The following is a 72,089-nucleotide window of genomic DNA, read 5'->3' as shown; positions in this document are numbered from 1 at the left end:
CACGATCTCACATTCCTGCACACCTCAGCTTCAGCTGCCACTCAGTAGAACACTAGCCCCGGCTCACGATCTCACATTCCTGCACAGCTCAGCTTCAGCTGCCACTCAGTAGAACACTCGCCCAGGTTCACGATCTCACATTCCTGCACACCTCAGCTTCAGCTGCCTCTCAGTAGAACACTCACCCATGCTCACGATCTCACATTCAAGCACACCTCAGCTTCAGCTGCCACTCAGAAGAACACTAGCCCCGGCTCCCGATCTCACATTCCTGCACACCTCAGCTTCAGCTGCCACACAGTAGAACACTCCCCCTGGCTCACGATCTCACATTCCTGCACACTTCAGCTTCAGCTGCCACTCAGTAGAACACTCGCCCAGGCTCCCGATCTCACATTCCTGCACACCTCAGCTTCAGCAGCCACTCAGTAGAACACTCGCCCAGGCTCACGATCTCACATTCCTGCACACCTCAGCTTCAGCTGCCACTCAGTAGAACACTCGCCCAGGCTCACGATCTCACATTCGTGCACACCTTAGCTTCAGCTGCCACTCAGTAGAACACTCGCCCATGCTCACTATCTCATATTCCTGCACACCTCACCTTCAGCTGCTACTCAGTAGAACACTCCCCCAGGCTCACAATCTCACATTCCTACACACCTCAGCTTCAGCTGCCACTCAGTAGAAAACTCGCCCAGGCTCACAATCTCACATTCCTGCACACCTCAGCTTCAGCTGCCACTCAGTTGAACACTCGCCCAGGCTAACGATCGCATATTCCTGCACACCTCAGCTTCAGCTGCACTCAGTAGAACACTCGCCCTGGCTCACGATCTCACATTCCTGCACACCTCAGCTTCAGCTGCCATTCAGTAGAACACTCGCCCCGGCTAACGATCTCACATTCCTGCACAAGTCAGCTTCAGCTGCCACTCAGTAGAACACTCTCCCCAGCTGCCACTCAGTAGAACACTCGCCCATGCTCACGATCTCACATTCCTGCACACCTCAACTTCAGCTGCCACTCAGTAGAACACTCCCCCAGGCTCACGATCTCACATTCCTACACACCTCAGCTTCAGCTGCCACTCAGTAGAACACTCGCTCAGGCTCACGATCTCACATTCCTGCACACCTCAGCTTCAGCTGCCACTCAGTAGAACACCCGCCCAGGCTCACGATCTCACCTTCCTGCACACCTCAGCTTCAGCTGCCACTCAGTAGAACACTCCCCCAGGCTCACGATCTCACATTCCTACACACCTCAGCTTCAGTTGGCACTCAGTAGAACACTCGCCCTGGCTCACGATCGCACATTCCTGCACACCTCAGCTTCAGCTGCCACTCAGTAGAACACTAGCCCCGGCTCACGATCTCACATTCCTGCACAGCTCAGCTTCAGCTGCCACTCAGTAGAACACTCGCCCAGGTTCACGATCTCACATTCCTGCACACCTCAGCTTCAGCTGCCTCTCAGTAGAACACTCACCCATGCTCACGATCTCACATTCAAGCACACCTCAGCTTCAGCTTCCACTCAGAAGAACACTAGCCCCGGCTCCCGATCTCACATTCCTGCACACCTCAGCTTCAGCTGCCACACAGTAGAACACTCCCCCTGGCTCACGATCTCACATTCCTGCACACTTCAGCTTCAGCTGCCACTCAGTAGAACACTCGCCCAGGCTCCCGATCTCACATTCCTGCACACCTCAGCTTCAGCAGCCACTCAGTAGAACACTCACCCAGGCTCACGATCTCACATTCCTGCACACCTCAGCTTCAGCTGCCACTCAGTAGAACACTCGCCCAGGCTCACAATCTCACATTCGTGCACACCTTAGCTTCAGCTGCCACTCAGTAGAACACTCGCCCATGCTCACTATCTCATATTCCTGCACACCTCACCTTCAGCTGCTACTCAGTAGAACACTCCCCCAGGCTCACGATCTCACATTCCTACACACCTCAGCTTCAGCTGCCACTCAGTAGAAAACTCGCCCAGGCTCACAATCTCACATTCCTGCACACCTCAGCTTCAGCTGCCACTCAGTTGAACACTCGCCCAGGCTAACGATCGCATATTCCTGCACACCTCAGCTTCAGCTGCACTCAGTAGAACACTCGCCCTGGCTCACGATCTCACATTCCTGCACACCTCAGCTTCAGCTGCCATTCAGTAGAACACTCGCCCCGGCTAACGATCTCACATTCCTGCACAAGTCAGCTTCAGCTGCCACTCAGTAGAACACTCTCCCCAGCTGCCACTCAGTAGAACTCTCGCCCATGCTCACGATCTCACATTCCTGCACACCTCAACTTCAGCTGCCACTCAGTAGAACACTCCCCCAGGCTCACGATCTCACATTCCTACACACCTCAGCTTCAGCTGCCACTCAGTAGAACACTCGCCCATGCTCACGATCTCACATTCCTGCACACCTCAGCTTCAGCTGCACTCAGTAGAACACTCGCCCTGGCTCACGATCTCACATTCCTGCACACCTCAGCTTCAGCTGCCATTCAGTAGAACACTCGCCCCGGCTCACGATCTCACATTCCTGCACACCTCAGCTTCAGCTGCACTCAGTAGAACTCTCGCCCCGGCTCACGATCTCACATTCCTGCACACCTCAGCTTCAGCTGCCATTCAGTAGAACACTCGCCCTGCTCATGATCTCACATTCCTGCACACCTCAGCTTCAGCTGCCACTCAGTAGAACACGCGCCCCGGCTCACGATCTCACGATCTCACATTCCTGCACACCTCAGCTTCAGCTGCCACTCAGTAGAACACTCGCCCATGCTCACGATCTCACATTCCTGCACACCTCAGCTTCAGCTGCCACTCAGTAGAACACTCGCCCAGGCTAACGATCGCACATTCCTGCACACCTCAGCTTCAGCTGCACTCAGTAGAACACTCACCCTGTCTCACGATCTCACATTCCTGCACACCTCAGCTTCAGCTGCCATTCAGTAGAACACTCGCCCCGGCTCACGATCTCACATTCCTGCACACCTCAGCTTCAGCTGCCACTCAGTAGAACACTTGCCCCGGCTCACGATCTCACATTTCTGCACACCTCAGCTTCAGCTGCCACTCAGTAGAACACTCGCCCATGCTCACGATCTCACATTCCTGCACACCTCAGCTTCAGCTGCCACTCAGTAGAACACTCGCCCCGGCTCACGATCTCACATTTCTGCACACCTCAGCTTCAGCTGCCACTCAGTAGAACACTCGCCCATGCTCACGATCTCACATTCCTGCACACCTCAGCTTCAGCTGCCATTCAGTAGAACACTCGCCCCGGCTCACGATCTCACATTCCTGCACACCTCAGCTTCAGCTGCCACTCAGTAGAACACTCGCCCAGGCTCCCGATCTCACATTCCTGCACACCTCAGCTTCAGCTGCCACTCAGTAGAACACTCGCCCAGGCTCACGATCTCACATTCCTGCACACCTTAGCTTCAGCTGCCACTCAGTAGAACACTCGCCCATGCTCACTATCTCATATTCCTGCACACCTCACCTTCAGCTGCTACTCAGTAGAACACTCCCCCAGGCTCACGATCTCACATTCCTACACACCTCAGCTTCAGCTGCCACTCAGTAGAAAACTCGCCCAGGCTCACAATCTCACATTCCTGCACACCTCAGCTTCAGCTGTCACTCAGTTGAACACTCGCCCAGGCTAACGATCGCATATTCCTGCACACCTCAGCTTCAGCTGCACTCAGTAGAACACTCGCCCTGGCTCACGATCTCACATTCCTGCACACCTCAGCTTCAGCTGCCATTCAGTAGAACACTCGCCCCGGCTAACGATCTCACATTCCTGCACAAGTCAGCTTCAGCTGCCACTCAGTAGAACACTCTCCCCAGCTGCCACTCAGTAGAACACTCGCCCATGCTCACGATCTCACATTCCTGCACACCTCAACTTCAGCTGCCACTCAGTAGAACACTCCCCCAGGCTCACGATCTCACATTCCTACACACCTCAGCTTCAGCTGCCACTCAGTAGAACACTTGCTCAGGCTCACGATCTCACATTCCTGCACACCTCAGTTTCAGCTGCCACTCAGTAGAACACCCGCCCAGGCTCACGATCTCACCTTCCTGCACACCTCAGCTTCAGCTGCCACTCAGTAGAATACTCCCCCAGGCTCACGATCTCACATTCCTACACACCTCAGCTTCAGTTGGCACTCAGTAGAACACTCGCCCTGGCTCACGATCGCATATTCCTGCACACCTCAGCTTCAGCTGCACTCAGTAGAACACTCGCCCTGGCTCACGATCTCACATTCCTGCACACCTCAGCTGCCATTCAGTAGAACACGCGCCCCGACTCACGATCTCACATTCCTGCACAACTCAGCTTCAGCTGCCACTCAGTAGAACACGCGCCCCGACTCACGATCTCATATTCCTGCACAACTCAGCTTCAGCTGCCACTCAGTAGAACACTCGCCCCGGCTCACAATCTCACATTCCTGCACACCTCAGCTTCAGCTGCCACTCAGTAGAACACTCGCCCCGGCTCACGATCTCACATTTCTGCACACCTCAGCTTCAGCTGCCACTCAGTAGAACACTCGTCCAGGCTCACAATCTCACAGTCCTGCACACCTCAGCTTCAGCTGCCACTCAGTAGAACACTCACCCAGGATCACGATCTCACATTCCTGCACACCTCAGCTTCAGCTGCCACTCAGTAGAACACTCGCAAAGGCTCACGATCTCACATTCCTGCACACCTCAGCTTCAGCTGCCACTCAGTAGAACACTCGCTCAGGCTCACGATCTCACATTCCTGCACACCTCAGCTTCAGCTGCCACTCAGTAGAACACTCGCCAATGCTCACGATCTCACATTCCTGCACACCTCAGGTTCAGCTGCCACTCAGTAGAACACTCGCCCATGCTCACGATCTCACATTCCTGCACACCTCAGCTTCAGCTGCACTCAGTAGAACACTCGCCCTGGCTCACGATCTCACATTCCTGCACACCTCAGCTTCAGCTGCCATTCAGTAGAACACTCGCCCCGGCTCACGATCTCACATTCCTGCACACCTCTGCTTCAGCTGCACTCAGTAGAACTCTCGCCCCGGCTCACGATCTCACATTCCTGCACACCTCAGCTTCAGCTGCCATTCAGTAGAACACTCGCCCTGGCTCACGATCTCACATTCCTGCACACCTCAGCTTCAGCTGCCACTCAGTAGAACACGCGCCCCGGCTCACGATCTCACGATCTCACATTCCTGCACACCTCAGCTTCAGCTGCCACTCAGTAGAACACTCGCCCATGCTCACGATCTCACATTCCTGCACACCTCAGCTTCAGCTGCCACACAGTAGAACACTCGCCCAGGCTAACGATCGCACATTCCTGCACACCTCAGCTTCAGCTGCACTCAGTAGAACACTCACCCTGTCTCACGATCTCACATTCCTGCACACCTCAGCTTCAGCTGCCATTCAGTAGAACACTCGCCCCGGCTCACGATCTCACATTCCTGCACACCTCAGCTTCAGCTGCCACTCAGTAGAACACTTGCCCCGGCTCACGATCTCACATTTCTGCACACCTCAGCTTCAGCTGCCACTCAGTAGAACACTCGCCCATGCTCACGATCTCACATTCCTGCACACCTCAGCTTCAGCTGCCACTCAGTAGAACACTCGCCCCGGCTCACGATCTCACATTTCTGCACACCTCAGCTTCAGCTGCCACTCAGTAGAACACTCGCCCATGCTCACAATCTCACATTCCTGCACACCTCAGCTTCAGCTGCCATTCAGTAGAACACTCGCCCCGGCTCACGATCTCACATTCCTGCACACCTCAGCTTCAGCTGCCACTCAGTAGAACACGCGCCCCGGCTCACGATCTCACGATCTCACATTCCTGCACACCTCAGCTTCAGCTGCCACTCACTAGAACACTCGCCCATGCTCACGATCTCACATTCCTGCACACCTCAGCTTCAGCTGCCACTCAGTAGAACACTCGCCCAGGCTAACGATCGCACATTCCTGCACCCCTCAGCTTCAGCTGCACTCAGTAGAACACTCGCCCTGGCTCACGATCTCACATTCCTGCACACCTCGGCTTCAGCTGCCATTCAGTAGAACACTCGCCCCGGCTAACAATCTCACATTCCTGCACACCTCAGCTTCAGCTGCCACTCAGTAGAACACTCGCCCCAGCTGCCACTCAATAGAACACTCGCCCATGCTCACAATCTCACCTTCCTGCTCACCTCAGCTTCAGCTGCCATTCAGTAGAACACTCGCCCCGGCTCACGATCTCACATTCCTGCACACCTCAGCTTCAGCTGCCACTCAGTAGAACACGCGCCCCGGCTCACGATCTCACATTCCTGCACAACTCAGCTTCAGCTGCCACTCAGTAGAACACTCGCCCCGGCTCACGATCTCACATTCCTGCACACCTCAGCTTCAGCTGCCACTCAGTAGAACACTCGCCCCGGCTCACGATCTCACATTTCTGCACACCTCAGCTTCAGCTGCCACTCAATAGAACACTCGCCCATGCTCACGATCTCACATTCCTGCACAGCTCAGCTTCAGCTGCCACTCAGTAGAACACTCGCCCAGGCTCACGATCTCACATTCCTGCACACCTCAGCTTCAGCTGCCACTCAGCAGAACACTCGCCCAGGATCACGATCTCACATTCCTGCACACCTCAGCTTCAGCTGCCACTCAGTAGAACACTCTCCCAGGCTCACGATCTCACATTCCTGCAAACCTCAGCTTCAGCTGCCACTCAGTAGAACACTCGCTCAGGCTCATGATCTCACATTCCTGCACACCTCAGCTTCAGCTGCCACTCAGTAGAACACTCGCCCATGCTCACGATCTCACATTCCTGCACACCTCAGCTTCAGCTGCCACTCAGTAGAACACTCGCCCATGCTCACGATCTCACATTCCTGCACACCTCAGCTTCAGCTGCCACTCAGTAGAACACTCGCCCATGCTCACAATCTCACATTCCTGCACACCTCAGCTTCAGCTGCACTCAGTAGAACACTCGCCCTGGCTCACGATCTCACATTCCTGCACACCTCAGCTTCAGCTGCCATTCAGTAAAACACTCGCCCCGGCTCACGATCTCACATTCCTGCACACCTCAGCTTCAGCTGCCACTCAGTAGAACACTCGCCCCGGCTCACGATCTCACATTCCTGCACACCTCAGCTTCATCTGCCACTCAGTAGAACACTCGCCCCGGCTCACAATCTCACATTCCTGCACACCTCAGCTTCAGCTGCCACTCAGTAGAACACTAGCCCCGGCTCACGATCTCACATTCCTGCACAGCTCAGCTTCAGCTGCCACTCAGTAGAACACTCGCCCAGGTTCACGATCTCACATTCCTGCACACCTCAGCTTCAGCTGCCTCTCAGTAGAACACTCACCCATGCTCACGATCTCACATTCAAGCACACCTCAGCTTCAGCTGCCACTCAGTAGAACACTAGCCCCGGCTCCCGATCTCACATTCCTGCACACCTCAGCTTCAGCTGCCACACAGTAGAACACTCCCCCTGGCTCACAATCTCACATTCCTGCACACCTCAGCTTCAGCTGCCACTCAGTAGAACACTCGCCCAGGCTCCTGATCTCACATTCCTGCACACCTCAGCTTCAGCAGCCACTCAGTAGAACACTCGCCCATGCTCACTATCTCATATTCCTGCACACCTCACCTTCAGCTGCTACTCAGTAGAACACTCCCCCAGGCTCACGATCTCACATTCCTACACACCTCAGCTTCAGCTGCCATTCAGTAGAAAACTCGCCCAGGCTCACGATCTCACATTCCTGCACACCTCAGCTTCAGCTGCACTCAGTAGAACACTCGCCCTGGCTCACGATCTCACATTCCTGCACACCTCAGCTTCAGCTGCCATTCAGTAGAACACTTGACCCGGCTCACGATCTCACATTTCTGCACACCTCAGCTTCAGCTGCCACTCAGTAGAACACTCACCCATGCTCACGATCTCACATTCCTGCACACCTCAGCTTCAGCTGCCACTTAGTAGAACTCTTGCCCCGGCTCACGATCTCACATTCCTGCACACCTCAGCTTCAGCTGCCACTCAGTAGAACACTAGCCCCGGCTCACGATCTCACATTCCTGCACAGCTCAGCTTCAGCTGCCACTCAGTAGAACACTCGCCCCGGCTCACAATCTCACATTCCTGCACACCTCAGCTTCAGCTGCCACTCAGTAGAACACTAGCCCCGGCTCACGATCTCACATTCCTGCACAGCTCAGCTTCAGCTGCCACTCAGTAGAACACTCGCCCAGGTTCACGATCTCACATTCCTGCACACCTCAGCTTCAGCTGCCTCTCAGTAGAACACTCACCCATGCTCACGATCTCACATTCAAGCACACCTCAGCTTCAGCTGCCACTCAGTAGAACACTAGCCCCGGCTCCCGATCTCTCATTCCTGCACACCTCAGCTTCAGCTGCCACACAGTAGAACACTCCCCCTGGCTCACAATCTCACATTCCTGCACACCTCAGCTTCAGCTGCCACTCAGTAGAACACTCGCCCAGGCTCCTGATCTCACATTCCTGCACACCTCAGCTTCAGCAGCCACTCAGTAGAACACTCGCCCATGCTCACTATCTCATATTCCTGCACACCTCACCTTCAGCTGCTACTCAGTAGAACACTCCCCCAGGCTCACGATCTCACATTCCTACACACCTCAGCTTCAGCTGCCATTCAGTAGAAAACTCGCCCAGGCTCACGATCTCACATTCCTGCACACCTCAGCTTCAGCTGCACTCAGTAGAACACTCGCCCTGGCTCACGATCTCACATTCCTGCACACCTCAGCTTCAGCTGTCATTCAGTAGAACACTTGACCCGGCTCACGATCTCACATTTCTGCACACCTCAGCTTCAGCTGCCACTCAGTAGAACACTCACCCATGCTCACGATCTCACATTCCTGCACACCTCAGCTTCAGCTGCCACTTAGTAGAACTCTTGCCCCGGCTCACGATCTCACATTCCTGCACACCTCAGCTTCAGCTGCCACTCAGTAGAACACTAGCCCCGGCTCACGATCTCACATTCCTGCACAGCTCAGCTTCAGCTGCCACTCAGTAGAACACTCGCCCAGGTTCACGATCTCACATTCCTGCACACCTCAGCTTCAGCTGCCTCTCAGTAGAACACTCACCCATGCTCACGATCTCACATTCAAGCACACCTCAGCTTCAGCTGCCACTCAGAAGAACACTAGCCCCGGCTCCCGATCTCACATTCCTGCACACCTCAGCTTCAGCTGCCACACAGTAGAACACTCCCCCTGGCTCACGATCTCACATTCCTGCACACTTCAGCTTCAGCTGCCACTCAGTAGAACACTCGCCCAGGCTCCCGATCTCACATTCCTGCACACCTCAGCTTCAGCAGCCACTCAGTAGAACACTCGCCCAGGCTCACGATCTCACATTCCTGCACACCTCAGCTTCAGCTGCCACTCAGTAGAACACTCGCCCAGGCTCACGATCTCACATTCGTGCACACCTTAGCTTCAGCTGCCACTCAGTAGAACACTCGCCCATGCTCACTATCTCATATTCCTGCACACCTCACCTTCAGCTGCTACTCAGTAGAACACTCCCCCAGGCTCACGATCTCACATTCCTACACACCTCAGCTTCAGCTGCCACTCAGTAGAAAACTCGCCCAGGCTCACAATCTCACATTCCTGCACACCTCAGCTTCAGCTGCCACTCAGTTGAACACTCGCCCCGGCTAACGATCTCACATTCCTGCACAAGTCAGCTTCAGCTGCCACTCAGTAGAACACTCTCCCCAGCTGCCACTCAGTAGAACACTCGCCCATGCTCACGATCTCACATTCCTGCACACCTCAACTTCAGCTGCCACTCAGTAGAACACTCCCCCAGGCTCACGATCTCACATTCCTACACACCTCAGCTTCAGCTGCCACTCAGTAGAACACTCCCCCAGGCTCACGATCTCACATTCCTACACACCTCAGCTTCAGTTGGCACTCAGTAGAACACTCGCCCTGGCTCACGATCGCACATTCCTGCACACCTCAGCTTCAGCTGCCACTCAGTAGAACACTAGCCCCGGCTCACGATCTTACATTCCTGCACAGCTCAGCTTCAGCTGCCACTCAGTAGAACACTCGCCCAGGTTCACGATCTCACATTCCTGCACACCTCAGCTTCAGCTGCCTCTCAGTAGAACACTCACCCATGCTCACGATCTCACATTCAAGCACACCTCAGCTTCAGCTGCCACTCAGAAGAACACTAGCCCCGGCTCCCGATCTCACATTCCTGCACACCTCAGCTTCAGCTGCCACACAGTAGAACACTCCGACTGGCTCACGATCTCACATTCCTGCACACTTCAGCTTCAGCTGCCACTCAGTAGAACACTCGCCCAGGCTCCCGATCTCACATTCCTGCACACCTCAGCTTCAGCAGCCACTCAGTAGAACACTCGCCCAGGCTCACGATCTCACATTCCTGCACACCTCAGCTTCAGCTGCCACTCAGTAGAACACTCGCCCAGGCTCACGATCTCACATTCGTGCACACCTTAGCTTCAGCTGCCACTCAGTAGAACACTCGCCCATGCTCACTATCTCATATTCCTGCACACCTCACCTTCAGCTGCTACTCAGTAGAACACTCCCCCAGGCTCACGATCTCACATTCCTACACACCTCAGCTTCAGCTGCCACTCAGTAGAAAACTCGCCCAGGCTCACAATCTCACATTCCTGCACACCTCAGCTTCAGCTGCCACTCAGTTGAACACTCGCCCAGGCTAACGATCGCATATTCCTGCACACCTCAGCTTCAGCTGCACTCAGTAGAACACTCGCCCTGGCTCACGATCTCACATTCCTGCACACCTCAGCTTCAGCTGCCATTCAGTAGAACACTCGCCCCGGCTAACGATCTCACATTCCTGCACAAGTCAGCTTCAGCTGCCACTCAGTAGAACACTCTCCCCAGCTGCCACTCAGTAGAACACTCGCCCATGCTCACGATCTCACATTCCTGCACACCTCAACTTCAGCTGCCACTCAGTAGAACACTCCCCCAGGCTCACGATCTCACATTCCTACACACCTCAGCTTCAGCTGCCACTCAGTAGAACACTCGCTCAGGCTCACGATCTCACATTCCTGCACACCTCAGCTTCAGCTGCCACTCAGTAGAACACCCGCCCAGGCTCACGATCTCACCTTCCTGCACACCTCAGCTTCAGCTGCCACTCAGTAGAACACTCCCCCAGGCTCACGATCTCACATTCCTACACACCTCAGCTTCAGTTGGCACTCAGTAGAACACTCGCCCTGGCTCACGATCGCACATTCCTGCACACCTCAGCTTCAGCTCCACTCAGTAGAACACTCGCCCTGGCTCACGATCTCACATTCCTGCACACCTCAGCTGCCATTCAGTAGAACACTCGCCCCGGCTCACGATCTCACATTCCTGCACACCTCAGCTTCAGCTGCCACTCAGTAGAACACGCGCCCCGACTCACGATCTCACATTCCTGCACAACTCAGCTTCAGCTGCCACTCAGTAGAACACTCGCCCCGGCTCACGATCTCACATTCCTGCACACCTCAGCTTCAGCTGCCACTCAGTAGAACACTCGCCCCGGCTCACGATCTCACATTTCTGCACACCTCAGCTTCAGCTGCCACTCAGTAGAACACTCGTCCAGGCTCACGATCTCACATTCCTGCACACCTCAGCTTCAGCTGCCACTCAGTAGAACACTCGCCCAGGATCACGATCTCACATTCCTGCACACCTCAGCTTCAGCTGCCACTCAGTAGAACACTCGCCCAGGCTCACGATCTCACATTCCTGCACACCTCAGCTTCAGCTGCCACTCAGTAGAACACTCGCTCAGGCTCACGATCTCACATTCCTGCACACCTCAGCTTCAGCTGCTACTCAGTAGAACACTCGCCAATGCTCACGATCTCACATTCCTGCACACCTCAGCTTCAGCTGCCACTCAGTAGAACACTCGCCCATGCTCACGATCTCACATTCCTGCACACCTCAGCTTCAGCTGCACTCAGTAGAACACTCGCCCTGGCTCACGATCTCACATTCCTGCACACCTCAGCTTCAGCTGCCATTCAGTAGAACACTCGCCCCGGCTCACGATCTCACATTCCTGCACACCTCAGCTTCAGCTGCACTCAGTAGAACTCTCGCCCCGGCTCACGTTCTCACATTCCTGCACACCTCAGCTTCAGCTGCCATTCAGTAGAACACTCGCCCTGCTCACGATCTCACATTCCTGCACACCTCAGCTTCAGCTGCCACTCAGTAGAACACGCGCCCCGGCTCACGATCTCACGATCTCACATTCCTGCACACCTCAGCTTCAGCTGCCACTCAGTAGAACACTCGCCCATGCTCACGATCTCACATTCCTGCACACCTCAGCTTCAGCTGTCACTCAGTAGAACACTCGCCCAGGCTAACGATCGCACATTCCTGCACACCTCAGCTACAGCTGCACTCAGTAGAACACTCACCCTGTCTCACGATCTCACATTCCTGCACACCTCAGCTTCAGCTGCCATTCAGTAGAAACCTCGCCCCGGCTCACGATCTCACATTCCTGCACACCTCAGCTTCAGCTGCCACTCAGTAGAACACTTGCCCCGGCTCACGATCTCACATTCCTGCACACCTCAGCTTCAGCTGCCACTCACTAGAACACTCGTCCATGCTCACGATCTCACATTCCTGCACACCTCAGCTTCAGCTGCCACTCAGTAGAACACTAGCCCAGGCTAACGATCGCACATTTCTGCACCCCTCAGCTTCAGCAGCACTCAGTAGAACACTCGCCCTGGCTCACGATCTCACATTCCTGCACACCTCAGCTTCAGCTGCCATTCAGTAGAACACTCGCCCCGGCTAACAATCTCACATTCCTGCACACCTCAGCTTCAGCTGCCACTCAGTAGAACACTCGCCCCAGCTGCCACTCAATAGAACACTCGCCCATGCTCACAATCTCACCTTCCTGCTCACCTCAGCTTCAGCTGCCATTCAGTAGAACACTCGCCCCGGCTCACGATCTCACATTCCTGCACACCTCAGCTTCAGCTGCCACTCAGTAGAACACGCGCCCTGGCTCACGATCTCACATTCCTGCACAACTCAGCTTCAGCTGCCACTCAGTAGAACACTCGCCCCGGCTCACGATCTCACATTCCTGCACACCTCAGCTTCAGCTGCCACTCAGTAGAACACTCGCCCCGGCTCACGATCTCACATTTCTGCACACCTCAGCTTCAGCTGCCACTCAATAGAACACTCGCCCATGCTCACGATCTCACATTCCTGCACACCTCAGCTTCAGCTGCCACTCAGTAGAACACTCGCCCAGGCTCACGATCTCACATTCCTGCACACCTCAGCTTCAGCTGCCACTCAGTAGAACACTCGCCCAGGATCACGATCTCACATTCCTGCACACCTCAGCTTCAGCTGCCACTCAGTAGAACACTCGCCCAGGCTCACGATCTCACATTCCTGCAAACCTCAGCTTCAGCTGCCACTCAGTAGAACATTCGCTCAGGCTCACGATCTCACATTCCTGCACACCTCAGCTTCAGCTGCCACTCAGTAGAACACTCGCCCATGCTCACGATCTCACATTCCTGCACACCTCAGCTTCAGCTGCCACTCAGTAGAACACTCGCCCATGCTCACGATCTCACATTCCTGCACACCTCAGCTTCAGCTGCCACTCAGTAGAACACTCGCCCATGCTCACAATCTCACATTCCTGCACACCTCAGCTTCAGCTGCACTCAGTAGAACACTCGCCCTGGCTCACGATCTCACATTCCTGCACACCTCAGCTGCCATTCAGTAGAACACTCGCCCCGGCTCACGATCTCACATTCCTGCACACCTCAGCTTCAGCTGCCACTCAGTAGAACACTCGCCCCGGCTCACGATCTCACATTCCTGCACACCTCAGCTTCAGTTGCCACTCAGTAGAACACTTGCCCCGGCTCACGATCTCACATTCCTGCACACCTCAGCTTCAGCTGCCACTCACTAGAACACTCGCCCATGCTCACGATCTCACATTCCTGCACACCTCAGCTTCAGCTGCCACTCAGTAGAACACTCGCCCCGGCTCACGATCTCACATTTCTGCACACCTCAGCTTCAGCTGCCACTCAATAGAACACTCGCCCATGCTCACGATCTCACATTCCTGCACACCTCAGCTTCAGCTGCCACTCAGTAGAACACTAGCCCAGGCTCACAATCTCACATTCCTGCACACCTCAGCTTCAGCTGCCACTCAGTAGAACACTCGCCCAGGATCACGATCTCACATTCCTGCACACCTCAGCTTCAGCTGCCACTCAGTAGAACACTCGCCCAGGCTCACGATCTCACATTCCTGCAAACCTCAGCTTCAGCTGCCACTCAGTAGAACACTCGCTCAGGCTCACGATCTCACATTCCTGCACACCTCAGCTTCAGCTGCCACTCAGTAGAACACTCGCCCATGCTCACGATCTCATATTCCTGCACACCTCAGCTTCAGCTGCCACTCAGTAGAACACTCGCCCATGCTCACGATCTCACATTCCTGCACACCTCAGCTTCAGCTGCCACTCAGTAGAACACTCGCCCATGCTCACAATCTCACATTCCTGCACACCTCAGCTTCAGCTGCACTCAGTAGAACACTCGCCCTGGCTCACGATCTCACATTCCTGCACACCTCAGCTTCAGCTGCCATTCAGTAGAACACTCGCCCCGGCTCACGATCTCACATTCCTGCACACCTCAGCTTCAGCTGCCACTCAGTAGAACACTCGCCCCGGCTCACGATCTCACATTCCTGCACACCTCAGCTTCATCTGCCACTCAGTAGAACACTCGCCCCGGCTCACAATCTCACATTCCTGCACACCTCAGCTTCAGCTGCCACTCAGTAGAACACTAGCCCCGGCTCACGATCTCACATTCCTGCACAGCTCAGCTTCAGCTGCCACTCAGTAGAACACTCGCCCAGGTTCACGATCTCACATTCCTGCACACCTCAGCTTCAGCTGCCTCTCAGTAGAACACTCACCCATGCTCACGATCTCACATTCAAGCACACCTCAGCTTCAGCTGCCACTCAGTAGAACACTAGCCCCGGCTCCCGATCTCACATTCCTGCACACCTCAGCTTCAGCTGCCACACAGTAGAACACTCCCCCTGGCTCACAATCTCACATTCCTGCACACCTCAGCTTCAGCTGCCACTCAGTAGAACACTCGCCCAGGCTCCCGATCTCACATTCCTGCACACCTCAGCTTCAGCAGCCACTCAGTAGAACACTCGCCCAGGCTCACGATCTCACATTCCTGCACACCTCAGCTTCAGCTGCCACTCAGTAGAACACTCGCCCAGGCTCACGATCTCACATTCCTACACACCTCAGCTTCAGCTGCCATTCAGTAGAAAACTCGCCCAGGCTCACGATCTCACATTCCTGCACACCTCAGCTTCAACTGCCATTCAGTAGAACACTCGCCCCGGCTAACGATCTCACATTGCTGCACAAGTCAGCTTCAGCTGCCACTCAGTAGAACACTCTCCCCAGCTGCCACTCAGTAGAACACTCGCCCATGCTCACGATCTCACATTCCTGCACACCTCAACTTCAGCTGCCACTCAGTAGAACACTCCCCCAGGCTCACGATCTCACATTCCTACACACCTCAGCTTCAGCTGCCACTCAGTAGAACACCCGCCCAGGGTCACGATCTCACCTTCCTGCACACCTCAGCTTCAGCTGCCATTCAGTAGAAAACTCGCACAGGCTCACGATCTCACATTCCTGCACACCTCAGCTTCAGCTGCCACTCAGTTGAACACTCGCCCAGGCTAACGATCGCACATTCCTGCACACCTCAGCTTCAGCTGCACTCAGTAGAACACTCGCCCTGGCTCACGATCTCACATTCCTGCACACCTCAGCTTCAGCTGCCATTCAGTAGAACACTCGCCCCGGCTAACGATCTCACATTCCTGCACAAGTCAGCTTCAGCTGCCACTCAGTAGAACACTCTCCCCAGCTGCCACTCAGTAGAACACTCGCCCATGCTCACGATCTCACATTCCTGCACACCTCAACTTCAGCTGCCACTCAGTAGAACACTCCCCCAGGCTCACGATCTCACATTCCTGCACACCTCAGCTTCAGCTGCCACTCAGTAGAACACTCGCCCAGGCTCACGATCTCACATTCCTGCACACCTTAGCTTCTGCTGCCAGTCAGTAGAACACTCGCCCAGGCTCACAATCTCACATTCCTGCACACCTCAGCTTCAGCTGCCAGTCAGTAGAACACTCGCCCAGGCTCACGATCTCACATTCCTGCACACCTCAGCTTCAGCTGCCAGTCAGTAGAATACTCACCCCGGCTCACGATCTCACATTCCTGCATACCTCAGCTTCAGCTGCCAGTCAGTAGAACACTCGCCCATGCTCACGATCTCACATTCCTGCTCACCTCAGCTTCAGCTGCCATTCAGTAGAACACTCGCCCCGGCTCACGATCTCACATTCCTGCACACCTCAGCTTCAGCTGCCACTCAGTAGAACACGCGCCCCGGCTCACGATCTCACATTCCTGCACAACTCAGCTTCAGCTGCCACTCAGTAGAACACTCGTCCCGGCTCACGGTCTCACATTTCTGCACACCTCAGCTTCAGCTGCCACTCAGTAGAACATTCGCCCATGCTCACGATCTCACATTCCTGCACACCTCAGCTTCAGCTGCCACTCAGTAGTACACTTGCCCCGGCTCACGATCTCACATTTCTGCACACCTCAGCTTCAGCTGCCACTCAGTAGAACACTCACCCATGCTCACGATCTCACATTCCTGCACACCTCAGCTTCAGCTGCCACTCAGTAGAACACTCGCCCCGGCTCACGATCTCACATTCCTGCACACCTCAGCTTCAGCTGCCACTCAGTAGAACACTAGCCCCGGCTCACGATCTCACATTCCTGCACAGCTCAGCTTCAGCTGCCACTCAGTAGAACACTCGCCCAGGTTCACGATCTCACATTCCTGCACACCTCAGCTTCAGCTGCCTCTCAGTAGAACACTCACCCATGCTCACGATCTCACATTCAAGCACACCTCAGCTTCAGCTGCCACTCAGTAGAACACTAGCCCCGGCTCCCGATCTCACATTCCTGCACACCTCAGCTTCAGCTGCCACACAGTAGAACACTCCCCCTGGCTCACGATCTCACATTCCTGCACACTTCAGCTTCAGCTGCCACTCAGTAGAACACTCGCCCAGGCTCCCGATCTCACATTCCTGCACACCTCAGCTTCAGCAGCCACTCAGTAGAACACTCACCCAGGCTCACGATCTCACATTCCTGCACACCTCAGCTTCAGCTGCCACTCAGTAGAACACTCGCCCAGGCTCACGATCTCACATTCCTGCACACCTTAGCTTCAGCTGCCACTCAGTAGAACACTCGCCCATGCTCACTATCTCATATTCCTGCACACCTCACCTTCAGCTGCTACTCAGTAGAACACTCCCCCAGGCTCACGATCTCACATTCCTACACACCTCAGCTTCAGCTGCCACTCAGTAGAAAACTCGCCCAGGCTCACAATCTCACATTCCTGCACACCTCAGCTTCAGCTGCCACTCAGTTGAACACTCGCCCAGGCTAACGATCACATATTCCTGCACACCTCAACTTCAGCTGCCACTCAGTAGAACACTCCCCCAGGCTCACGATCTCACATTCCTACACACCTCAGCTTCAGCTGCCACTCAGTAGAACACTTGCTCAGGCTCACAATCTCACATTCCTGCACACCTCAGCTTCAGCTGCCACTCAGTAGAACACCCGCCCAGGCTCACGATCTCACCTTCCTGCACACCTCAGCTTCAGCTGCCACTCAGTAGAACACTCCCCCAGGCTCACGATCTCACATTCCTACACACCTCAGCTTCAGCTGCCACTCAGTAGAACACTCCCCCAGGCTCACGATCTCACATTCCTACACACCTCAGCTTCAGTTGGCACTCAGTAGAACACTCGCCCTGGCTCACGATCGCACATTCCTGCACACCTCAGCTTCAGCTGCCACTCAGTAGAACACTAGCCCCGGCTCACGATCTTACATTCCTGCACAGCTCAGCTTCAGCTGCCACTCAGTAGAACACTCGCCCAGGTTCACGATCTCACATTCCTGCACACCTCAGCTTCAGCTGCCTCTCAGTAGAACACTCACCCATGCTCACGATCTCACATTCAAGCACACCTCAGCTTCAGCTGCCACTCAGAAGAACACTAGCCCCGGCTCCCGATCTCACATTCCTGCACACCTCAGCTTCAGCTGCCACACAGTAGAACACTCCCCCTGGCTCACGATCTCACATTCCTGCACACTTCAGCTTCAGCTGCCACTCAGTAGAACACTCGCCCAGGCTCCCGATCTCACATTCCTGCACACCTCAGCTTCAGCAGCCACTCAGTAGAACACTCGCCCAGGCTCACGATCTCACATTCCTGCACACCTCAGCTTCAGCTGCCACTCAGTAGAACACTCGCCCAGGCTCACGATCTCACATTCGTGCACACCTTAGCTTCAGCTGCCACTCAGTAGAACACTCGCCCATGCTCACTATCTCATATTCCTGCACACCTCACCTTCAGCTGCTACTCAGTAGAACACTCCCCCAGGCTCACGATCTCACATTCCTACACACCTCAGCTTCAGCTGCCACTCAGTAGAAAACTCGCCCAGGCTCACAATCTCACATTCCTGCACACCTCAGCTTCAGCTGCCACTCAGTTGAACACTCGCCCAGGCTAACGATCGCATATTCCTGCACACCTCAGCTTCAGCTGCACTCAGTAGAACACTCGCCCTGGCTCACGATCTCACATTCCTGCACACCTCAGCTTCAGCTGCCATTCAGTAGAACACTCGCCCCGGCTAACGATCTCACATTCCTGCACAAGTCAGCTTCAGCTGCCACTCAGTAGAACACTCTCCCCAGCTGCCACTCAGTAGAACACTCGCCCATGCTCACGATCTCACATTCCTGCACACCTCAACTTCAGCTGCCACTCAGTAGAACACTCCCCCAGGCTCACGATCTCACATTCCTACACACCTCAGCTTCAGCTGCCACTCAGTAGAACACTCGCTCAGGCTCACGATCTCACATTCCTGCACACCTCAGCTTCAGCTGCCACTCAGTAGAACACCCGCCCAGGCTCACGATCTCACCTTCCTGCACACCTCAGCTTCAGCTGCCACTCAGTAGAACACTCCCCCAGGCTCACGATCTCACATTCCTACACACCTCAGCTTCAGTTGGCACTCAGTAGAACACTCGCCCTGGCTCACGATCGCACATTCCTGCACACCTCAGCTTCAGCTGCACTCAGTAGAACACTCGCCCTGGCTCACGATCTCACATTCCTGCACACCTCAGCTGCCATTCAGTAGAACACTCGCCCCGGCTCACGATCTCACATTCCTGCACACCTCAGCTTCAGCTGCCACTCAGTAGAACACGCGCCCCGACTCACGATCTCACATTCCTGCACAACTCAGCTTCAGCTGCCACTCAGTAGAACACTCGCCCCGGCTCACGATCTCACATTCCTGCACACCTCAGCTTCAGCTGCCACTCAGTAGAACACTCGCCCCGGCTCACGATCTCACATTTCTGCACACCTCAGCTTCAGCTGCCACTCAGTAGAACACTCGTCCAGGCTCACAATCTCACATTCCTGCACACCTCAGCTTCAGCTGCCACTCAGTAGAACACTCGCCCAGGATCACGATCTCACATTCCTGCACACCTCAGCTTCAGCTGCCACTCAGTAGAACACTCGCCCAGGCTCACGATCTCACATTCCTGCACACCTCAGCTTCAGCTGCCACTCAGTAGAACACTCGCTCAGGCTCACGATCTCACATTCCTGCACACCTCAGCTTCAGCTGCTACTCAGTAGAACACTCGCCAATGCTCACGATCTCACATTCCTGCACACCTCAGCTTCAGCTGCCACTCAGTAGAACACTCGCCCATGCTCACGATCTCACATTCCTGCACACCTCAGCTTCAGCTGCACTCAGTAGAACACTCGCCCTGGCTCACGATCTCACATTCCTGCACACCTCAGCTTCAGCTGCCATTCAGTAGAACACTCGCCCCGGCTCACGATCTCACATTCCTGCACACCTCAGCTTCAGCTGCACTCAGTAGAACTCTCGCCCCGGCTCACGTTCTCACATTCCTGCACACCTCAGCTTCAGCTGCCATTCAGTAGAACACTCGCCCTGCTCACGATCTCACATTCCTGCACACCTCAGCTTCAGCTGCCACTCAGTAGAACACGCGCCCCGGCTCACGATCTCACGATCTCACATTCCTGCACACCTCAGCTTCAGCTGCCACTCAGTAGAACACTCGCCCATGCTCACGATCTCACATTCCTGCACACCTCAGCTTCAGCTGCCACTCAGTAGAACACTCGCCCAGGCTAACGATCGCACATTCCTGCACACCTCAGCTACAGCTGCACTCAGTAGAACACTCACCCTGTCTCACGATCTCACATTCCTGCACACCTCAGCTTCAGCTGCCATTCAGTAGAAACCTCGCCCCGGCTCACGATCTCACATTCCTGCACACCTCAGCTTCAGCTGCCACTCAGTAGAACACTTGCCCCGGCTCACGATCTCACATTCCTGCACACCTCAGCTTCAGCTGCCACTCACTAGAACACTCGCCCATGCTCACGATCTCACATTCCTGCACACCTCAGCTTCAGCTGCCACTCAGTAGAACACTAGCCCAGGCTAACGATCGCACATTTCTGCACCCCTCAGCTTCAGCAGCACTCAGTAGAACACTCGCCCTGGCTCACGATCTCACATTCCTGCACACCTCAGCTTCAGCTGCCATTCAGTAGAACACTCGCCCCGGCTAACAATCTCACATTCCTGCACACCTCAGCTTCAGCTGCCACTCAGTAGAACACTCGCCCCAGCTGCCACTCAATAGAACACTCGCCCATGCTCACAATCTCACCTTCCTGCTCACCTCAGCTTCAGCTGCCATTCAGTAGAACACTCGCCCCGGCTCACGATCTCACATTCCTGCACACCTCAGCTTCAGCTGCCACTCAGTAGAACACGCGCCCTGGCTCACGATCTCACATTCCTGCACAACTCAGCTTCAGCTGCCACTCAGTAGAACACTCGCCCCGGCTCACGATCTCACATTCCTGCACACCTCAGCTTCAGCTGCCACTCAGTAGAACACTCGCCCCGGCTCACGATCTCACATTTCTGCACACCTCAGCTTCAGCTGCCACTCAATAGAACACTCGCCCATGCTCACGATCTCACATTCCTGCACACCTCAGCTTCAGCAGCCACTCAGTAGAACACTCGCCCAGGCTCACGATCTCACATTCCTGCACACCTCAGCTTCAGCTGCCACTCAGTAGAACACTCGCCCAGGATCACGATCTCACATTCCTGCACACCTCAGCTTCAGCTGCCACTCAGTAGAACACTCGCTCAGGCTCACGATCTCACATTCCTGCACACCTCAGCTTCAGCTGCCACTCAGTAGAACACTCGCCCATGCTCACGATCTCACATTCCTGCACACCTCAGCTTCAGCTGCCACTCAGTAGAACACTCGCCCATGCTCACGATCTCACATTCCTGCACACCTCAGCTTCAGCTGCCACTCAGTAGAACACTCGCCCATGCTCACAATCTCACATTCCTGCACACCTCAGCTTCAGCTGCACTCAGTAGAACACTCGCCCTGGCTCACGATCTCACATTCCTGCACACCTCAGCTGCCATTCAGTAGAACACTCGCCCCGGCTCACGATCTCACATTCCTGCACACCTCAGCTTCAGCTGCCACTCAGTAGAACACTCGCCACGGCTCACGATCTCACATTCCTGCACACCTCAGCTTCAGCTGCCACTCAGTAGAACACTTGCCCCGGCTCACGATCTCACATTCCTGCACACCTCAGCTTCAGCTGCCACTCACTAGAACACTCGCCCATGCTCACGATCTCACATTCCTGCACACCTCAGCTTCAGCTGCCACTCAGTAGAACACTCGCCCAGGCTAACGATCGCACATTTCTGCACCCCTCAGCATCAGCTGCACTCAGTAGAACACTCGCCCTGGCTCACGATCTCACATTCCTGCACACCTCAGCTTCAGCTGCCATTCAGTAGAACACTCGCCCCGGCTAACAATCTCACATTCCTGCACACCTCAGCTTCAGCTGCCACTCAGTAGAACACTCGCCCCAGCTGCCACTCAATAGAACACTCGCCCATGCTCACAATCTCACCTTCCTGCTCACCTCAGCTTCAGCTGCCATTCAGTAGAACACTCGCCCCGAGTCACGATCTCACATTCCTGCACACCTCAGCTTCAGCTGCCACTCAGTAGAACACGCGCCCTGGCTCACGATCTCACATTCCTGCACAACTCAGCTTCAGCTGCCACTCAGTAGAACACTCGCCCCGGCTCACGATCTCACATTCCTGCACACCTCAGCTTCAGCTGCCACTCAGTAGAACACTCGCCCCGGCTCACGATCTCACATTTCTGCACACCTCAGCTTCAGCTGCCACTCAATAGAACACTCGCCCATGCTCACGATCTCACATTCCTGCACACCTCAGCTTCAGCTGCCACTCAGTAGAACACTAGCCCAGGCTCACGATCTCACATTCCTGCACACCTCAGCTTCAGCTGCCACTCAGTAGAACACTCGCCCAGGATCACGATCTCACATTCCTGCACACCTCAGCTTCAGCTGCCACTCAGTAGAACACTCGCCCAGGCTCACGATCTCACATTCCTGCAAACCTCAGCTTCAGCTGCCACTCAGTAGAACACTCGCTCAGGCTCACGATCTCACATTCCTGCACACCTCAGCTTCAGCTGCCACTCAGTAGAACACTCGCCCATGCTCACGATCTCATATTCCTGCACACCTCAGCTTCAGCTGCCACTCAGTAGAACACTCGCCCATGCTCACGATCTCACATTCCTGCACACCTCAGCTTCAGCTGCCACTCAGTAGAACACTCGCCCATGCTCACAATCTCACATTCCTGCACACCTCAGCTTCAGCTGCACTCAGTAGAACACTCGCCCTGGATCACGATCTCACATTCCTGCACACCTCAGCTTCAGCTGCCATTCAGTAGAACACTCGCCCCGGCTCACGATCTCACATTCCTGCACACCTCAGGTTCAGCTGCCACTCAGTAGAACACTCGCCCCGGCTCACGATCTCACATTCCTGCACACCTCAGCTTCATCTGCCACTCAGTAGAACACTCGCCCCGGCTCACAATCTCACATTCCTGCACACCTCAGCTTCAGCTGCCACTCAGTAGAACACTAGCCCCGGCTCACGATCTCACATTCCTGCACAGCTCAGCTTCAGCTGCCACTCAGTAGAACACTCGCCCAGGTTCACGATCTCACATTCCTGCACACCTCAGCTTCAGCTGCCTCTCAGTAGAACACTAGCCCCGGCTCCCGATCTCACATTCCTGCACACCTCAGCTTCAGCTGCCACACAGTAGAACACTCCCCCTGGCTCACAATCTCACATTCCTGCACACCTCAGCTTCAGCTGCCACTCAGTAGAACACTCGCCCAGGCTCCCGATCTCACATTCCTGCACACCTCAGCTTCAGCAGCCACTCAGTAGAACACTCGCCCAGGCTCACGATCTCACATTCCTGCACACCTCAGCTTCAGCTGCCACTCAGTAGAACACTCGCCCAGGCTCACGATCTCACATTCCTGCACACCTTAGCTTCAGCTGCCACTCAGTAGAACACTCGCCCATGCTCACTATCTCATATTCCTGCACACCTCACCTTCAGCTGCTACTCAGTAGAACTCTCCCCCAGGCTCACGATCTCACATTCCTACACACCTCAGCTTCAGCTGCCATTCAGTAGAAAACTCGCCCAGGCTCACGATCTCACATTCCTGCACACCTCAGCTTCAACTGCCATTCAGTAGAACACTCGCCCCGGCTAACGATCTCACATTGCTGCACAAGTCAGCTTCAGCTGCCACTCAGTAGAACACTCTCCCCAGCTGCCACTCAGTAGAACACTCGCCCATGCTCACGATCTCACATTCCTGCACACCTCAACTTCAGCTGCCACTCAGTAGAACACTCCCCCAGGCTCACGATCTCACATTCCTACACACCTCAGCTTCAGCTGCCACTCAGTAGAACACCCGCCCAGGGTCACGATCTCACCTTCCTGCACACCTCAGCTTCAGCTGCCATTCAGTAGAAAACTCGCACAGGCTCACGATCTCACATTCCTGCACACCTCAGCTTCAGCTGCCACTCAGTTGAACACTCGCCCAGGCTAACGATCGCACATTCCTGCGAACCTCAGCTTCAGCTGCACTCAGTAGAACACTCGCCCTGGCTCACGATCTCACATTCCTGCACACCTCAGCTTCAGCTGCCATTCAGTAGAACACTCGCCCCGGCTAACGATCTCACATTCCTGCACAAGTCAGCTTCAGCTGCCACTCAGTAGAACACTCTCCCCAGCTGCCACTCAGTAGAACACTCGCCCATGCTCACGATCTCACATTCCTGCACACCTCAACTTCAGCTGCCACTCAGTAGAACACTCCCCCAGGCTCACGATCTCACATTCCTGCACACCTCAGCTTCAGCTGCCACTCAGTAGAACACTCGCCCAGGCTCACGATCTCACATTCCTGCACACCTTAGCTTCTGCTGCCAGTCAGTAGAACACTCGCCCAGGCTCACGATCTCACATTCCTGCACACCTCAGCTTCAGCTGCCAGTCAGTAGAACACTCGCCCAGGCTCACGATCTCACATTCCTGCACACCTCAGCTTCAGCTGCCAGTCAGTAGAATACTCACCCCGGCTCACGATCTCACATTCCTGCATACCTCAGCTTCAGCTGCCAGTCAGTAGAACACTCGCCCATGCTCACGATCTCACATTCCTGCTCACCTCAGCTTCAGCTGCCATTCAGTAGAACACTCGCCCCGGCTCACGATCTCACATTCCTGCACACCTCAGCTTCAGCTGCCACTCAGTAGAACACTCACCCATGCTCACGATCTCACATTCCTGCACACCTCAGCTTCAGCTGCCACTCAGTAGTACACTTGCCCCGGCTCACGATCTCACATTTCTGCACACCTCAGCTTCAGCTGCCACTCAGTAGAACACTCACCCATGCTCACGATCTCACATTCCTGCACACCTCAGCTTCAGCTGCCACTCAGTAGTACACTTGCCCCGGCTCACGATCTCACATTTCTGCACACCTCAGCTTCAGCTGCCACTCAGTAGAACACTCACCCATGCTCACGATCTCACATTCCTGCACACCTCAGCTTCAGCTGCCACTCAGTAGAACACTCGCCCCGGCTCACGATCTCACATTCCTGCACACCTCAGCTTCAGCTGCCACTCAGTAGAACACTAGCCCCGGCTCACGATCTCACATTCCTGCACAGCTCAGCTTCAGCTGCCACTCAGTAGAACACTCGCCCAGGTTCACGATCTCACATTCCTGCACACCTCAGCTTCAGCTGCCTCTCAGTAGAACACTCACCCATGCTCACGATCTTACATTCAAACACACCTCAGCTTCAGCTGCCACTCAGTAGAACACTAGCCCCGGCTCCCGATCTCACATTCCTGCACACCTCAGCTTCAGCTGCCACACAGTAGAACACTCCCCCTGGCTCACGATCTCACATTCCTGCACACTTCAGCTTCAGCTGCCACTCAGTAGAACACTCGCCCAGGCTCCCGATCTCACATTCCTGCACACCTCAGCTTCAGCAGCCACTCAGTAGAACACTCACCCAGGCTCACGATCTCACATTCCTGCACACCTCAGCTTCAGCTGCCACTCAGTAGAACACTCGCCCAGGCTCACGATCTCACATTCCTGCACACCTTAGCTTCAGCTGCCACTCAGTAGAACACTCGCCCATGCTCACTATCTCATATTCCTGCACACCTCACCTTCAGCTGCTACTCAGTAGAACACTCCCCCAGGCTCACGATCTCACATTCCTACACACCTCAGCTTCAGCTGCCACTCAGTAGAAAACTCGCCCAGGCTCACAATCTCACATTCCTGCACACCTCAGCTTCAGCTGCCACTCAGTTGAACACTCGCCCAGGCTAACGATCACATATTCCTGCACACCTCAACTTCAGCTGCCACTCAGTAGAACACTCCCCCAGGCTCACGATCTCACATTCCTACACACCTCAGCTTCAGCTGCCACTCAGTAGAACACTCCCCCAGGCTCACGATCTCACATTCCTACACACCTCAGCTTCAGTTGGCACTCAGTAGAACACTCGCCCTGGCTCACGATCGCACATTCCTGCACACCTCAGCTTCAGCTGCACTCAGTAGAACACTCGCCCTGGCTCACGATCTCACATTCCTGCACACCTCAGCTGCCATTCAGTAGAACACTCGCCCCGGCTCACGATCTCACATTCCTGCACACCTCAGCTTCAGCTGCCACTCAGTAGAACACGCGCCCCGACTCACGATCTCACATTCCTGCACAACTCAGCTTCAGCTGCCACTCAGTAGAACACTCGCCCCGGCTCACGATCTCACATTCCTGCACACCTCAGCTTCAGCTGCCACTCAGTAGAACACTCGCCCCGGCTCACGATCTCACATTTCTGCACACCTCAGCTTCAGCTGCCACTCAGTAGAACACTCGTCCAGGCTCACGATCTCACATTCCTGCACACCTCAGCTTCAGCTGCCACTCAGTAGAACACTCGCCCAGGATCACGATCTCACATTCCTGCACACCTCAGCTTCAGCTGCCACTCAGTAGAACACTCGCCCAGGCTCACGATCTCACATTCCTGCACACCTCAGCTTCAGCTGCCACTCAGTAGAACACTCGCTCAGGCTCACGATCTCACATTCCTGCACACCTCAGCTTCAGCTGCCACTCAGTAGAACACTCGTCAATGCTCACGATCTCACATTCCTGCACACCTCAGCTTCAGCTGCCACTCAGTAGAACACTCGCCCATGCTCACGATCTCACATTCCTGCACACCTCAGCTTCAGCTGCACTCAGTAGAACACTCGCCCTGGCTCACGATCTCACATTCCTGCACACCTCAGCTTCAGCTGCCATTCAGTAGAACACTCGCCCCGGCTCACGATCTCACATTCCTGCACACCTCAGCTTCAGCTGCACTCAGTAGAACTCTCGCCCCGGCTCACGATCTCACATTCCTGCACACCTCAGCTTCAGCTGCCATTCAGTAGAACACTCGCCCTGCTCACGATCTCACATTCCTGCACACCTCAGCTTCAGCTGCCACTCAGTAGAACACGCGCCCCGGCTCACGATCTCACGATCTCACATTCCTGCACACCTCAGCTTCAGCTGCCACTCAGTAGAACACTCGCCCATGCTCACGATCTCACATTCCTGCACACCTCAGCTTCAGCTGCCACTCAGTAGAACACTCGCCCAGGCTAACGATCGCACATTCCTGCACACCTCAGCTACAGCTGCACTCAGTAGAACACTCACCCTGTCTCACGATCTCACATTCCTGCACACCTCAGCTTCAGCTGCCATTCAGTAGAACACTCGCCCCGGCTCACGATCTCACATTCCTGCACACCTCAGCTTCAGCTGCCACTCAGTAGAACACTTGCCCCGGCTCACGATCTCACATTCCTGCACACCTCAGCTTCAGCTGCCACTCACTAGAACACTCGCCCATGCTCACGATCTCACATTCCTGCACACCTCAGCTTCAGCTGCCACTCAGTAGAACACTCGCCCAGGCTAACGATCGCACATTTCTGCACCCCTCAGCTTCAGCTGCACTCAGTAGAACACTCGCCCTGGCTCACGATCTCACATTCCTGCACACCTCAGCTTCACCTGCCATTCAGTAGAACACTCGCCCCGGCTAACAATCTCACATTCCTGCACACCTCAGCTTCAGCTGCCACTCAGTAGAACACTCGCCCCAGCTGCCACTCAATAGAACACTCGCCCATGCTCACAATCTCACCTTCCTGCTCACCTCAGCTTCAGCTGCCATTCAGTAGAACACTCGCCCCGGCTCACGATCTCACATTCCTGCACACCTCAGCTTCAGCTGCCACTCAGTAGAACACGCGCCCCGGCTCACGATCTCACATTCCTGCACAACTCAGCTTCAGCTGCCACTCAGTAGAACACTCGCCCCGGCTCACGATCTCACATTCCTGCACACCTCAGCTTCAGCTGCCACTCAGTAGAACACTCGCCCCGGCTCACGATCTCACATTTCTGCACACCTCAGCTTCAGCTGCCACTCAATAGAACACTCGCCCATGCTCACGATCTCACATTCCTGCACACCTCAGCTTCAGCTGCCACTCAGTAGAACACTCGCCCAGGCTCACGATCTCACATTCCTGCACACCTCAGCTTCAGCTGCCACTCAGTAGAACACTCGCCCAGGATCACGATCTCACATTCCTGCACACCTCAGCTTCAGCTGCCACTCAGTAGAACACTCGCCCAGGCTCACGATCTCACATTCCTGCAAACCTCAGCTTCAGCTGCCACTCAGTAGAACACTCGCTCAGGCTCACGATCTCACATTCCTGCACACCTCAGCTTCAGCTGCCACTCAGTAGAACACTCGCCCATGCTCACGATCTCACATTCCTGCACACCTCAGCTTCAGCTGCCACTCAGTAGAACACTCGCCCATGCTCACGATCTCACATTCCTGCACACCTCAGCTTCAGCTGCCACTCAGTAGAACACTCGCCCATGCTCACGATCTCACATTCCTGCACACCTCAGCTTCAGCTGCCACTCAGTAGAACACTTGCCCATGCTCACGATCTCACATTCCTGCACACCTCAGCTTCAGCTGCACTCAGTAGAACACTCGCCCTGGCTCACGATCTCACATTCCTGCACACCTCAGCTTCAGCTGCCATTCAGTAGAACACTCGCCCCGGCTCACGATCTCACATTCCTGCACACCTCAGCTTCAGCTGCCACTCAGTAGAACACTCGCCCCGGCTCACGATCTCACATTCCTGCACACCTCAGCTTCATCTGCCACTCAGTAGAACACTCGCCCCGGCTCACAATCTCACATTCCTGCACACCTCAGCTTCAGCTGCCACTCAGTAGAACACTAGCCCCGGCTCACGATCTCACATTCCTGCACAGCTCAGCTTCAGCTGCCACTCAGTAGAACACTCGCCCAGGTTCACGATCTCACATTCCTGCACACATCAGCTTCAGCTGCCTCTCAGTAGAACACTCACCCATGCTCACGATCTCACATTCAAGCACACCTCAGCTTCAGCTGCCACTCAGTAGAACACTAGCCCCGGCTCCCGATCTCACATTCCTGCACACCTCAGCTTCAGCTGCCACACAGTAGAACACTCCCCCTGGCTCACAATCTCACATTCCTGCACACCTCAGCTTCAGCTGCCACTCAGTAGAACACTCGCCCAGGCTCCCGATCTCACATTCCTGCACACCTCAGCTTCAGCAGCCACTCAGTAGAACACTCGCCCAGGCTCACGATCTCACATTCCTGCACACCTCAGCTTCAGCTGCCACTCAGTAGAACACTCGCCCAGGCTCACGATCTCACATTCCTGCACACCTTAGCTTCAGCTGCCACTCAGTAGAACACTCGCCCATGCTCACTATCTCATATTCCTGCACACCTCACCTTCAGCTGCTACTCAGTAGAACACTCCCCCAGGCTCACGATCTCACATTCCTACACACCTCAGCTTCAGCTGCCATTCAGTAGAAAACTCGTCCAGGCTCACGATCTCACATTCCTGCACACCTCAGCTTCAGCTGCCATTCAGTAGAACACTCGCCCCGGCTAACGATCTCACATTGCTGCACAAGTCAGCTTCAGCTGCCACTCAGTAGAACACTCTCCCCAGCTGCCACTCAGTAGAACACTCGCCCATGCTCACGATCTCACATTCCTGCACACCTCAGCTTCAGCTGCCACTCAGTAGAACACTCGCCCATGCTCACGATCTCACATTCCTGCACACCTCAGCTTCAGCTGCCACTCAGTAGAACACTCGCCCATGCTCACGATCTCACATTCCTGCACACCTCAGCTTCAGCTGCCACTCAGTAGAACACTCGCCCATGCTCACAATCTCACATTCCTGCACACCTCAGCTTCAGCTGCACTCAGTAGAACACTCGCCCTGGCTCACGATCTCACATTCCTGCACACCTCAGCTTCAGCTGCCATTCAGTAGAACACTCGCCCCGGCTCACGATCTCACATTCCTGCACACCTCAGCTTCAGCTGCCACTCAGTAGAACACTCGCCCCGGCTCACGATCTCACATTCCTGCACACCTCAGCTTCATCTGCCACTCAGTAGAACACTCGCCCCGGCTCACAATCTCACATTCCTGCACACCTCAGCTTCAGCTGCCACTCAGTAGAACACTAGCCCCGGCTCACGATCTCACATTCCTGCACACCTCAGCTTCAGCTGCCACTCAGTAGAACACTCGCCCATGCTCACGATCTCACATTCCTGCACATCTCAGCTTCAGCTGCCACTCAGTAGAACACTCGCCCATGCTCACAATCTCACATTCCTGCACACCTCAGCTTCAGCTGCACTCAGTAGAACACTCGCCCTGGCTCACGATCTCACATTCCTGCACACCTCAGCTTCAGCTGCCATTCAGTAGAACACTCGCCCCGGCTCACGATCTCACATTCCTGCACACCTCAGCTTCAGCTGCCACTCAGTAGAACACTCGCCCCGGCTCACGATCTCACATTCCTGCACACCTCAGCTTCATCTGCCACTCAGTAGAACACTCGCCCCGGCTCACAATCTCACATTCCTGCACACCTCAGCTTCAGCTGCCACTCAGTAGAACACTAGCCCCGGCTCACGATCTCACATTCCTGCACAGCTCAGCTTCAGCTGCCACTCAGTAGAACACTCGCCCAGGTTCACGATCTCACATTCCTGCACACATCAGCTTCAGCTGCCTCTCAGTAGAACACTCACCCATGCTCACGATCTCACATTCAAGCACACCTCAGCTTCAGCTGCCACTCAGTAGAACACTAGCCCCGGCTCCCGATCTCACATTCCTGCACACCTCAGCTTCAGCTGCCACACAGTAGAACACTCCCCCTGGCTCACAATCTCACATTCCTGCACACCTCAGCTTCAGCTGCCACTCAGTAGAACACTCGCCCAGGCTCCCGATCTCACATTCCTGCACACCTCAGCTTCAGCAGCCACTCAGTAGAACACTCGCCCAGGCTCACGATCTCACATTCCTGCACACCTCAGCTTCAGCTGCCACTCAGTAGAACACTCGCCCAGGCTCACGATCTCACATTCCTGCACACCTTAGCTTCAGCTGCCACTCAGTAGAACACTCGCCCATGCTCACTATCTCATATTCCTGCACACCTCACCTTCAGCTGCTACTCAGTAGAACACTCCCTCAGGCTCACGATCTCACATTCCTACACACCACAGCTTCAGCTGCCATTCAGTAGAAAACTCGTCCAGGCTCACGATCTCACATTCCTGCACACCTCAGCTTCAGCTGCCATTCAGTAGAACACTCGCCCGGCTAACGATCTCACATTCCTGCACAAGTCAGCTTCAGCTGCCACTCAGTAGAACACTCTCCCCAGCTGCCACTCAGTAGAACACTCGCCCATGCTCACGATCTCACATTCCTGCACACCTCAGCTTCAGCTGCCACTCAGTAGAACACTCGCCCATGCTCACGATCTCACATTCCTGCACACCTCAGCTTCAGCTGCCACTCAGTAGAACACTCGCCCATGCTCACGATCTCACATTCCTGCACACCTCAGCTTCAGCTGCCACTCAGTAGAACACTCGCCCATGCTCACAATCTCACATTCCTGCACACCTCAGCTTCAGCTGCACTCATTAGAACACTCGCCCTGGCTCACGATCTCACATTCCTGCACACCTCAGCTTCAGCTGCCATTCAGTAGAACACTCGCCCCGGCTCACGATCTCACATTCCTGCACACCTCAGCTTCAGCTGCCACTCAGTAGAACACTCGCCCCGGCTCACGATCTCACATTCCTGCACACCTCAGCTTCATCTGCCACTCAGTAGAACACTCGCCCCGGCTCACAATCTCACATTCCTGCACACCTCAGCTTCAGCTGCCACTCAGTAGAACACTAGCCCCGGCTCACGATCTCACATTCCTGCACAGCTCAGCTTCAGCTGCCACTCAGTAGAACACTCGCCCAGGTTCACGATCTCACATTCCTGCACACCTCAGCTTCAGCTGCCTCTCAGTAGAACACTCACCCATGCTCACGATCTCACATTCAAGCACACCTCAGCTTCAGCTGCCACTCAGTAGAACACTAGCCCCGGCTCCCGATCTCACATTCCTGCACACCTCAGCTTCAGCTGCCACACAGTAGAACACTCCCCCTGGCTCACAATCTCACATTCCTGCACACCTCAGCTTCAGCTGCCACTCAGTAGAACACTCGCCCAGGCTCCCGATCTCACATTCCTGCACACCTCAGCTTCAGCAGCCACTCAGTAGAACACTCGACCAGGCTCACGATCTCACATTCCTGCACACCTCAGCTTCAGCTGCCACTCAGTAGAACACTCGCCCAGGCTCACGATCTCACATTCCTGCACACCTTAGCTTCAGCTGCCACTCAGTAGAACACTCGCCCATGCTCACTATCTCATATTCCTGCACACCTCACCTTCAGCTGCTACTCAGTAGAACACTCCCCCAGGCTCACGATCTCACATTCCTACACACCTCAGCTTCAGCTGCCATTCAGTAGAAAACTCGCCCAGGCTCACGATCTCACATTCCTGCACACCTCAGCTTCAGCTGCCATTCAGTAGAACACTCGCCCCGGCTAACGATCTCACATTCCTGCACAAGTCAGCTTCAGCTGCCACTCAGTAGAACACTCTCCCCAGCTGCCACTCAGTAGAACACTCGCCCATGCTCACGATCTCACATTCCTGCACACCTCAACTTCAGCTGCCACTCAGTAGAACACTCCCCCAGGCTCACGATCTCACATTCCTACACACCTCAGCTTCAGCTGCCACTCAGTAGAACACCCGCCCAGGGTCACGATCTCACATTCCTGCACACCTCAGCTTCAGCTGCCACTCAGTTGAACACTCGCCCAGGCTAACGATCGCACATTCCTGCACACCTCAGCTTCAGCTGCACTCAGTAGAACACTCGCCCTGGCTCACGATCTCACATTCCTGCACACCTCAGCTTCAGCTGCCATTCAGTAGAACACTCGCCCCGGCTAACGATCTCACATTCCTGCACAAGTCAGCTTCAGCTGCCACTCAGTAGAACACTCTCCCCAGCTGCCACTCAGTAGAACACTCGCCCATGCTCACGATCTCACATTCCTGCACACCTCAACTTCAGCTGCCACTCAGTAGAACACTCCCCCAGGCTCACGATCTCACATTCCTGCACACCTCAGCTTCAGCTGCCACTCAGTAGAACACTCGCCCAGGCTCACGATCTCACATTCCTGCACACCTTAGCTTCAGCTGCCAGTCAGTAGAACACTCGCCCAGGCTCACGATCTCACATTCCTGCACACCTCAGCTTCAGCTGCCAGTCAGTAGAACACTCGCCCAGGCTCACGATCTCACATTCCTGCACACCTCAGCTTCAGCTGCCAGTCAGTAGAATACTCACCCCGGCTCACGATCTCACATTCCTGCATACCTCAGCTTCAGCTGCCAGTCAGTAGAACACTCGCCCATGCTCACAATCTCACATTCCTGCTCACCTCAGCTTCAGCTGCCATTCAGTAGAACACTCGCCCCGGCTCACGATCTCACATTCCTGCACACCTCAGCTTCAGCTGCCACTCAGTAGAACACGCGCCCCGGCTCACGATCTCACATTCCTGCACAACTCAGCTTCAGCTGCCACTCAGTAGAACACTCGTCCCGGCTCACGATCTCACATTTCTGCACACCTCAGCTTCAGCTGCCACTCAGTAGAACACTCGCCCATGCTCACGATCTCACATTCCTGCACACCTCAGCTTCAGCTGCCACTCAGTAGTACACTTGCCCCGGCTCACGATCTCACATTTCTGCACACCTCAGCTTCAGCTGCCACTCAGTAGAACACTCACCCATGCTCACGATCTCACATTCCTGCACACCTCAGCTTCAGCTGCCACTCAGTAGAACACTCGCCCCGGCTCACGATCTCACATTCCTGCACACCTCAGCTTCAGCTGCCACTCAGTAGAACACTAGCCCCGGCTCACGATCTCACATTCCTGCACAGCTCAGCTTCAGCTGCCACTCAGTAGAACACTCGCCCAGGTTCACGATCTCACATTCCTGCACACCTCAGCTTCAGCTGCCTCTCAGTAGAACACTCACCCATGCTCACGATCTCACATTCAAGTACACCTCAGCTTCAGCTGCCACTCAGTAGAACACTAGCCCCGGCTCCCGATCTCACATTCCTGCACACCTCAGCTTCAGCTGCCACACAGTAGAACACTCCCCCTGGCTCACGATCTCACATTCCTGCACACTTCAGCTTCAGCTTCAGCTGCCACTCAGTAGAACACTCGCCCAGGCTCCCGATCTCACATTCCTGCACACCTCAGCTTCAGCAGCCACTCAGTAGAACACTCGCCCAGGCTCACGATCTCACATTCCTGCACACCTCAGCTTCAGCTGCCACTCAGTAGAATACTCGCCCAGGCTCACGATCTCACATTCCTGCACACCTTAGCTTCAGCAGCCACTCAGTAGAACACTCGCCCATGCTCACTATCTCATATTCCTGCACACCTCACCTTCAGCTGCTACTCAGTAGAACACTCCCCCAGGCTCACGATCTCACATTCCTACACACCTCAGCTTCAGCTGCCACTCAGTAGAAAACTCGCCCAGGCTCACAATCTCACATTCCTGCACACCTCAGCTTCAGCTGCCACTCAGTTGAACACTCGCCCAGGCTAACGATCGCATATTCCTGCACACCTCAGCTTCAGCTGCACTCAGTAGAACACTCGCCCTGGCTCACGATCTCACATTCCTGCACACCTCAGCTTCAGCTGCCATTCAGTAGAACACTCGCCCCGGCTAGCGATCTCACATTCCTGCACAAGTCAGCTTCAGCTGCCACTCAGTAGAACACTCTCCCCAGCTGCCACTCAGTAGAACACTCGCCTATGCTCACGATCTCACATTCCTGCACACCTCAACTTCAGCTGCCACTCAGTAGAACACTCCCCCAGGCTCACGATCTCACATTCCTACACACCTCAGCTTCAGCTGCCACTCAGTAGAACACTCGCTCAGGCTCACGATCTCACATTCCTGCACACCTCAGCTTCAGCTGCCACTCAGTAGAACACTCGCCCCGGCTCACGATCTCACATTCCTGCACACCTCAGCTTCAGCTGCCACTCAGTAGAACACGCGCCCCGGCTCACGATCTCACATTCCTGCACAACTCAGCTTCAGCTGCCACTCAGTAGAACACTCGCCCCGGCTCACGATCTCACATTCCTGCACACCTCAGCTTCAGCTGCCACTCAGTAGAACACTCGCCCCGGCTCACGATCTCACATTTCTGCACACCTCAGCTTCAGCTGCCACTCAGTAGAACACTCGTCCAGGCTCTGATCTCACATTCCTGCACACCTCAGCTTCAGCTGCCACTCAGTAGAACACTCGCCCAGGATCACGATCTCACATTCCTGCACACCTCAGCTTCAGCTGCCACTCAGTAGAACACTCGCCCAGGCTCACGATCTCACATTCCTGCACACCTCAGCTTCAGCTGCCACTCAGTAGAACACTCGCTCAGGCTCACGATCTCACATTCCTGCACACCTCAGCTTCAGCTGCCACTCAGTAGAACACTCGCCAATGCTCACGATCTCACATTCCTGCACACCTCAGCTTCAGCTGCCACTCAGTAGAACACTCGCCCATGCTCACGATCTCACATTCCTGCACACCTCAGCTTCAGCTGCACTCAGTAGAACACTCGCCCTGGCTCACGATCTCACATTCCTGCACACCTCAGCTTCAGCTGCCATTCAGTAGAACACTCGCCCCGGCTCACGATCTCACATTCCTGCACACCTCAGCTTCAACTGCACTCAGTAGAACTCTCGCCCCGGCTCACGATCTCACATTCCTGCACACCTCAGCTTCAGCTGCCATTCAGTAGAACACTCGCCCTGGCTCACGATCTCACATTCCTGCACACCTCAGCTTCAGCTGCCATTCAGTAGAACACGCGCCCCGGCTCACGATCTCACGATCTCACATTCCTGCACACCTCAGCTTCAGCTGCCACTCAGTAGAACACTCGCCCATGCTCACGATCTCACATTCCTGCACACCTCAGCTTCAGCTGCCACTCAGTAGAACACTCGCCCAGGCTAACGATCGCACATTCCTGCACACCTCAGCTTCAGCTGCACTCAGTAGAACACTCACCCTGTCTCACGATCTCACATTCCTGCACACCTCAGCTTCAGCTGCCATTCAGTAGAACACTCGCCCCGGCTCACGATCTCACATTCCTGCACACCTCAGCTTCAGCTACCACTCAGTAGAACACTTGCCCCGGCTCACGATCTCACATTTCTGCACACCTCAGCTTCAGCTGCCACTCAGTAGAACACTCGCCCATGCTCACGATCTCACATTCCTGCACACCTCAGCTTCAGCTGCCACTCAGTAGAACACTCGCCCCGGCTCACGATCTCACATTTCTGCACACCTCAGCTTCAGCTGCCACTCAGTAGAACACTCGCCCATGCTCACGATCTCACATTCCTGCACACCTCAGCTTCAGCTGCCATTCAGTAGAACACTCGCCCCGGCTCACGATCTCACATTCCTGCACACCTCAGCTTCAGCTGCCACTCAGTAGAACACGCGCCCCGGCTCACGATCTCACGATCTCACATTCCTGCACACCTCAGCTTCAGCTGCCACTCACTAGAACACTCGCCCATGCTCACGATCTCACATTCCTGCACACCTCAGCTTCAGCTGCCACTCAGTAGAACACTCGCCCAGGCTAACGATCGCACATTCCTGCACCCCTCAGCTTCAGCTGCACTCAGTAGAACACTCGCCCTGGCTCACGATCCCACATTCCTGCACACCTCAGCTTCAGCTGCCATTCAGTAGAACACTCGCCCCGGCTAACAATCTCACATTCCTGCACACCTCAGCTTCAGCTGCCACTCAGTAGAACACTCGCCCCAGCTGCCACTCAATAGAACACTCGCCCATGCTCACAATCTCACCTTCCTGCTCACCTCAGCTTCAGCTGCCATTCAGTAGAACACTCGCCCCGGCTCACGATCTCACATTCCTGCACACCTCAGCTTCAGCTGCCACTCAGTAGAACACGCGCCCCGGCTCACGATCTCACATTCCTGCACAACTCAGCTTCAGCTGCCACTCAGTAGAACACTCGCCCCGGCTCACGATCTCACATTCCTGCACACCTCAGCTTCAGCTGCCACTCAGTAGAACACTCGCCCCGGCTCACGATCTCACATTTCTGCACACCTCAGCTTCAGCTGCCACTCAATAGAACACTCGCCCATGCTCACGATCTCACATTCCTGCACACCTCAGCTTCAGCTGCCACTCAGTAGAACACTCGCCCAGGCTCACGATCTCACATTCCTGCAAACCTCAGCTTCAGCTGCCACTCAGTAGAACACTCGCTCAGGCTCACGATCTCACATTCCTGCACACCTCAGCTTCAGCTGCCACTCAGTAGAACACTCGCCCATGCTCACGATCTCACGTTCCTGCACACCTCAGCTTCAGCTGCCACTCAGTAGAACACTCGCCCATGCTCACGATCTCACATTCCTGCACACCTCAGCTTCAGCTGCCACTCAGTAGAACACTCGCCCATGCTCACGATCTCACATTCCTGCACACCTCAGCTTCAGCTGCACTCAGTAGAACACTCGCCCTGGCTCACGATCTCACATTCCTGCACACCTCAGCTTCAGCTGCCACTCAGTAGAACACTCGCCCCGGCTCACGATCTCACATTTCTGCACACCTCAGCTTCAGCTGCCACTCAGTAGAACACTCGCCCATGCTCACGATCTCACATTCCTGCACACCTCAGCTTCAGCTGCCACTCAGTAGAACACTCGCCCCGGCTCACGATCTCACATTTCTGCACACCTCAGCTTCAGCTGCCACTCAGTAGAACACTCGCCCATGCTCACGATCTCACATTCCTGCACACCTCAGCTTCAGCTGCCATTCAGTAGAACACTCGCCCCGGCTCACGATCTCACATTCCTGCACACCTCAGCTTCAGCTGCCACTCAGTAGAACACGCGCCCCGGCTCACGATCTCACGATCTCACATTCCTGCACACCTCAGCTTCAGCTGCCACTCACTAGAACACTCGCCCATGCTCACGATCTCACATTCCTGCACACCTCAGCTTCAGCTGCCACTCAGTAGAACACTCGCCCAGGCTAACGATCGCACATTCCTGCACCCCTCAGATTCAGCTGCACTCAGTAGAACACTCACCCTGGCTCACGATCCCACATTCCTGCACACCTCAGCTTCAGCTGCCATTCAGTAGAACACTCGCCCCGGCTAACAATCTCACATTCCTGCACACCTCAGCTTCAGCTGCCACTCAGTAGAACACTCGCCCCAGCTGCCACTCAATAGAACACTCGCCCATGCTCACAATCTCACCTTCCTGCTCACCTCAGCTTCAGCTGCCATTCAGTAGAACACTCGCCCCGGCTCACGATCTCACATTCCTGCACACCTCAGCTTCAGCTGCCACTCAGTAGAACACGTGCCCCGGCTCACGATCTCACATTCCTGCACAACTCAGCTTCAGCTGCCACTCAGTAGAACACTCGCCCCGGCTCACGATCTCACATTCCTGCACACCTCAGCTTCAGCTGCCACTCAGTAGAACACTCGCCCCGGCTCACGATCTCACATTTCTGCACACCTCAGCTTCAGCTGCCACTCAATAGAACACTCGCCCATGCTCACGATCTCACATTCCTGCACACCTCAGCTTCAGCTGCCACTCAGTAGAACACTCGCCCAGGCTCACGATCTCACATTCCTGCAAACCTCAGCTTCAGCTGCCACTCAGTAGAACACTCGCTCAGGCTCACGATCTCACATTCCTGCACACCTCAGCTTCAGCTGCCACTCAGTAGAACACTCGCCCATGCTCACGATCTCACATTCCTGCACACCTCAGCTTCAGCTGCCACTCAGTAGAACACTCGCCCATGCTCACGATCTCACATTCCTGCACACCTCAGCTTCAGCTGCCACTCAGTAGAACACTCGCCCATGCTCACGATCTCACATTCCTGCACACCTCAGCTTCAGCTGCACTCAGTAGAACACTCGCCCTGGCTCACGATCTCACATTCCTGCACACCTCAGCTTCAGCTGCCATTCAGTAGAACACTCGCCCCGGCTCACGATCTCACATTCCTGCACACCTCAGCTTCAGCTGCCACTCAGTAGAACACTCGCCCCGGCTCACGATCTCACATTCCTGCACACCTCAGCTTCATCTGCCACTCAGTAGAACACTCGCCCCGGCTCACAATCTCACATTCCTGCACACCTCAGCTTCAGCTGCCACTCAGTAGAACACTAGCCCCGGCTCACGATCTCACATTCCTGCACAGCTCAGCTTCAGCTGCCACTCAGTAGAACACTCGCCCAGGTTCATGATCTCAAATTCCTGCACACCTCAGCTTCAGCTGCCACTCACTAGAACACTCGCCCATGCTCACGATCTCACATTCCTGCACACCTCAGCTTCAGCTGCCACTCAGTAGAACACTCGCCCAGGCTAACGATCGCACATTCCTGCACCCCTCAGCTTCAGCTGCACTCAGTAGAACACTCGCCCTGGCTCACGATCCCACATTCCTGCACACCTCAGCTTCAGCTGCCATTCAGTAGAACACTCGCCCCGGCTAACAATCTCACATTCCTGCACACCTCAGCTTCAGCTGCCACTCAGTAGAACACTCGCCCCAGCTGCCACTCAATAGAACACTCGCCCATGCTCACAATCTCACCTTCCTGCTCACCTCAGCTTCAGCTGCCACTCAGTAGAACACTCGCTCAGGCTCACGATCTCACATTCCTGCACACCTCAGCTTCAGCTGCCACTCAGTAGAACACTCGCCCATGCTCACGATCTCACATTCCTGCACACCTCAGCTTCAGCTGCCACTCAGTAGAACACTCGCCCATGCTCACGATCTCACATTCCTGCACACCTCAGCTTCAGCTGCCACTCAGTAGAACACTCGCCCATGCTCACGATCTCACATTCCTGCACACCTCAGCTTCAGCTGCACTCAGTAGAACACTCGCCCTGGCTCACGATCTCACATTCCTGCACACCTCAGCTTCAGCTGCCACTCAGTAGAACACTTGCCCCGGCTCACGATCTCACATTTCTGCACACCTCAGCTTCAGCTGCCACTCAGTAGAACACTCGCCCATGCTCACGATGTCACATTCCTGCACACCTCAGCTTCATCTGCCACTCAGTAGAACACTCGCCCCGGCTCACAATCTCACATTCCTGCACACCTCAGCTTCAGCTGCCACTCAGTAGAACACTAGCCCCGGCTCACGATCTCACATTCCTGCACACCTCAGCTTCAGCTGCCACTCAGTAGAACACTCGCCCATGCTCACGATCTCACATTCCTGCACACCTCAGCTTCAGCTGCACTCAGTAGAACACTCGCCCTGGCTCACGATCTCACATTCCTGCACACCTCAGCTTCAGCTGCCATTCAGTAGAACACTCGCCCCGGCTCACGATCTCACATTCCTGCACACCTCAGCTTCAGCTGCCACTCAGTAGAACACTCGCCCCGGCTCACGATCTCACATTCCTGCACACCTCAGCTTCATCTGCCACTCAGTAGAACACTCGCCCCGGCTCACAATCTCACATTCCTGCACACCTCAGCTTCAGCTGCCACTCAGTAGAACACTAGCCCCGGCTCACGATCTCACATTCCTGCACAGCTCAGCTTCAGCTGCCACTCAGTAGAACACTCGCCCAGGTTCATGATCTCACATTCCTGCACACCTCAGCTTCAGCTGCCACTCACTAGAACACTCGCCCATGCTCACGATCTCACATTCCTGCACACCTCAGCTTCAGCTGCCACTCAGTAGAACACTCGCCCAGGCTAACGATCGCACATTCCTGCACCCCTCAGCTTCAGCTGCACTCAGTAGAACACTCGCCCTGGCTCACGATCCCACATTCCTGCACACCTCAGCTTCAGCTGCCATTCAGTAGAACACTCGCCCCGGCTAACAATCTCACATTCCTGCACACCTCAGCTTCAGCTGCCACTCAGTAGAACACTCACCCCAGCTGCCACTCAATAGAACACTCGCCCATGCTCACAATCTCACCTTCCTGCTCACCTCAGCTTCAGCTGCCACTCAGTAGAACACTCGCTCAGGCTCACGATCTCACATTCCTGCACACCTCAGCTTCAGCTGCCACTCAGTAGAACACTCGCCCATGCTCACGATCTCACATTCCTGCACACCTCAGCTTCAGCTGCCACTCAGTAGAACACTCGCCCATGCTCACGATCTCACATTCCTGCACACCTCAGCTTCAGCTGCCACTCAGTAGAACACTCGCCCATGCTCACGATCTCACATTCCTGCACACCTCAGCTTCAGCTGCACTCAGTAGAACACTCGCCCTGGCTCACGATCTCACATTCCTGCACACCTCAGCTTCAGCTGCCACTCAGTAGAACACTCGCCCATGCTCACGATCTCACATTCCTGCACACCTCAGCTTCAGCTGCCACTCAGTAGAACACTCGCCCCGGCTCACGATCTCACATTTCTGCACACCTCAGCTTCAGCTGCCACTCAATAGAACACTCGCCCATGCTCACGATCTCACATTCCTGCACACCTCAGCTTCAGCTGCCACTCAGTAGAACACTCGCCCAGGCTCACGATCTCACATTCCTGCAAACCTCAGCTTCAGCTGCCACTCAGTAGAACACTCGCTCAGGCTCACGATCTCACATTCCTGCACACCTCAGCTTCAGCTGCCACTCAGTAGAACACTCGCCCATGCTCACGATCTCACATTCCTGCACACCTCAGCTTCAGCTGCCACTCAGTAGAACACTCGCCCATGCTCACGATCTCACATTCCTGCACACCTCAGCTTCAGCTGCCACTCAGTAGAACACTCGCCCATGCTCACGATCTCACATTCCTGCACACCTCAGCTTCAGCTGCACTCAGTAGAACACTCGCCCTGGCTCACGATCTCACATTCCTGCACACCTCAGCTTCAGCTGCCACTCAGTAGAACACTTGCCCCGGCTCACGATCTCACATTTCTGCACACCTCAGCTTCAGCTGCCACTCAGTAGAACACTCGCCCATGCTCACGATCTCACATTCCTGCACACCTCAGCTTCAGCTGCCACTCAGTAGAACACTCGCCCCGGCTCACGATCTCACATTTCTGCACACCTCAGCTTCAGCTGCCACTCAGTAGAACACTCGCCCATGCTCACGATCTCACATTCCTGCACACCTCAGCTTCAGCTGCCATTCAGTAGAACACTCGCCCCGGCTCACGATCTCACATTCCTGCACACCTCAGCTTCAGCTGCCACTCAGTAGAACACGCGCCCCGGCTCACGATCTCACGATCTCACATTCCTGCACACCTCAGCTTCAGCTGCCACTCACTAGAACACTCGCCCATGCTCACGATCTCACATTCCTGCACACCTCAGCTTCAGCTGCCACTCAGTAGAACACTCGCCCAGGCTAACGATCGCACATTCCTGCACCCCTCAGCTTCAGCTGCACTCAGTAGAACACTCGCCCTGGCTCACGATCCCACATTCCTGCACACCTCAGCTTCAGCTGCCATTCAGTAGAACACTCGCCCCGGCTAACAATCTCACATTCCTGCACACCTCAGCTTCAGCTGCCACTCAGTAGAACACTCGCCCCAGCTGCCACTCAATAGAACACTCGCCCATGCTCACAATCTCACCTTCCTGCTCACCTCAGCTTCAGCTGCCATTCAGTAGAACACTCGCCCCGGCTCACGATCTCACATTCCTGCACACCTCAGCTTCAGCTGCCACTCAGTAGAACACGCGCCCCGGCTCACGATCTCACATTCCTGCACAACTCAGCTTCAGCTGCCACTCAGTAGAACACTCGCCCCGGCTCACGATCTCACATTCCTGCACACCTCAGCTTCAGCTGCCACTCAGTAGAACACTCGCCCCGGCTCACGATCTCACATTTCTGCACACCTCAGCTTCAGCTGCCACTCAATAGAACACTCGCCCATGCTCACGATCTCACATTCCTGCACACCTCAGCTTCAGCTGCCACTCAGTAGAACACTCGCCCAGGCTCACGATCTCACATTCCTGCAAACCTCAGCTTCAGCTGCCACTCAGTAGAACACTCGCTCAGGCTCACGATCTCACATTCCTGCACACCTCAGCTTCAGCTGCCACTCAGTAGAACACTCGCCCATGCTCACGATCTCACATTCCTGCACACCTCAGCTTCAGCTGCCACTCAGTAGAACACTCGCCCATGCTCACGATCTCACATTCCTGCACACCTCAGCTTCAGCTGCCACTCAGTAGAACACTCGCCCATGCTCACGATCTCACATTCCTGCACACCTCAGCTTCAGCTGCACTCAGTAGAACACTCGCCCTGGCTCACGATCTCACATTCCTGCACACCTCAGCTTCAGCTGCCATTCAGTAGAACACTCGCCCCGGCTCACGATCTCACATTCCTGCACACCTCAGCTTCAGCTGCCACTCAGTAGAACACTCGCCCCGGCTCACGATCTCACATTCCTGCACACCTCAGCTTCATCTGCCACTCAGTAGAACACTCGCCCCGGCTCACAATCTCACATTCCTGCACACCTCAGCTTCAGCTGCCACTCAGTAGAACACTAGCCCCGGCTCACGATCTCACATTCCTGCACAGCTCAGCTTCAGCTGCCACTCAGTAGAACACTCGCCCAGGTTCATGATCTCACATTCCTGCACACCTCAGCTTCAGCTGCCACTCACTAGAACACTCGCCCATGCTCACGATCTCACATTCCTGCACACCTCAGCTTCAGCTGCCACTCAGTAGAACACTCGCCCAGGCTAACGATCGCACATTCCTGCACCCCTCAGCTTCAGCTGCACTCAGTAGAACACTCGCCCTGGCTCACGATCCCACATTCCTGCACACCTCAGCTTCAGCTGCCATTCAGTAGAACACTCGCCCCGGCTAACAATCTCACATTCCTGCACACCTCAGCTTCAGCTGCCACTCAGTAGAACACTCGCCCCAGCTGAAACTCAATAGAACACTCGCCCATGCTCACAATCTCACCTTCCTGCTCACCTCAGCTTCAGCTACCACTCAGTAGAACACTCGCTCAGGCTCACGATCTCACATTCCTGCACACCTCAGCTTCAGCTGCCACTCAGTAGAACACTCGCCCATGCTCACGATCTCACATTCCTGCACACCTCAGCTTCAGCTGCCACTCAGTAGAACACTCGCCCATGCTCACGATCTCACATTCCTGCACACCTCAGCTTCAGCTGCACTCAGTAGAACACTCGCCCTGGCTCACGATCTCACATTCCTGCACACCTCAGCTTCAGCTGCCACTCAGTAGAACACTCGCCCATGCTCACGATCTCACATTCCTGCACACCTCAGCTTCAGCTGCCACTCAGTAGAACACTCGCCCCGGCTCACGATCTCACATTTCTGCACACCTCAGCTTCAGCTGCCACTCAGTAGAACACTCGCCCATGCTCACGATCTCACATTCCTGCACACCTCAGCTTCAGCTGCCATTCAGTAGAACACTCGCCCCGGCTCACGATCTCACATTCCTGCACACCTCAGCTTCAGCTGCCACTCAGTAGAACACGCGCCCCGGCTCACGATCTCACGATCTCACATTCCTGCACACCTCAGCTTCAGCTGCCACTCACTAGAACACTCGCCCATGCTCACGATCTCACATTCCTGCACACCTCAGCTTCAGCTGCCACTCAGTAGAACACTCGCCCAGGCTAACGATCGCACATTCCTGCACCCCTCAGCTTCAGCTGCACTCAGTAGAACACTCGCCCTGGCTCACGATCCCACATTCCTGCACACCTCAGCTTCAGCTGCCATTCAGTAGAACACTCGCCCCGGCTAACAATCTCACATTCCTGCACACCTCAGCTTCAGCTGCCACTCAGTAGAACACTCGCCCCAGCTGCCACTCAATAGAACACTCGCCCATGCTCACAATCTCACCTTCCTGCTCACCTCAGCTTCAGCTGCCATTCAGTAGAACACTCGCCCCGGCTCACGATCTCACATTCCTGCACACCTCAGCTTCAGCTGCCACTCAGTAGAACACGCGCCCCGGCTCACGATCTCACATTCCTGCACAACTCAGCTTCAGCTGCCACTCAGTAGAACACTCGCCCCGGCTCACGATCTCACATTCCTGCACACCTCAGCTTCAGCTGCCACTCAGTAGAACACTCGCCCCGGCTCACGATCTCACATTTCTGCACACCTCAGCTTCAGCTGCCACTCAATAGAACACTCGCCCATGCTCACGATCTCACATTCCTGCACACCTCAGCTTCAGCTGCCACTCAGTAGAACACTCGCCCAGGCTCACGATCTCACATTCCTGCAAACCTCAGCTTCAGCTGCCACTCAGTAGAACACTCGCTCAGGCTCACGATCTCACATTCCTGCACACCTCAGCTTCAGCTGCCACTCAGTAGAACACTCGCCCATGCTCACGATCTCACATTCCTGCACACCTCAGCTTCAGCTGCCACTCAGTAGAACACTCGCCCATGCTCACGATCTCACATTCCTGCACACCTCAGCTTCAGCTGCCACTCAGTAGAACACTCGCCCATGCTCACGATCTCACATTCCTGCACACCTCAGCTTCAGCTGCACTCAGTAGAACACTCGCCCTGGCTCACGATCTCACATTCCTGCACACCTCAGCTTCAGCTGCCATTCAGTAGAACACTCGCCCCGGCTCACGATCTCACATTCCTGCACACCTCAGCTTCAGCTGCCACTCAGTAGAACACTCGCCCCGGCTCACGATCTCACATTCCTGCACACCTCAGCTTCATCTGCCACTCAGTAGAACACTCACCCCGGCTCACAATCTCACATTCCTGCACACCTCAGCTTCAGCTGCCACTCAGTAGAACACTAGCCCCGGCTCACGATCTCACATTCCTGCACAGCTCAGCTTCAGCTGCCACTCAGTAGAACACTCGCCCAGGTTCATGATCTCACATTCCTGCACACCTCAGCTTCAGCTGCCACTCACTAGAACACTCGCCCATGCTCACGATCTCACATTCCTGCACACCTCAGCTTCAGCTGCCACTCAGTAGAACACTCGCCCAGGCTAACGATCGCACATTCCTGCACCCCTCAGCTTCAGCTGCACTCAGTAGAACACTCGCCCTGGCTCACGATCCCACATTCCTGCACACCTCAGCTTCAGCTGCCATTCAGTAGAACACTCGCCCCGGCTAACAATCTCACATTCCTGCACACCTCAGCTTCAGCTGCCACTCAGTAGAACACTCGCCCCAGCTGCCACTCAATAGAACACTCGCCCATGCTCACAATCTCACCTTCCTGCTCACCTCAGCTTCAGCTGCCATTCAGTAGAACACTCGCCCCGGCTCACGATCTCACATTCCTGCACACCTCAGCTTCAGCTGCCACTCAGTAGAACACGCGCCCCGGCTCACGATCTCACATTCCTGCACAACTCAGCTTCAGCTGCCACTCAGTAGAACACTCGCCCCGGCTCACGATCTCACATTCCTGCACACCTCAGCTTCAGCTGCCACTCAGTAGAACACTCGCCCCGGCTCACGATCTCACATTTCTGCACACCTCAGCTTCAGCTGCCACTCAATAGAACACTCGCCCATGCTCACGATCTCACATTCCTGCACACCTCAGCTTCAGCTGCCACTCAGTAGAACACTCGCCCAGGCTCACGATCTCACATTCCTGCAAACCTCAGCTTCAGCTGCCACTCAGTAGAACACTCGCTCAGGCTCACGATCTCACATTCCTGCACACCTCAGCTTCAGCTGCCACTCAGTAGAACACTCGCCCATGCTCACGATCTCACATTCCTGCACACCTCAGCTTCAGCTGCCACTCAGTAGAACACTCGCCCATGCTCACGATCTCACATTCCTGCACACCTCAGCTTCAGCTGCCACTCAGTAGAACACACGCCCATGCTCACAATCTCACATTCCTGCACACCTCAGCTTCAGCTGCACTCAGTAGAACACTCGCCCTGGCTCACGATCTCACATTCCTGCACACCTCAGCTTCAGCTGCCATTCAGTAGAACACTCGCCCCGGCTCACGATCTCACATTCCTGCACACCTCAGCTTCAGCTGCCACTCAGTAGAACACTCGCCCCGGCTCACGATCTCACATTCCTGCACACCTCAGCTTCATCTGCCACTCAGTAGAACACTCGCCCCGGCTCACAATCTCACATTCCTGCACACCTCAGCTTCAGCTGCCACTCAGTAGAACACTAGCCCCGGCTCACGATCTCACATTCCTGCACAGCTCAGCTTCAGCTGCCACTCAGTAGAACACTCGCCCAGGTTCATGATCTCACATTCCTGCACACCTCAGCTTCAGCTGCCTCTCAGTAGAACACTCACCCATGCTCACGATCTCACATTCAAGCACACCTCAGCTTCAGCTGCCACTCAGTAGAACACTAGCCCCGGCTCCCGATCTCACATTCCTGCACACCTCAGCTTCAGCTGCCACACAGTAGAACACTCCCCCTGGCTCACAATCTCACATTCCTGCACACCTCAGCTTCAGCTGCCACTCAGTAGAATACTCGCCCAGGCTCCCGATCTCACATTCCTGCACACCTCAGCTTCAGCAGCCACTCAGTAGAACACTCGCCCAGGCTCACGATCTCACATTCCTGCACACCTCAGCTTCAGCTGCCACTCAGTAGAACACTCGCCCCGGCTCACGATCTCACATTCCTGCACACCTCAGCTTCATCTGCCACTCAGTAGAACACTCGCCCCGGCTCACAATCTCACATTCCTGCACACCTCAGCTTCAGCTGCCACTCAGTAGAACACTAGCCCCGGCTCACGATCTCACATTCCTGCACAGCTCAGCTTCAGCTGCCACTCAGTAGAACACTCGCCCAGGTTCATGATCTCACATTCCTGCACACCTCAGCTTCAGCTGCCTCTCAGTAGAACACTCACCCATGCTCACGATCTCACATTCAAGCACACCTCAGCTTCAGCTGCCACTCAGTAGAACACTAGCCCCGGCTCCCGATCTCACATTCCTGCACACCTCAGCTTCAGCTGCCACACAGTAGAACACTCCCCCTGGCTCACAATCTCACATTCCTGCACACCTCAGCTTCAGCTGCCACTCAGTAGAACACTCGCCCAGGCTCCCGATCTCACATTCCTGCACACCTCAGCTTCAGCAGCCACTCAGTAGAACACTCGCCCAGGCTCACGATCTCACATTCCTGCACACCTCAGCTTCAGCTGCCACTCAGTAGAACACTCGCCCAGGCTCACGATCTCACATTCCTGCACACCTTAGCTTCAGCTGCCACTCAGTAGAACACTCGCCCATGCTCACTATCTCATATTCCTGCACACCTCACCTTCAGCTGCTACTCAGGAGAACACCCGCCCAGGCTCACGATCTCACCTTCCTGCACACCTCAGCTTCAGCTGCCATTCAGTAGAAAACTCGCCCAGGCTCACGATCTCACATTCCTGCACACCTCAGCTTCAGCTGCCACTCAGTTGAACACTCGCCCAGGCTAACGATCGCACATTCCTGCACACCTCAGCTTCAGCTGCACTTAGTAGAACACTCGCCCTGGCTCACGATCTCACATTCCTGCACACCTCAGCTTCAGCTGCCATTCAGTAGAACACTCGCCCCGGCTAACGATCTCACATTCCTGCACAAGTCAGCTTCAGCTGCCACTCAGTAGAACACTCTCCCCAGCTGCCACTCAGTAGAACACTCGCCCATGCTCACGATCTCACATTCCTGCACACCTCAACTTCAGCTGCCACTCAGTAGAACACTCCCCCTGGCTCACGATCTCACATTCCTACACACCTCAGCTTCAGCTGCCACTCAGTAGAACACTCGCTCAGGCTCACGATCTCACATTCCTGCACACCTCAGCTTCAGCTGCCATTCAGTAGAACACTCGCCCCGGCTCACGATCTCACATTCCTGCACACCTCAGCTTCAGCTGCCACTCAGTAGAACACGCGCCCCGGCTCACGATCTCACGATCTCACATTCCTGCACACCTCAGCTTCAGCTGCCACTCACTAGAACACTCGCCCATGCTCACGATCTCACATTCCTGCACACCTCAGCTTCAGCTGCCACTCAGTAGAACACTCGCCCAGGCTAACGATCGCACATTCCTGCACCCCTCAGATTCAGCTGCACTCAGTAGAACACTCGCCCTGGCTCACGATCCCACATTCCTGCACACCTCAGCTTCAGCTGCCATTCAGTAGAACACTCGCCCCGGCTAACAATCTCACATTCCTGCACACCTCAGCTTCAGCTGCCACTCAGTAGAACACTCGCCCCAGCTGCCACTCAATAGAACACTCGCCCATGCTCACAATCTCACCTTCCTGCTCACCTCAGCTTCAGCTGCCATTCAGTAGAACACTCGCCCCGGCTCACGATCTCACATTCCTGCACACCTCAGCTTCAGCTGCCACTCAGTAGAACACGTGCCCCGGCTCACGATCTCACATTCCTGCACAACTCAGCTTCAGCTGCCACTCAGTAGAACACTCGCCCCGGCTCACGATCTCACATTCCTGCACACCTCAGCTTCAGCTGCCACTCAGTAGAACACTCGCCCCGGCTCACGATCTCACATTTCTGCACACCTCAGCTTCAGCTGCCACTCAATAGAACACTCGCCCATGCTCACGATCTCACATTCCTGCACACCTCAGCTTCAGCTGCCACTCAGTAGAACACTCGCCCAGGCTCACGATCTCACATTCCTGCAAACCTCAGCTTCAGCTGCCACTCAGTAGAACACTCGCTCAGGCTCACGATCTCACATTCCTGCACACCTCAGCTTCAGCTGCCACTCAGTAGAACACTCGCCCATGCTCACGATCTCACATTCCTGCACACCTCAGCTTCAGCTGCCACTCAGTAGAACACTCGCCCATGCTCACGATCTCACATTCCTGCACACCTCAGCTTCAGCTGCCACTCAGTAGAACACTCGCCCATGCTCACGATCTCACATTCCTGCACACCTCAGCTTCAGCTGCACTCAGTAGAACACTCGCCCTGGCTCACGATCTCACATTCCTGCACACCTCAGCTTCAGCTGCCATTCAGTAGAACACTCGCCCCGGCTCACGATCTCACATTCCTGCACACCTCAGCTTCAGCTGCCACTCAGTAGAACACTCGCCCCGGCTCACGATCTCACATTCCTGCACACCTCAGCTTCATCTGCCACTCAGTAGAACACTCGCCCCGGCTCACAATCTCACATTCCTGCACACCTCAGCTTCAGCTGCCACTCAGTAGAACACTAGCCCCGGCTCACGATCTCACATTCCTGCACAGCTCAGCTTCAGCTGCCACTCAGTAGAACACTCGCCCAGGTTCATGATCTCAAATTCCTGCACACCTCAGCTTCAGCTGCCACTCACTAGAACACTCGCCCATGCTCACGATCTCACATTCCTGCACACCTCAGCTTCAGCTGCCACTCAGTAGAACACTCGCCCAGGCTAACGATCGCACATTCCTGCACCCCTCAGCTTCAGCTGCACTCAGTAGAACACTCGCCCTGGCTCACGATCCCACATTCCTGCACACCTCAGCTTCAGCTGCCATTCAGTAGAACACTCGCCCCGGCTAACAATCTCACATTCCTGCACACCTCAGCTTCAGCTGCCACTCAGTAGAACACTCGCCCCAGCTGCCACTCAATAGAACACTCGCCCATGCTCACAATCTCACCTTCCTGCTCACCTCAGCTTCAGCTGCCACTCAGTAGAACACTCGCTCAGGCTCACGATCTCACATTCCTGCACACCTCAGCTTCAGCTGCCACTCAGTAGAACACTCGCCCATGCTCACGATCTCACATTCCTGCACACCTCAGCTTCAGCTGCCACTCAGTAGAACACTCGCCCATGCTCACGATCTCACATTCCTGCACACCTCAGCTTCAGCTGCCACTCAGTAGAACACTCGCCCATGCTCACGATCTCACATTCCTGCACACCTCAGCTTCAGCTGCACTCAGTAGAACACTCGCCCTGGCTCACGATCTCACATTCCTGCACACCTCAGCTTCAGCTGCCACTCAGTAGAACACTTGCCCCGGCTCACGATCTCACATTTCTGCACACCTCAGCTTCAGCTGCCACTCAGTAGAACACTCGCCCATGCTCACGATGTCACATTCCTGCACACCTCAGCTTCATCTGCCACTCAGTAGAACACTCGCCCCGGCTCACAATCTCACATTCCTGCACACCTCAGCTTCAGCTGCCACTCAGTAGAACACTAGCCCCGGCTCACGATCTCACATTCCTGCACACCTCAGCTTCAGCTGCCACTCAGTAGAACACTCGCCCATGCTCACGATCTCACATTCCTGCACACCTCAGCTTCAGCTGCACTCAGTAGAACACTCGCCCTGGCTCACGATCTCACATTCCTGCACACCTCAGCTTCAGCTGCCATTCAGTAGAACACTCGCCCCGGCTCACGATCTCACATTCCTGCACACCTCAGCTTCAGCTGCCACTCAGTAGAACACTCGCCCCGGCTCACGATCTCACATTCCTGCACACCTCAGCTTCATCTGCCACTCAGTAGAACACTCGCCCCGGCTCACAATCTCACATTCCTGCACACCTCAGCTTCAGCTGCCACTCAGTAGAACACTAGCCCCGGCTCACGATCTCACATTCCTGCACAGCTCAGCTTCAGCTGCCACTCAGTAGAACACTCGCCCAGGTTCATGATCTCACATTCCTGCACACCTCAGCTTCAGCTGCCACTCACTAGAACACTCGCCCATGCTCACGATCTCACATTCCTGCACACCTCAGCTTCAGCTGCCACTCAGTAGAACACTCGCCCAGGCTAACGATCGCACATTCCTGCACCCCTCAGCTTCAGCTGCACTCAGTAGAACACTCGCCCTGGCTCACGATCCCACATTCCTGCACACCTCAGCTTCAGCTGCCATTCAGTAGAACACTCGCCCCGGCTAACAATCTCACATTCCTGCACACCTCAGCTTCAGCTGCCACTCAGTAGAACACTCACCCCAGCTGCCACTCAATAGAACACTCGCCCATGCTCACAATCTCACCTTCCTGCTCACCTCAGCTTCAGCTGCCACTCAGTAGAACACTCGCTCAGGCTCACGATCTCACATTCCTGCACACCTCAGCTTCAGCTGCCACTCAGTAGAACACTCGCCCATGCTCACGATCTCACATTCCTGCACACCTCAGCTTCAGCTGCCACTCAGTAGAACACTCGCCCATGCTCACGATCTCACATTCCTGCACACCTCAGCTTCAGCTGCCACTCAGTAGAACACTCGCCCATGCTCACGATCTCACATTCCTGCACACCTCAGCTTCAGCTGCACTCAGTAGAACACTCGCCCTGGCTCACGATCTCACATTCCTGCACACCTCAGCTTCAGCTGCCACTCAGTAGAACACTCGCCCATGCTCACGATCTCACATTCCTGCACACCTCAGCTTCAGCTGCCACTCAGTAGAACACTCGCCCCGGCTCACGATCTCACATTTCTGCACACCTCAGCTTCAGCTGCCACTCAATAGAACACTCGCCCATGCTCACGATCTCACATTCCTGCACACCTCAGCTTCAGCTGCCACTCAGTAGAACACTCGCCCAGGCTCACGATCTCACATTCCTGCAAACCTCAGCTTCAGCTGCCACTCAGTAGAACACTCGCTCAGGCTCACGATCTCACATTCCTGCACACCTCAGCTTCAGCTGCCACTCAGTAGAACACTCGCCCATGCTCACGATCTCACATTCCTGCACACCTCAGCTTCAGCTGCCACTCAGTAGAACACTCGCCCATGCTCACGATCTCACATTCCTGCACACCTCAGCTTCAGCTGCCACTCAGTAGAACACTCGCCCATGCTCACGATCTCACATTCCTGCACACCTCAGCTTCAGCTGCACTCAGTAGAACACTCGCCCTGGCTCACGATCTCACATTCCTGCACACCTCAGCTTCAGCTGCCACTCAGTAGAACACTTGCCCCGGCTCACGATCTCACATTTCTGCACACCTCAGCTTCAGCTGCCACTCAGTAGAACACTCGCCCATGCTCACGATCTCACATTCCTGCACACCTCAGCTTCAGCTGCCACTCAGTAGAACACTCGCCCCGGCTCACGATCTCACATTTCTGCACACCTCAGCTTCAGCTGCCACTCAGTAGAACACTCGCCCATGCTCACGATCTCACATTCCTGCACACCTCAGCTTCAGCTGCCATTCAGTAGAACACTCGCCCCGGCTCACGATCTCACATTCCTGCACACCTCAGCTTCAGCTGCCACTCAGTAGAACACGCGCCCCGGCTCACGATCTCACGATCTCACATTCCTGCACACCTCAGCTTCAGCTGCCACTCACTAGAACACTCGCCCATGCTCACGATCTCACATTCCTGCACACCTCAGCTTCAGCTGCCACTCAGTAGAACACTCGCCCAGGCTAACGATCGCACATTCCTGCACCCCTCAGCTTCAGCTGCACTCAGTAGAACACTCGCCCTGGCTCACGATCCCACATTCCTGCACACCTCAGCTTCAGCTGCCATTCAGTAGAACACTCGCCCCGGCTAACAATCTCACATTCCTGCACACCTCAGCTTCAGCTGCCACTCAGTAGAACACTCGCCCCAGCTGCCACTCAATAGAACACTCGCCCATGCTCACAATCTCACCTTCCTGCTCACCTCAGCTTCAGCTGCCATTCAGTAGAACACTCGCCCCGGCTCACGATCTCACATTCCTGCACACCTCAGCTTCAGCTGCCACTCAGTAGAACACGCGCCCCGGCTCACGATCTCACATTCCTGCACAACTCAGCTTCAGCTGCCACTCAGTAGAACACTCGCCCCGGCTCACGATCTCACATTCCTGCACACCTCAGCTTCAGCTGCCACTCAGTAGAACACTCGCCCCGGCTCACGATCTCACATTTCTGCACACCTCAGCTTCAGCTGCCACTCAATAGAACACTCGCCCATGCTCACGATCTCACATTCCTGCACACCTCAGCTTCAGCTGCCACTCAGTAGAACACTCGCCCAGGCTCACGATCTCACATTCCTGCAAACCTCAGCTTCAGCTGCCACTCAGTAGAACACTCGCTCAGGCTCACGATCTCACATTCCTGCACACCTCAGCTTCAGCTGCCACTCAGTAGAACACTCGCCCATGCTCACGATCTCACATTCCTGCACACCTCAGCTTCAGCTGCCACTCAGTAGAACACTCGCCCATGCTCACGATCTCACATTCCTGCACACCTCAGCTTCAGCTGCCACTCAGTAGAACACTCGCCCATGCTCACGATCTCACATTCCTGCACACCTCAGCTTCAGCTGCACTCAGTAGAACACTCGCCCTGGCTCACGATCTCACATTCCTGCACACCTCAGCTTCAGCTGCCATTCAGTAGAACACTCGCCCCGGCTCACGATCTCACATTCCTGCACACCTCAGCTTCAGCTGCCACTCAGTAGAACACTCGCCCCGGCTCACGATCTCACATTCCTGCACACCTCAGCTTCATCTGCCACTCAGTAGAACACTCGCCCCGGCTCACAATCTCACATTCCTGCACACCTCAGCTTCAGCTGCCACTCAGTAGAACACTAGCCCCGGCTCACGATCTCACATTCCTGCACAGCTCAGCTTCAGCTGCCACTCAGTAGAACACTCGCCCAGGTTCATGATCTCACATTCCTGCACACCTCAGCTTCAGCTGCCACTCACTAGAACACTCGCCCATGCTCACGATCTCACATTCCTGCACACCTCAGCTTCAGCTGCCACTCAGTAGAACACCCGCCCAGGCTAACGATCGCACATTCCTGCACCCCTCAGCTTCAGCTGCACTCAGTAGAACACTCGCCCTGGCTCACGATCCCACATTCCTGCACACCTCAGCTTCAGCTGCCATTCAGTAGAACACTCGCCCCGGCTAACAATCTCACATTCCTGCACACCTCAGCTTCAGCTGCCACTCAGTAGAACACTCGCCCCAGCTGAAACTCAATAGAACACTCGCCCATGCTCACAATCTCACCTTCCTGCTCACCTCAGCTTCAGCTACCACTCAGTAGAACACTCGCTCAGGCTCACGATCTCACATTCCTGCACACCTCAGCTTCAGCTGCCACTCAGTAGAACACTCGCCCATGCTCACGATCTCACATTCCTGCACACCTCAGCTTCAGCTGCCACTCAGTAGAACACTCGCCCATGCTCACGATCTCACATTCCTGCACACCTCAGCTTCAGCTGCACTCAGTAGAACACTCGCCCTGGCTCACGATCTCACATTCCTGCACACCTCAGCTTCAGCTGCCACTCAGTAGAACACTCGCCCATGCTCACGATCTCACATTCCTGCACACCTCAGCTTCAGCTGCCACTCAGTAGAACACTCGCCCCGGCTCACGATCTCACATTTCTGCACACCTCAGCTTCAGCTGCCACTCAGTAGAACACTCGCCCATGCTCACGATCTCACATTCCTGCACACCTCAGCTTCAGCTGCCATTCAGTAGAACACTCGCCCCGGCTCACGATCTCACATTCCTGCACACCTCAGCTTCAGCTGCCACTCAGTAGAACACGCGCCCCGGCTCACGATCTCACGATCTCACATTCCTGCACACCTCAGCTTCAGCTGCCACTCACTAGAACACTCGCCCATGATCACGATCTCACATTCCTGCACACCTCAGCTTCAGCTGCCACTCAGTAGAACACTCGCCCAGGCTAACGATCGCACATTCCTGCACCCCTCAGCTTCAGCTGCACTCAGTAGAACACTCGCCCTGGCTCACGATCCCACATTCCTGCACACCTCAGCTTCAGCTGCCATTCAGTAGAACACTCGCCCCGGCTAACAATCTCACATTCCTGCACACCTCAGCTTCAGCTGCCACTCAGTAGAACACTCGCCCCAGCTGCCACTCAATAGAACACTCGCCCATGCTCACAATCTCACCTTCCTGCTCACCTCAGCTTCAGCTGCCATTCAGTAGAACACTCGCCCCGGCTCACGATCTCACATTCCTGCACACCTCAGCTTCAGCTGCCACTCAGTAGAACACGCGCCCCGGCTCACGATCTCACATTCCTGCACAACTCAGCTTCAGCTGCCACTCAGTAGAACACTCGCCCCGGCTCACGATCTCACATTCCTGCACACCTCAGCTTCAGCTGCCACTCAGTAGAACACTCGCCCCGGCTCACGATCTCACATTTCTGCACACCTCAGCTTCAGCTGCCACTCAATAGAACACTCGCCCATGCTCACGATCTCACATTCCTGCACACCTCAGCTTCAGCTGCCACTCAGTAGAACACTCGCCCAGGCTCACGATCTCACATTCCTGCAAACCTCAGCTTCAGCTGCCACTCAGTAGAACACTCGCTCAGGCTCACGATCTCACATTCCTGCACACCTCAGCTTCAGCTGCCACTCAGTAGAACACTCGCCCATGCTCACGATCTCACATTCCTGCACACCTCAGCTTCAGCTGCCACTCAGTAGAACACTCGCCCATGCTCACGATCTCACATTCCTGCACACCTCAGCTTCAGCTGCCACTCAGTAGAACACTCGCCCATGCTCACGATCTCACATTCCTGCACACCTCAGCTTCAGCTGCACTCAGTAGAACACTCGCCCTGGCTCACGATCTCACATTCCTGCACACCTCAGCTTCAGCTGCCATTCAGTAGAACACTCGCCCCGGCTCACGATCTCACATTCCTGCACACCTCAGCTTCAGCTGCCACTCAGTAGAACACTCGCCCCGGCTCACGATCTCACATTCCTGCACACCTCAGCTTCATCTGCCACTCAGTAGAACACTCACCCCGGCTCACAATCTCACATTCCTGCACACCTCAGCTTCAGCTGCCACTCAGTAGAACACTAGCCCCGGCTCACGATCTCACATTCCTGCACAGCTCAGCTTCAGCTGCCACTCAGTAGAACACTCGCCCAGGTTCATGATCTCACATTCCTGCACACCTCAGCTTCAGCTGCCACTCACTAGAACACTCGCCCATGCTCACGATCTCACATTCCTGCACACCTCAGCTTCAGCTGCCACTCAGTAGAACACTCGCCCAGGCTAACGATCGCACATTCCTGCACCCCTCAGCTTCAGCTGCACTCAGTAGAACACTCGCCCTGGCTCACGATCCCACATTCCTGCACACCTCAGCTTCAGCTGCCATTCAGTAGAACACTCGCCCCGGCTAACAATCTCACATTCCTGCACACCTCAGCTTCAGCTGCCACTCAGTAGAACACTCGCCCCAGCTGCCACTCAATAGAACACTCGCCCATGCTCACAATCTCACCTTCCTGCTCACCTCAGCTTCAGCTGCCATTCAGTAGAACACTCGCCCCGGCTCACGATCTCACATTCCTGCACACCTCAGCTTCAGCTGCCACTCAGTAGAACACGCGCCCCGGCTCACGATCTCACATTCCTGCACAACTCAGCTTCAGCTGCCACTCAGTAGAACACTCGCCCCGGCTCACGATCTCACATTCCTGCACACCTCAGCTTCAGCTGCCACTCAGTAGAACACTCGCCCCGGCTCACGATCTCACATTTCTGCACACCTCAGCTTCAGCTGCCACTCAATAGAACACTCGCCCATGCTCACGATCTCACATTCCTGCACACCTCAGCTTCAGCTGCCACTCAGTAGAACACTCGCCCAGGCTCACGATCTCACATTCCTGCAAACCTCAGCTTCAGCTGCCACTCAGTAGAACACTCGCTCAGGCTCACGATCTCACATTCCTGCACACCTCAGCTTCAGCTGCCACTCAGTAGAACACTCGCCCATGCTCACGATCTCACATTCCTGCACACCTCAGCTTCAGCTGCCACTCAGTAGAACACTCGCCCATGCTCACGATCTCACATTCCTGCACACCTCAGCTTCAGCTGCCACTCAGTAGAACACACGCCCATGCTCACAATCTCACATTCCTGCACACCTCAGCTTCAGCTGCACTCAGTAGAACACTCGCCCTGGCTCACGATCTCACATTCCTGCACACCTCAGCTTCAGCTGCCATTCAGTAGAACACTCGCCCCGGCTCACGATCTCACATTCCTGCACACCTCAGCTTCAGCTGCCACTCAGTAGAACACTCGCCCCGGCTCACGATCTCACATTCCTGCACACCTCAGCTTCATCTGCCACTCAGTAGAACACTCGCCCCGGCTCACAATCTCACATTCCTGCACACCTCAGCTTCAGCTGCCACTCAGTAGAACACTAGCCCCGGCTCACGATCTCACATTCCTGCACAGCTCAGCTTCAGCTGCCACTCAGTAGAACACTCGCCCAGGTTCATGATCTCACATTCCTGCACACCTCAGCTTCAGCTGCCTCTCAGTAGAACACTCACCCATGCTCACGATCTCACATTCAAGCACACCTCAGCTTCAGCTGCCACTCAGTAGAACACTAGCCCCGGCTCCCGATCTCACATTCCTGCACACCTCAGCTTCAGCTGCCACACAGTAGAACACTCCCCCTGGCTCACAATCTCACATTCCTGCACACCTCAGCTTCAGCTGCCACTCAGTAGAACACTCGCCCAGGCTCCCGATCTCACATTCCTGCACACCTCAGCTTCAGCAGCCACTCAGTAGAACACTCGCCCAGGCTCACGATCTCACATTCCTGCACACCTCAGCTTCAGCTGCCACTCAGTAGAACACTCGCCCCGGCTCACGATCTCACATTCCTGCACACCTCAGCTTCATCTGCCACTCAGTAGAACACTCGCCCCGGCTCACAATCTCACATTCCTGCACACCTCAGCTTCAGCTGCCACTCAGTAGAACACTAGCCCCGGCTCACGATCTCACATTCCTGCACAGCTCAGCTTCAGCTGCCACTCAGTAGAACACTCGCCCAGGTTCATGATCTCACATTCCTGCACACCTCAGCTTCAGCTGCCTCTCAGTAGAACACTCACCCATGCTCACGATCTCACATTCAAGCACACCTCAGCTTCAGCTGCCACTCAGTAGAACACTAGCCCCGGCTCCCGATCTCACATTCCTGCACACCTCAGCTTCAGCTGCCACACAGTAGAACACTCCCCCTGGCTCACAATCTCACATTCCTGCACACCTCAGCTTCAGCTGCCACTCAGTAGAACACTCGCCCAGGCTCCCGATCTCACATTCCTGCACACCTCAGCTTCAGCAGCCACTCAGTAGAACACTCGCCCAGGCTCACGATCTCACATTCCTGCACACCTCAGCTTCAGCTGCCACTCAGTAGAACACTCGCCCAGGCTCACGATCTCACATTCCTGCACACCTTAGCTTCAGCTGCCACTCAGTAGAACACTCGCCCATGCTCACTATCTCATATTCCTGCACACCTCACCTTCAGCTGCTACTCAGGAGAACACCCGCCCAGGCTCACGATCTCACCTTCCTGCACACCTCAGCTTCAGCTGCCATTCAGTAGAAAACTCGCCCAGGCTCACGATCTCACATTCCTGCACACCTCAGCTTCAGCTGCCACTCAGTTGAACACTCGCCCAGGCTAACGATCGCACATTCCTGCACACCTCAGCTTCAGCTGCACTTAGTAGAACACTCGCCCTGGCTCACGATCTCACATTCCTGCACACCTCAGCTTCAGCTGCCATTCAGTAGAACACTCGCCCCGGCTAACGATCTCACATTCCTGCACAAGTCAGCTTCAGCTGCCACTCAGTAGAACACTCCCCCCAGCTGCCACTCAGTAGAACACTCGCCCATGCTCACGATCTCACATTCCTGCACACCTCAACTTCAGCTGCCACTCAGTAGAACACTCCCCCTGGCTCACGATCTCACATTCCTACACACCTCAGCTTCAGCTGCCACTCAGTAGAACACTCGCTCAGGCTCACGATCTCACATTCCTGCACACCTCAGCTTCAGCTGCCACTCAGTAGAACACCCGCCCAGGCTCACGATCTCACCTTCCTGCACACCTCAGCTTCAACTGCCACTCAGTAGAACACTCCCCCAGGCTCACGATCTCACATTCCTACACACCTCAGCTTCAGTTGGCACTCAGTAGAACACTCGCCCTGGCTCACGATCGCACATTCCTGCACACCTCAGCTTCAGCTGCACTCAGTAGAACACTCGCCCTGGCTCACGATCTCACATTCCTGCACACCTCAGCTGCCATTCAGTTGAACACTCGCCCCAGCTCACGATCTCACATTCCTGCACACCTCAGCTTCAGCTGCCACTCAGTAGAACACTCGCCCCGGCTCACGATCTCACATTCCTGCACACCTCAGCTTCAGCTGCCACTCAGTAGAACACTCGCCCCGGCTCACGATCTCACATTTCTGCACACCTCAGCTTCAGCTGCCACTCAATAGAACACTCGCCCATGCTCACGATCTCACATTCCTGCACACCTCAGCTTCAGCTGCCACTCAGTAGAACACTCGCCCAGGCTCACGATCTCACATTCCTGCACACCTCAGCTTCAGCTGCCACTCAGTAGAACACTCACCCAGGATCACGATCTCACATTCCTGCACACCTCAGCTTCAGCTGCCACTCAGTAGAACACTCGCCCAGGCTCACGATCTCACATTCCTGCAAACCTCAGCTTCAGCTGCCACTCAGTAGAACACTCGCTCAGGCTCACGATCTCACATTCCTGCACACCTCAGCTTCAGCTGCCACTCAGTAGAACACTCGCCCATGCTCACGATCTCACATTCCTGCACACCTTAGCTTCAGCTGCCACTCAGTAGAACACTCGCCCTGGCTCACGATCGCACATTCCTGCACACCTCAGCTTCAGCTGCACTCAGTAGAACACTCGCCCACGCTCACGATCTCACATTCCTGCACACCTCAGCTGCCATTCAGTAGAACACTCGCCCCAGCTCACGATCTCACATTCCTGCACACCTCAGCTTCAGCTGCCACTCAGTAGAACACTCGCCCCGGCTCACGATCTCACATTCCTGCACACCTCAGCTTCAGCTGCCACTCAGTAGAACACTCGCCCCGGCTCACGATCTCACATTTCTGCACACCTCAGCTTCAGCTGCCACTCAATAGAACACTCGCCCATGCTCACGATCTCACATTCCTGCACACCTCAGCTTCAGCTGCCACTCAGTAGAACACTCGCCCAGGCTCACGATCTCACATTCCTGCACACCTCAGCTTCAGCTGCCACTCAGTAGAACACTCGCCCAGGATCACGATCTCACATTCCTGCACACCTCAGCTTCAGCTGCCACTCAGTAGAACACTCGCCCAGGCTCACGATCTCACATTCCTGCAAACCTCAGCTTCAGCTGCCACTCAGTAGAACACTCGCTCAGGCTCACGATCTCACATTCCTGCACACCTCAGCTTCAGCTGCCACTCAGTAGAACACTCGCCCATGCTCACGATCTCACATTCCTGCACACCTCAGCTTCAGCTGCCACTCAGTAGAACACTCGCCCATGCTCACGATCTCACATTCCTGCACACCTCAGCTTCAGCTGCCACTCAGTAGAACACTCGCCCATGCTCACGATCTCACATTCCTGCACACCTCAGCTTCAGCTGCACTCAGTAGAACACTCGCCCTGGCTAACGATCTCACATTCCTGCACACCTCAGCTTCAGCTGCCATTCAGTAGAACACTCGCCCCGGCTCACGATCTCACATTCCTGCACACCTCAGCTTCAGCTGCCATTCAGTAGAACACTCGCCCCGGCTCACGATCTCACATTCCTGCACACCTCAGCTTCATCTGCCACTCAGTAGAACACTCGCCCCGGCTCACAATCTCACATTCCTGCACACCTCAGCTTCAGCTGCCACTCAGTAGAACACTCGCCCAGGTTCACGATCTCACATTCCTGCACACCTCAGCTTCATCTGCCACTCAGTAGAACACTAGCCCCGGCTCACGATCTCACATTCCTGCACAGCTCAGCTTCAGCTGCCACTCAGTAGAACACTCGCCCAGGTTCACGATCTCACATTCCTGCACACCTCAGCTTCAGCTGCATCTCAGTAGAACACTCACCCATGCTCACGATCTCACATTCAAGCACACCTCAGCTTCAGCTGCCACTCAGTAGAACACTAGCCCCGGCTCCCGATCTCACATTCCTGCACACCTCAGCTTCAGCTGCCACACAGTAGAACACTCCCCCTGGCTCACAATCTCACATTCCTGCACACCTCAGCTTCAGCTGCCACTCAGTAGAACACTCGCCCAGGCTCCCGATCTCACATTCCTGCACACCTCAGCTTCAGCAGCCACTCAGTAGAACACTCGCCCAGGCTCACGATCTCACATTCCTGCACACCTCAGCTTCAGCTGCCACTCAGTAGAACACTCGCCCAGGCTCACGATCTCACATTCCTGCACACCTTAGCTTCAGCTGCCACTCAGTTGAACACTCGCCCATGCTCACTATCTCATATTCCTGCACACCTCACCTTCAGCTGCTACTCAGTAGAACACTCCCCCAGACTCACAATCTCACATTCCTACACACCTCAGCTTCAGCTGCCATTCAGTAGAAAACTCGCCCAGGCTCACGATCTCACATTCCTGCACACCTCAGCTTCAGCTGCCACTCAGTTGAACACTCGCCCAGGCTAACGATCGCACATTCCTGCACACCTCAGCTTCAGCTGCACTCAGTAGAACACTCACCCTGGCTCACGATCTCACATTCCTGCACACCTCAGCTTCAGCTGCCATTCAGTAGAACACTCGCCCATGCTCACGATCTCACATTCCTGCACACCTCAACTTCAGCTGCCACTCAGTAGAACACTCGCTCAGGCTCACGATCTCACATTCCTGCACACCTCAGCTTCAGCTGCCACTCAGTAGAACACTAGCCCCGGCTCACGATCTCACATTCCTGCACACCTCAGCTTCAACTGCCACTCAGTAGAACACTCGCACTGGTTCACGATCTCACATTCCTGCACACCTCAGCTTCAGCTGCCACTCAGTAGAACACTCCCCCAGGCTCACGATCTCACATTCCTACACACCTCAGCTTCAGCTGCCACTCAGTAGAACACTCGCTCAGGCTCACGATCTCACATTCCTGCACACCTCAGCTTCAGCTGCCACTCAGTAGAACACTAGCCCCGGCTCACGATCTCACATTCCTGCACACCTCAGCTTCAACTGCCACTCAGTAGAACACTCGCACTGGTTCACGATCTCACATTCATGCACACCTCAGCTTCAGCTGCCACTCAGTAGAACACTCGCCCAGGCTCCCGATCTCACATTCCTAAACACCTCAGCTTCAGCTGCCACTCAGTAGAACATTCGCCCAGGCTCACGATCTCACATTCCTGCACACCTGAACTTCAGCTGCCACTCAGTAGAACACTCGCCCATGCTCACAAGCTCACATTCCTGCACACCTCAGCTTCAGCTGCCACTCAGTAGAACACTCGCCCAGGCTCCTGATCTCACATTCCTGCACACCTCAGCTTCAGCTGCCACTCAGTAGAACACTCGCCCAGGCTCACGATCTCACATTCCTGCACACCTCAGCTTCAGCTGCCACTCAGTAGAACACTAGCCCCGGTTCACGATCGCACATTCCTGCACACCTCAGCTTCAGCTGCCACTCAGTAGAACACTCGCCCAGGCTCACGATCTCACATTCCTGCACACCTCAGATTCAGCTGCCACTCAGTAGAACACTCCCCCAGGCTCACGATCTCACATTCCTGCACACCTCAGCTTCAGCTGCCACTCAGTAGAACACTCGCCCAGGCTCACGATCTCACATTCCTGGACACCTCAGCTTCAACTGCCACTCAGTAGAACACTCGCCCAGGCTCACGCATTCCTGCACTCCTCAGCTTCAGCTGCCACTCAGTAGAACACTAGCCCCGGCTCACGATGTCACATTCCTGCACACCTCAGCTTCAGCTGCCACTCAGTAGAACATTCGCCCAGGCTCACGATCTCACATTCCTGCACACCTCAGCTTCAGTTGCCACTCAGTACAAAACTCCCCCAGGCTCACGATCTCACATTCCTGCACACCTCAGTTTCAGTTGCCACTCAGTAGAACTCTCGCCCATGCTCACGATCTCACATTCCTGCACACCTCAGCTTCAGCTGCCACTCAGTAGAACACTCGCCCAGGCTCACGATCTCACATTCCTGGACACCTCAGCTTCAACTGCCACTCAGTAGAACACTCGCCCAGGCTCACGATCGCACATTCCTGCAGACCTCAGCTTCAGCTGCCACTCAGTAGAACACTTGCCCCGGCTCACGCATTCCTGCACTCCTCAGCTTCAGCTGCCACTCAGTAGAACACTAGCCCCGGCTCACGATGTCACATTCCTGCACACCTCAGCTTCAGCTGCCACTCAGTAGAACATTCGCCCAGGCTCACGATCTCACATTCCTGCACACCTCAGCTTCAGCTGCCACTCAGTAGAACACTCCCCCAGGCTCACGATCTCACATTCCTGCACACCTCAGCTTCAGTTGCCACTCAGTAGAACACTCGCCCAGGCTCACGATCTCACATTCCTGGACACCTCAGCTTCAACTGCCACTCAGTAGAACACTCGCCCAGGCTCACGATCGCACATTCCTGCACACCTCAGCTTCAGCTGCGACTCAGTAGAACACTCCCCCAGGCTCACGATCTCACATTCCTGCACACCTCAGCTTCAACTGCCACTCAGTAGAACACTCGCCCAGGCTCGCGATCGCACATTCCTGCACATCTCAGCTTCAGCTGCACTTCGTAGAACACTCGCCCTGGCTCACGATCTCACATTCCTGCATACCTCAGCTTCAGCTGCCGCTCAGTAGAACACTCGCCCCGGCTCACGATCTCACATTCCTGCACACCTCAGCTTCAGCTGCCACTCAGAAGAACACGCGCCCTGGCTCACAATCTCACATTCCTGCACAACTCAGCTTCAGCTGCCACTCAGTAGAACACTCACCCCAGCTGCCACTCAGTAGAACACTCGCCTAGGCTCACGATCGCACATTCCTGCACATCTCAGCTTCAGCTGCACTCAGTAGAACACTCGCCCTGGCTCACGATCTCACATTCCTGCATACCTCAGCTTCAGCTGCCGCTCAGTAGAACACTCGCCCCGGCTCACGATCTCACATTCCTGCACACCTCAGCTTCAGCTGCCGCTCAGTAGAACACTCGCCCCGACTCACGATCTCACATTGCTGCACACCTCAGCTTCAGCTGCCACTCAGAAGAACACGCGCCCTGGCTCACAATCTCACATTCTTGCACAACTCAGCTTCAGCTGCCACTCAGTAGAACACTCACTCCAGCTGCCACTCAGTAGAACACTCGCCCAGGCTCACGATCGCACATTCCTGCACATCTCAGCTTCAGCTGTACTCAGTAGAACACTCGCCCTGGCTCACGATCTCACATTCATGCATACCTCAGCTTCAGCTGCCGCTCAGTAGAACACTCGCCCTGGCTCACGATCTCACATTCCTGCATACCTCAGCTTCAGCTGCCACTCAGTAGAACACTCGCCCATGCTCACAAGCTCACATTCCTGCACACCTCAGCTTCAGCTGCGACTCAGTAGAACACTCGCCCAGGCTCACGATCGCACATTCCTGAACACCTCAGCTTCAGCTGCCACTCAGTAGAACACTAGCCCCGGTTCACGATCGCACATTCCTGCACACCTCAGCTTCAGCTGCGACTCAGTAGAACACTCGCCCAGGCTCCTGATCTCACATTCCTGCACACCTCAGCTTCAGCTGCCACTCAGTAGAACACTCGCCCAGGCTCACGATCTCACATTCCTGCACACCTCAGCTTCAGCTGCCACTCAGTAGAACACTAGCCCCGGTTCACGATCGCACATTCCTGCACACCTCAGCTTCAGCTGCCACTCAGTAGAACACTCGCCCAGGCTCACGATCTCACATTCCTGGACACCTCAGCTTCAACTGCCACTCAGTAGAACACTCGCCCAGGCTCACGCATTCCTGCACTCCTCAGCTTCAGCTGCCACTCAGTAGAACACTAGCCCCGACTCACGATGTCACATTCCTGCACACCTCAGCTTCAGCTGCCACTCAGTAGAACATTCGCCCAGGCTCACGATCTCACATTCCTGCACACCTCAGCTTCAGCTGCCACTCAGTAGAACACTCCCCCAGGCTCACGATCTCACATTCCTGCACACCTCAGCTTCAGTTGCCACTCAGTAGAACTCTCGCCCATGCTCACGATCTCACATTCCTGCACACCTCAGCTTCAGCTGCCACTCAGTAGAACACTCGCCCAGGCTCACGATCTCACATTCCTGGACACCTCAGCTTCAACTGCCACTCAGTAGAACACTCGCCCAGGCTCACGATCGCACATTCCTGCAGACCTCAGCTTCAGCTGCCACTCAGTAGAACACTCGCCCCGGCTCACGCATTCCTGCACTCCTCAGCTTCAGCTGCCACTCAGTAGAACACTAGCCCCGGCTCACGATGTCACATTCCTGCACACCACAGCTTCAGCTGCCACTCAGTAGAACATTCGCCCAGGCTCACGATCTCACATTCCTGCACACCTCAGCTTCAGCTGCCACTCAGTAGAACACTCCCCCAGGCTCACGATCTCACATTCCTGCACACCTCAGCTTCAGTTGCCACTGAGTAGAACACTCGCCCAGGCTCACGATCTCACATTCCTGGGCACCTCAGCTTCAACTGCCACTCAGTAGAACACTCGCCCAGGCTCACGATCGCACATTCCTGCACACCTCAGCTTCAGCTGCGACTCAGTAGAACACTCCCCCAGGCTCACGATCTCACATTCCTGCACACCTCAGCTTCAACTGCCACTAAGTAGAACACTCGCCCAGGCTCACGATCGCACATTCCTGCACATCTCAGCTTCAGCTGCACTTCGTAGAACACTCGCCCTGGCTCACGATCTCACATTCCTGCACACCTCAGCTTCAGCTGCCACTCAGAAGAACACGCGCCCTGGCTCACAATCTCACATTCCTGCACAACTCAGCTTCAGCTGCCACTCAGTAGAACACTCACCCCAGCTGCCACTCAGTAGAACACTCGCCCAGGCTCACGATCGCACATTCCTGCACATCTCAGCTTCAGCTGCACTCAGTAGAACACTCGCCCTGGCTCACGATCTCACATTCCTGCATACCGCAGCTTCAGCTGCCGCTCAGTAGAACACTCGCCCCGGCTCACGATCTCACATTCCTGCACACCTCAGCTTCAGCTGCCGCTCAGTAGAACACTCGCCCCGACTCACGATCTCCCATTCCTGCACACCTCAGCTTCAGCTGCCACTCAGAAGAACACGCGCCCTGGCTCACAATCTCACATTCCTGCACAACTCAGCTTCAGCTGCCACTCAGTAGAACACTCACCCCAGCTGCCACTCAGTAGAACACTCGCCCAGGCTCACGATCGCACATTCCTGCACATCTCAGCTTCAGCTGCCGCTCAGTAGAACACGCGCCCTGGCTCACAATCTCACATTCCTGCACACCTCAGCTTCAGAATCCACTCAGTAGAACACTAGCCCCGGCTCACGATCTCAAATTCTTTAACACCTCAGCTTCTGCTGCCACTCAGTAGAACACTCGCCCTGGCTCACGATCTCACATTCTTGCATACCTCAGCTTCAGCTGCCGCTCAGTAGAACACGCGCCCTGGCTCACAATCTCACATTCCTGCACACCTCAGCTTCAGAATCCACTCAGTAGAACACTAGCCCCGGCTCACGATCTCAAATTCTTTAACACCTCAGCTTCTGCTGCCACTCAGTAGAACACTCACCCAGGCTCACGATCTCACATTCCTGCACACCTCAGCTTCAGCTGCCACTCAGTAGAACACTGGCCCATGTTCACGATCTCACATTCCTGCACACCTCAGCTTCAGCTGCCACTCAGTAGAACACTAGCCCCGGCTCAAGATCTCACATTCCTGCACACCTCAGCTTCAGCTGTCACTCAGTAGAACACTCGCCCCGGCTCACGCATTCCTGCACTCCTCAGCTTCAGCTGCCACTCAGTAGAACACTAGCCCCGGCTCACGATGTCACATTCCTGCACACCTCAGCTTCAGCTGCCACTCAGTAGAACATTCGCCCAGGTTCACGATCTCACATTCCTGCATACCTCAGCTTCAGCTGCCGCTCAGTAGAACACTCGCCCTGGCTCACGATCTCACATTCTTGCATACCTCAGCTTCAGCTGCCGCTCAGTAGAACACGCGCCCTGGCTCACAATCTCACATTCCTGCACACCTCAGCTTCAGAATCCACTCAGTATAACACTAGCCCCGGCTCACGATCTCAAATTCTTTAACACCTCAGCTTCTGCTGCCACTCAGTAGAACACTCACCCAGGCTCACGATCTCACATTCCTGCACACCTCAGCTTCAGCTGCCACTCAGTAGAACACTGGCCCATGTTCACGATCTCACATTCCTGCACACCTCAGCTTCAGCTGCCACTCAGTAGAACACTAGCCCCGGCTCAAGATCTCACATTCCTGCACACCTCAGCTTCAGCTGTCACTCAGTAGAACACTCGCCCCGGCTCACGCATTCCTGCACTCCTCAGCTTCAGCTGCCACTCAGTAGAACACTAGCCCCGGCTCACGATGTCACATTCCTGCACACCTCAGCTTCAGCTGCCACTCAGTAGAACATTCGCCCAGGTTCACGATCTCACATTCCTGCACACCTCAGCTTCAGCTGCCACTCAGTAGAACACTCCCCCAGGCTCACAATCTCACATTCCTGCACACCTCAGCTTCAGTTGCCACTCAGTAGAACACTCGCCCAGGCTCACGATCTCACATTCCTGGACACCTCAGCTTCAACTGCCACTCAGTAGAACACTCGCCCAGGCTCACGATCTCACATTCCTGCACACCTCAGCTTCAGCTGCCACTCAGTAGAACACTCACCCCAGCTGCCACTCAGTAGAACACTCGCCCAGGCTCACGATCGCACATTCCTGCACATCTCAGCTTCAGCTGCCGCTCAGTAGAACACGCGCCCTGGCTCACAATCTCACATTCCTGCACACCTCAGCTTCAGAATCCACTCAGTAGAACACTAGCCCCGGCTCACGATCTCAAATTCTTTAACACCTCAGCTTCTGCTGCCACTCAGTAGAACACTCGCCCTGGCTCACGATCTCACATTCTTGCATACCTCAGCTTCAGCTGCCGCTCAGTAGAACACGCGCCCTGGCTCACAATCTCACATTCCTCCACACCTCAGCTTCAGAATCCACTCAGTAGAACACTAGCCCCGGCTCACGATCTCAAATTCTTTAACACCTCAGCTTCTGCTGCCACTCAGTAGAACACTCACCCAGGCTCACGATCTCACATTCCTGCACACCTCAGCTTCAGCTGCCACTCAGTAGAACACTGGCCCATGTTCACGATCTCACATTCCTGCACACCTCAGCTTCAGCTGCCACTCAGTAGAACACTAGCCCCGGCTCAAGATCTCACATTCCTGCACACCTCAGCTTCAGCTGTCACTCAGTAGAACAATCGCCCCGGCTCACGCATTCCTGCACTCCTCAGCTTCAGCTGTCACTCAGTAGAACACTAGCCCCGGCTCACGATGTCACATTCCTGCACACCTCAGCTTCAGCTGCCACTCAGTAGAACATTCGCCCAGGTTCACGATCTCACATTCCTGCATACCTCAGCTTCAGCTGCCGCTCAGTAGAACACTCGCCCTGGCTCACGATCTCACATTCTTGCATACCTCAGCTTCAGCTGCCGCTCAGTAGAACACGCGCCCTGGCTCACAATCTCACATTCCTGCACACCTCAGCTTCAGAATCCACTCAGTAGAACACTAGCCCCGGCTCACGATCTCAAATTCTTTAACACCTCAGCTTCTGCTGCCACTCAGTAGAACACTCACCCAGGCTCACGATCTCACATTCCTGCACACCTCAGCTTCAGCTGCCACTCAGTAGAACACTGGCCCATGTTCACGATCTCACATTCCTGCACACCTCAGCTTCAGCTGCCACTCAGTAGAACACTAGCCCCGGCTCAAGATCTCACATTCCTGCACACCTCAGCTTCAGCTGTCACTCAGTAGAACACTCGCTCGGCTCACGCATTCCTGCACTCCTCAGCTTCAGCTGCCACTCAGTAGAACACTAGCCCCGGCTCACGATGTCACATTCCTGCACACCTCAGCTTCAGCTGCCACTCAGTAGAACATTCGCCCAGGTTCACGATCTCACATTCCTGCACACCTCAGCTTCAGCTGCCACTCAGTAGAACACTCCCCCAGGCTCACAATCTCACATTCCTGCACACCTCAGCTTCAGTTGCCACTCAGTAGAACACTCGCCCAGGCTCACGATCTCACATTCCTGGACACCTCAGCTTCAACTGCCACTCAGTAGAACACTCGCCCAGGCTCACGATCTCACATTCCTGGACACCTCAGCTTCAACTGCCACTCAGTAGAACACTCGCCCAGGCTCACGATCTCACATTCCTGCACACCTCAGCTTCAGCTGCCACTCAGTAGAACACTCGCCCATGTTCACGATCTCACATTCCTGCACACCTCAGCTTCAGCTGCCACTCAGTAGAACACTCGCCCATGTTCACGATCTCACATTCCTGCACACCTCAGCTTCAGCTGCCACTCATTAGAACACTAGCCCCGGCTCACAATCTCACATTCCTGCACACCTCAGCTTCAGCTGCCACTCAGTAGAACAATCGCCCAGGCTATTGATCTCACATTCCTGCACACCTCAGCTTCAGCTGCCACTCAGTAGAACACTCCCCCAGGCTCACGGTCTCACATTCCTGCACACCTCAGCTTCAGTTGCCACTCAGTAGAACACTCGCCCAGGCTCACGATCTCACATTCCTGGACACCTCAGCTTCAACTGCCACTCAGTAGAACACTCGCCCAGGCTCATGATCTCACATTCCTGCACACCTCAGCTTCAGTTGCCACTCAGTAGAACACGCGCCCAGGCTCACGATCTCACATTCCTGCACACCTCAGTTTCCGCTGCCGCTCAGTCGAACATTCGCCCCGGCTCACGATCTCACATTCCTGCACACCTCAGCTTCAGCTGCCACTCAGTAGAACACTAGCCCCGGCTCATGATCTCACATT

The sequence above is a fragment of the Ambystoma mexicanum genome, chromosome 1q (genome assembly GCF_040938575.1).
Source record: "Ambystoma mexicanum isolate Mex_15411 chromosome 1q, UKY_AmexF1_1, whole genome shotgun sequence".
Lineage (NCBI taxonomy): Eukaryota > Metazoa > Chordata > Amphibia > Caudata > Ambystomatidae > Ambystoma > Ambystoma mexicanum.
The sequence above is the reverse complement of the archived record's forward strand: the minus strand, read 5'-3'. Positions refer to the sequence as shown.